The sequence below is a fragment of the Anomaloglossus baeobatrachus genome, chromosome 12 (genome assembly GCF_048569485.1).
Source record: "Anomaloglossus baeobatrachus isolate aAnoBae1 chromosome 12, aAnoBae1.hap1, whole genome shotgun sequence".
Taxonomy (NCBI): Eukaryota; Metazoa; Chordata; class Amphibia; order Anura; family Aromobatidae; genus Anomaloglossus; species Anomaloglossus baeobatrachus.
The window spans coordinates 109,427,784-109,499,872 of record NC_134364.1 but is presented as its reverse complement, the minus strand read 5'-3'; the positions used below and the strand labels follow the sequence as shown (position 1 = coordinate 109,499,872).

General features: G+C 43.8%; 1 protein-coding gene across 1 annotated transcript; it reads left to right on the top strand.

Annotated features, from left to right (window-relative positions):
• The first annotated feature begins 36,811 nt into the window (after positions 1-36,811).
• On the top strand, positions 36,812-69,820 carry LOC142257671 (embryonic protein UVS.2-like). The gene is made up of 12 exons (XM_075329809.1): positions 36,812-36,968; positions 45,759-45,803; positions 48,919-48,990; positions 51,367-51,501; positions 51,590-51,707; positions 54,421-54,599; positions 55,452-55,533; positions 55,664-55,791; positions 55,977-56,092; positions 58,234-58,459; positions 60,969-61,087; positions 69,770-69,820. Exons 1-12 carry the CDS (start codon positions 36,812-36,814, stop codon positions 69,818-69,820), a joined length of 1,428 nt encoding a protein of 475 aa, XP_075185924.1.
• Positions 69,821-72,089: the final 2,269 nt, after the last annotated feature.

Here is a 72,089-nt window from a genome sequence, read left to right as displayed (position 1 = left end):
CCAGGAATTCCCCTTTGCTCCTAACCTGGCAAGTACGAGTATATACTGTGTTTATGTTCTTTTCTGTGTACATATTGTTGGTTGCATATTACAAAACTTCTTTGCACCAAGAACCCGTTTCTGGTTGTCATTGCCCTAACGCAATCGAATTCCTCAGTTCATACAATAGTATTACAGCACCGCTACCCATCAGGTCCTCACTTCATCTTCTGATCCTTTGTTGGAATCTTCAGTCCTCCCACACTGTCAGATTAACAAGTCCAAAAATTATCCATTTTAGTGGCAGACGCCTGCCTTACTGGTGTTTATAATTATGTGGTATACATGGAAGATGCAATATCTTTTTAGAACTCAGTGGACCAAAATGTTTCCCTTTTTAGGAATTACAGCAGGTTTGATGTTTGCATGCTGAAAATCAAACATTCTGGTTCATGCCATAAGAAAATATTTTAATTATCTGTTTCTTAAAAAATAGCAACAAGTTTGAATTGGGGAATCAGCAGGGCCCAGATACTATTGCAAATGAAGAAGAATTAAGACCGAGCAGTCCAGACCACAGACCGCACGTACCACATTTTATCTACCTACGGACATTTATTTGTTTCTATTTTTCTATCCAAAAAATATTGAATTAAAACATTTACTTTGGTTTGTGTATACACAAAGAGATTATGAATTTAATTTGTTATATCAGCCATGACTACCGGCAACAACAAATTTGTAAAAAATGTTATTTTTTTGCTCACTACACAAAGAAATAATGAGCTATGAAGAAGAAATGACTTATCAAAATGTCCAAAAATATGTTGTTTTTTTTTATCAACAATCAGTTTGCTGTTTGGACAGTGAAGATGAAATGGCTTTTGAACAAGAGGTCAAAAAATTATCCCTATTTTGTAAATTGTCCCTCCAGTGAGTAAGGAGACAAACTCTAGCATCACCTATTGGAAGCAGCAATCCTAAAAGTCAAATGCGGCTTTTTAAACAAGCCTTTTCATAACACTTAGAATTTATTGCCAGATCAGAATCCCAATTTGCAGACACGGTGTTTCGGGGTGATTGCCCCTCGTCAGTGCAAAGTGTGGGTATCTGATCTGGCGTATGACTGGTTTGTCAGGTCTCCATAAGGAGAATAGTCTTCCCCGTGGTACCTATTTTGCGAGCAGTTTCAGTGTTTTACAGTTAACCTGTTCTGGCAAAATGTCAGCAGAATTAAGGTATAGAGCTATAGAATACAATAGACAGACAGGAGAAGTATGGCTGTGTTTTGGTAATGGCAATAGCACAGTGTAGAATATGATTGACAGGCAAAGAGATATCTGGCTTTGTACAGAACATAATAGACATAAAGACAGATGTGACAATTGATCTAATCAGTAGAGATGAGCAAACTTGTTCAGAAAAGGTTCAAATTCAGTATGAGACTTGCCTGGATTGGCTTGGACTTGGATTTCCGAACATTTTTGTCCAAAATTGGCAATATTTGATTTTGTTAGGTAACTGTTTGGTTTGCAGAAACAATCAGCTCCCAGCCTCGTCAGAGCCATGTCAAGTACTGGCATGGCTGTGATTGGCCAGGGAAATCATTGCAGTCAGATTCTCTTTTGGGCCCATTTATTACATTTCATGAATTTTCACTGCTTTCCCCACCCACCCTCAGAGTATAGCAGTCTGTGTTTGGTTACTCCAGCAGTGAGAGCAGAGTGCAGGACACCCTCCCCGGAAGATACTGTCACATCATGGTCCAGCGCCATTTTACTGTCGAATGCAAGAGTAGTAGTGTGGCGCCCCTGAGGCTTCAGTCGCCACAGGGTATTGCATCAGATTTAAGGTGCAATACTCATCCTGGCTAAGGAAGAGGTTAATCACTGGTTTTCACTTACACAAAACACACAGCTCAGGTGCTTTCCCACTGGAACTGGGCAAAAGGTGGTTATCATAACAATTGTTTTTTTCCAGCCACCAGTGAGTCATAAGGAAGATGAGGGCAGCATGAGGGAAGTGAGAGAACACACAGTTTTTACCTCAGAATAGTCTGTGAACTTGATCAATTGGTCACTGGGGAGAGTGCTTTGGAGCTTCCCCAGAAAGACCAGCCAAGAAGAGTGCCTTATCGCTTTCTTGGAGGGATAAGGAAAAGAGTGCCATAACATCCAGGGACTCGCAGAAACATGGGCGCTAAGGACAGTGCTTTAGAGCTTCCTTAGTTAGGACTGGACAGACTGAAAGAAGCAGGAGTTTACTGGGTGAGTTGGAGAGACAGTGGAAGAACACAGTAACTGAGGGGTGAGCCTCACAGCCCCTTCAGGACTAGCACAATCAGGGTGCAGACCCCTAGGGTGGCATACACTCCACAATGCGCCATCAGAATCTGCAAGGAAGAGAGATTTCTTGTCCCATTGTCAACCACAAAGGTCCTGGGTCACAGTTGCATTTAGAGTCAGGAGTCAAGACCACAGTCAACTCCACATCTGATTTGCACTGCCTGCGGATGGGACGGGAGCTAAACACAAAGACACTGGGGATCCTAAGTAGCTTCACGCCATGGGGATCCACACTGGTGGTGGCCTCTGAATCATCCAGGATTGGCTGGGGCCCAGCACGGTGGAAACTGTCACTCCAAGGGTGATGACTTGACAGTGAGTAAAAAGAACTTTGTCCGCAGCCCTGGTGTCATCTTGTCATTGCTGACGCCGTCGCCCCGCAGTCTGGTGCCAATGGCTGTTACTCCCCCACCATCTTCCTCCCTGGGAGCCTAGCTCTACCTGTGGGGAGCTTGGCAATCTGAGCTGCGTTACCATCCGCCCCAGTAGAGAGCAACATCTTGCAGCGGTGGCTGATCGTTGGCCACATACCACAGGTGGCGCTGCAAAGCAAACCCCCATCATCCCCCTACACCAGTCACCTTGCCCCCTTTTATTGACACCGACGGACCACAGAGCCAGGTCAGGCCATTCACAGCAACCCCAAACACCACTGGCTAGGTGACTAGTACCCATGTGGCCCCGTGCGCGCGTCAGTAGCAGCTTGCAGCCCTGATCACCTGAATAAAGACGAGAAGATGAGTTATGCTGGAAGTGAGGCAGAGCTGGAGGACATCACCCGGGTGATGAGTCCCAGAACCACATGTGACCATCGTGCTCCTAGAGCAGCGGGCACAGACAACGGGTTTCCCATATATGAGATGTGTGGGACAGTGCAGCACTCAGCACTGGGCCTTATCTGCAGTAAGGTCCAGATCTAACGCTTGGACTGGATGGGAGAGGCGCTTCCTGAAAAGGTATCTGCACATTTGGTGCAGGAATGTCTGCACCAGATGTCTGCACCAAATTTGCATCTCCTAGCACCAAACCAAACCAGAATGGTGTCAAAATTGTTTTTATGTGTTTTTTTTTGCCAAGAGCCGCAGATTTGATGCAGATTTGAAAATTTATACACTAAATTCCTGCACCAAGTCTGCATCTCCTGACAAAAAAAGACATCAATTTTGTGTGGCACCCCTGAGGCTTCAGTCGCTACAGGGTAATGCATCTCCTTTAAGATGTAGTACTCATCCCGGGTAAGGAGAGGTTAATCGTTGCTGTTTCTCACATTCACACACCAAAAATAGTTAATTGCTTTCCCACTGGGGGGATGTCCTGGGGTAGACAGGGGGGTGGCCATCACGAAGCATGGGACTTTCCCAGTCACTAGGACAACCACCTGAGGGGTGGAAAACCAGGACTGGGAGTAAAGAAACCTTTAACCTGCAGAGATTGTGTCCGCCTGTCCTTGCCGACGCCCCACGCTTCGGTGCCCGCTCCACCTGTGGGGAGCAAAATCATCTTATCTGCTACAACCATCTGCCCCAGAGGACAGCAACAGCAGCGGCGGCTAATCCCTGGCCACATACCACAGGTGGCGTCACGAGAGAAACTCTCCTCATCAAACCCCCCTTTTATTGTACGCTTTGGGGCCACGAAGCCATGCAGGGCCAGCTGTGATATCCCCAGACCTGACATCTCCAGGCCCGGTGACAGATAAAGTTAACCCCTTGCACTGTGGGTGCTACAAGTGCATCAAAGACACATTGTGTTTAGATGCGTTTTTTGCCAGGAGATGGACATTTAGTTCAGGAATATGGTGTATAAATTTCAGCACCAAATCTGCATCTCCTGGTAAAAAAATATTGCATAAAATTGTTCTTGCGTTTTAATGCGGGTTTTTTTGTCAAGAGATGCAGTATTGGTGACCGCAGATAAACTCAGTGACATCACCACTCACAGCTGTGGATTAGCCAGTGTCTGCCTGAAGCCTCAGCGGTGGTCATGTTCTATGCTCGTGTGCTGTGACTTCAATATGTAGCAGAGCCGGGATCGTCATGGCACCTTGTGTGGATTATGTCGACACTAGGTGTTTGGGGTTAATAAATTGGAGAAAAAGGGTGGGATTTTTTGTTCTTTTTTTTCGAATAAAGGATTATTTTGGTGTCAGTGTTAATTTCTTTTCACTTCCAGTATTAGTAATGGGGGCTGCAGCCTGTAGCCTTATGCTTTATCTATGCTAGGTATCATAATATGGGGTAACCCTACACTGAGCACCAAGCATACACAAACTTAGTGAAGGTCATGCGAGTGGATTGCATATGTAAAGCACTTGAAAGCCCAACACAAAACTCTGTTATGTTTGTTTTTTTTAACCCCTTAGTGACGGAGCTAATTTTCACCTTAATGACCAGACCAAATTTTGCAATTCTGACCAGTGTCACTTCATGAGGTTATAACTCTGGAACGCTTCAACGGATCCCGGTGATTCTGAGATTGTTTTTTCGTCACATATTGGACTTCATGTTAGTACCAAATTTAGGACAATATTTTTTGCGTTTATTGAAGAAAAAAATTGAATATTGGCAAAAATTTTGAAAATTTAGCAATTTTCAACTTTTGAATTTTTATACCGTTAAACCAGAGATTTCTGTGACATAAAATAGTTAATAAATAACATTTCCCACATGTCTACTTTACATCAGCACAATTTTGGAAACAAAATTTTTTTTTGTTAGGAAGTTAGAGGGGTTCAAAGTTTATCAGCGATTTCTCATTTTTACATCAAAATTTACAAAACCATTTTTTTAGGGACCACATCACATTTGAAGTGACTTCAATAGGCCTAGATGACAGAAAATACCCAAATGTGACACCATTCTAAAAACTGCACCCCCCAAAGTACTCAAAACCACATTCAAAAAGTTTATTAACCCTTCAGGTGCTTCACATGAACAAAAGCAATGTGGAATGAAAAAAAGCAAAAATTAAATTTTACCTAAAAATGTTGCTCTAACCCAAATTTATTCACTTTTAGAAGAACTAACACAACAAAATGGACCCCAAAACTTGTTCCCCACTTTCTTATGAGTGCGCCGATACCCCACATGTGGTCAGAAACCTCTGTTTGGACAAATGGGAGGGCTCGGAACAGAAGGAGCAATATTTGAATTTTGGAAAGCAAATTTGGCTGAAATAGATTGCGAGCACCATGTTGCATTTACAGGTCCGCTAAGGTACCTAAACAGAAGAAACCCCTCACAAGTGACACCATTTTGGAAACTAGACCCCTCAAGGCTTCTATCTAGGGGTATAGTGAGCATTTTAGATCCACAGGTACTTCACAGATTTTGTTAACGTTACGTTGTCATATTGAAAATTTTAATAATTTTCTCAAAAATGTTGCTTTAGCATCAATTTTCTCACTTTTTCAAGAGGTAATTCCAAAAATTTGACCTCAAGGTTTGTTAACCACTTTTTTATGAGCGCGGTGATACCTCACATGTGGTCTGAAACCTTTGTTTGGACAAATGGGAGGGCTTGGAACGAAAGGAGCAATATTTGAATTTTGGAAAGGAAATTTGGCTGAAAAAGATTGCGGGCACCATGTCACATTTGGAGGACCCCTAAGGTACCTAAACAGCAGAAACCCCACACAAGTGACCCCATTTTGGAAACTAGGCCCCTCAAGGAATTTATCTAGATGTTTGGTCAGTACCCTGAACCCCCAGGTGCTTCACAGAATTTTATAACGTTGAGCCATGAAAAAAAAAAAAAAAAAAAATTTTACCACAAAATTGCTATTTCAACCAGGTAGCTTTTTTTTTACAAGAGTAAAAGGAAAAAATTCAGCATAACATTTATTGTGCAATTTCTCCTGAGTTTGGCGATACCTTATATGTGGTGGAAATCAACTGTTTGGGCGCATGGCAGGGCTCGGAAGGGAAGGAGTGCCATTTGACTGCAAAATTGGCTGGAATCAATAGCGGACGCCAGGTTGCATTTGGAGAGCCCCTGAGGTGCCTAAACAGTGGAGGTCCCCCACAAGTGACTCCATTCTGGAAACAAGACACCTCAAGGCTTTTATCTAGGTGTATAGTGAGCAGTATGAATCCACGAATACTTCACAGAATTTGATAAGCTTAGGTTGCCATATTGAAAATTTTCATTTTTTTCACAAAAATGTTGCTTCAGCATCAAATTTCTCACTTTTTCAAGAGACAACAACAAACCGTGGACCCAACAGGTTGTTATCCAATGTCTTATGAGCACAGGGATACCCCACATGTGGCCAAAAACCTCTGTTTGGATAAATGGGAGGGCTTGGAATGGAAGCAGCACCATTTGAATTCTGGAAAAGTTGAAATAAATTGCGGGCACCATGTCACATTTGCAGGGCCCCTTGGGTACCTATACATTAGAAACCCCCACAAGTGACCCCATTTTGGAAACTGGATTTTATTCAGGAGTATAATAAGCATTTTGAATCCACAGGTACTTCACAAAAATGTTGCTGTAGCAACCAATGTCTCACTTTTAGGCTATGTGGCCATGAGCCAGCGACACGGCGTCTAGTACACAGTGTCAGCCTCCTGCAGAGATGTGAGTGTTGTCCACGGGAGAACGCAGCTGCCCATGCCCACGATTTGTGTTCAGGCCGCTGTGGAGCTCTATGCTACCTGCAGAGAACACTCATCTCCGCAGCATAAATTGACATGCTGAGGCTCGGGAAGCTGCGCCACAGGTCAGTTTATGTGGCGGAGAAAAGAAGCACATTGGGCAAGCACATTGGGCATGGGATTTCTAAAAATCCTTCCACTGTGCTTCTACTGCACAATGCAGCGTTATGGACACAGGGAAAACACTCTGCGCCCAAAACGCTGCAAATCCCGATTGTGGGCGCACAGCCTAAAATGCTACAATGGATGAATGGATAGATGTCAAACATATATAACGTCCCACCCCCTGCATATTCTAAGCTGGCGCCCTTTAGTGCCTTTCATGTGGCACTAAAGGGTGCCTAGCCTTGTATTTAGCCCCCCAAAAAAATAATAATTAAAATAAACGACGTGGGGTCCCCCCCCATTTTTGATAGCCAGCTAGGGTAAAGCAGACAGCTGTAGCCTGCAAACCACAGCTGACAGCTTCACCTTGTCTGGTGATCAATTTGGAGGGCTCCCCAGGCGTTTTTTTTTAAAAAAAAAAAACGTGGGGTCCCCCCCAAATTAGATCACCAGCCAAGGTGAAGCGGACAGCTGGGGTCTGGTATTCTCAGGGTGGGAAGAGCCATGGTTATTGGACTCTTCCCAGCCTAAAAATAGCAGGCCGCAGCCGCCCCAGAAGTGGCGCATCCATTAGATGCGCCAATCCTGGCGCTTCGCCCCAGCTCATCCCGCGCCCTGGTGCGGTGGCAGACGGGGTAATATATGGGGTTGATACCAGCTGTAATGTCACCTGGCATCAAGCCCTGGGGTTAGTGATGTCACGGCATCTAAACAGATACCCGACATCACTAACCCAGTCAAGTAATAGACAAAAAAAAAAGACAAAAAAAAAATTTATTTGAAAAAAAAACTCCCCGAAACATTCCTCTTTCCCCAATTTATTGAAAATAAAGAAATTACGGTCGCTGTAATCCATTTTGGAGGTCCCACGCCGACTCTGGATCTTCTAGAATATGGGGGACACGTTCAGGGAACGTATCCCCCATTTTCTGGAAGAGCAAGCTCTCCATGAGCAAGCAGTGTGGGTGCAGTAATCTGAGAATACTGCACTCACACTGCCCCGGTCCAACTTAGGGCAGAGTGACCTGCAGTAACCTCATTCCAGAATATGAGGGGCACGCTCACAGAACGTACCCCCCATTTTCTGGAACAGCAGTCTCTCCATGTGAGGACCACACTCCTCACATGGAGAGACTGCTGATTACTGCACTCACTCTCCCCCGGTCCACAGTGGAGCAGCCTGTGCATCAGCGACGTCAGCGTCCCTGCAAGACTGACGTCGCTGATGCACAGGCTGCTCCACTGTGGACCGGGGGAGGAATCCAGCTGATAGCCGCTGTCTGCGCATGCGCCGTCAGCATTCAAGAAGGAGGCGGCGTGATCGCGGGACGGATCACCAGACAGGTAACGTATGACCGGGGGCTGGGGGGGGGGGGTGATGGGGGGTGACCTAGTGGGACCTGGGGGGACCTGGGGACACCTTTCTGCCGCATGTGACGTGTCACATGCGGCAGAAAGAGCAGAATGAATGCGGGGGAGGGGGGGGTGGCTCTGGAGACCCGGAGGGGGCTCCGGTGACCAGAGGGCTCCGGTGGACCGGAGGAGGGGTCAGGGGGAGGACATTTCCCTCCGATCTGAAATGTTTGATCATTTCAGATCGGAGGGAAATGAATGCAGAGCCAGCGGTGGCAGTTTTCAGCGCGCGTCGGCGCCATCTTGCACGCTCCGGAGGGGGGCTCTGAAGAACTGGAGGGGGCTCCAGGGACCAAAGAGCTCCGGTGTACCGGAGGTGAGGTCAGGAGGGGGACATTTCCCTCCGATCTGAAATGTTTGATCATTTCAGATCGGAGGGAAATGAATGCAGAGGCGGCGGCGGGAGTTTTCAGCGCGCGTCGGCGCCATCTTGGATTTTCCGGAGGGGGGGGTTGGATGGATTTCTCCGGTACTGGGGGCTTTGGGGGCACTAAGGGCTCACATTTATTTCTCATCTGACATGTTTGATCACGTCAGATGAGAAATAAATAAATTTTACCAGCCATTTTTTTTTTTTTATGTTGTCGCCGGTATACGGTGTATACCGGCGATCGCATTAACGGGGTGCATAAAAAACACCCTGATTCATAATCTGGGGGGTCTCAGCTACCCCCGGTAGCTGAAACCCCCGAGATTTTTCGTCACTGGGGGGCGCTACAGGGTTTTTCCGGCCTGACGTCTCAAGACGTCGGAACAGAATAAGTACCCTGTTTTTCCGACGTCTTGAGACGTTAGGCCGTCACTATGGGGTTAAAGTCTATGTTTGGTATGAACACTAAACACTGAATCTCGGGTTCGCTCATCTCTAGCTTGGGTGCATCTCTGACTCCCAGGTCACTGCTGGGAAGTAAAAAAATTAAAGATTTTTTATATATGTATAAAAAAAATCATGTGGTCCCCCCTCATTTTTGATAACCACCCAAAATAATGTAGACCTGTGTGCTTTAATTGGCAAGTTATAAACATAGAGGGGTACCAAGGCTGATTTCTAAGTTATTTATTTATAACTCCAACTCCAGTGACTGTAATTAGACAGCAATTCACAGATGTTAGGTGATGACAACTCTCATCAGTGCTGCTGAATCTTGCTGGGGGTTGATTTAAGCTGTGTAATGAGAGATGGCATCAAGCCCACGCGTTAGTAATGGAGAGGCATTTATCAGACACCCCCATTACTAACCCAGTAAGTGTAAAGTTAAAAAACCCCACACCATGGAAAAAATTTGAATAAAAACTCCTCCACGCTATCCTTTGTTCATGAATTTATGGGAAAAAAAAATGAAAATATGATGTAATCCAATTGGGAGTGGTCCAATGACATCCCCCAAATTCTTACTCCAACCTATGGAGCTGTGTTCAGATAATGAAGCTCCATAGGTCACTCTAGGTCAGTTCCAGATGTCAGTAACTCAGTAATTTCACCGCACATGAGAAATTCTGGGTTAGGCACTGACCAAGAGGGAATCTAGAAGTCACCCCCAGTCAGTGGCAGACCCAAAACTTCACATGTGCTGTGACATCAGTATTACCCTACATGAGAAGTTCTATCTCTGGTGCTTACCTGGAGTGACATCTGGAGTCATCCCCAGCCAGCGCTAGACTTGGAGTTTTTCATGAGCAGTGACATCAGCAACTCAGGGAAGTCAAAATGTATGAGATGTTCTGGGTCTGGTGCTGATTGGAAGTGACTCCTAATTATCACACACCATGGGTGGCGTCACAAACTCTAAATATAATCCCCTATAAATACTTCCTTCATTTGAGTGGCTGCACGGCCTCGGGGTCCGGACGCCCCTCGAGCCACCACGGATCCGGATCCGAGCAGCCTGGCTGCTGACACGGGGGCGGCACACCTCAAATTCCTGGCGTCACGAACAGGATACAAGCAGGACCTACTTACCTGGGTGACATGTGCCTTGAAGACCGAAACTGCGAGTCAAGATTCCGTTTCCCGACAAATTTTGCCATCTTCTGCCATCTTTTGGTGCCAAAACGCCGTCTTCTCTGCGAAAGCGCGCAAAGTTGAAGCCCCGCCCTTCGTCCTGAGAGTCAGCCCAGAACCAGAAGTTCCCAGGGGGCCACAGCATCGAGAGGAGTGCTGAGTAAAAAATGAGGGGGCGTGACGGCATGTAGCAGCAGCGGAAGAGAAGCAGGAACACCAGGACTCTGCCATAATGTTCCTGGACAGCGCAGAGGCAAGATGGCGGAGCAGAGCTGGTCACCGGAACGTGCTGTTCCCGGCACCGCGACTTGGATTGAGGAAGATATACGGAGCAGTTGTGCAGGAGAATTCCTGTTTATACTGGACCACTGGAGGGAAGAGATGAGGAGCCTGGCGATGGCGGTGCGAGCCCGTGAGCTCGAGATCCCACATGAAGAGAGGGTAAGCGGTTGCCCAGTCACTACTGATTGCCCTAATCCGGCCGATGCGGCTGAGGGATCCGGACCGCCCCCGCTCCTGGTGATCACTCCGCCGCCACCAACCCCGTCCTCGGCGGACGCCGAGCTGTCTGCTCCCACCACGGCAGCGGAACAGTCAGTCACAGGACTGGTGTGACCAACAAAAAACTTGTGTCTTGTATAATAGTTGCATCTCCTGTGCCAACCAGAGTCGTCTGAAATACAACACCCTGTACCTTAACCCGGTCACGGACCCACCATAGGTTTGCAGTGGGTCAGGTTGTTTGGGTGGCGGGTTAATGGGATCCGGGACATCGGGACTGGACTGTTGCAGGAAGAGGCTGCAACGAAGCAGATTGAGCCTCTGCTACTACTGAAACCGGTAGCGTTCCACCATTAAAACATCGAACTCTAAAGTTTAGTAACGTTTAAGTGTCCAGCCTCCCTAATGTGGGAAGTATTTGTAAATAAAAATGTTTCTTTTTCTACTTTTACAGTTAAAAAAAAATAAATAAATAAACCTCTGATGTCCTGTAGCTCGAGGACGAGCTACGTTTAACCAAGGGGAAATGTGATGCCCTGGACTATCAGGTCATCACAGGTTATTGTGCAATCTGCCCTTCTGTGTAATATCCACCTTCTCCTTGGTTATGGGTCCCCAACTACATGGTGTTGCCTACATCAGCCAATTAAAGTCCTAAATACACTCTGCACCACACCCACCAGACACACCAGTGGACGGCCCGAGTGGAATAGAGTCACCCACTTGGGGGGGGTTGGTTGGGAAAGTCAGGAGTGTCAGTTAATGGAAGTTGAGGTTGAAGTGAGGAGTGAAAAGAGAGAGGAGGTCAGGAGCCGGGCTCCTTGGAAGCAACTAGGTGGCAGACGGTGGTCTGGACCTGGTAGGAGCTGGACCCCCGGTCGCAGGAGATCGTGACAAGGGGCATGAAACTGTCGAAGAGGACAGCCGGCGGCCTTGTACCATCACCGAGCTGGGACAAGGGCACGATGGGGTACGTGGACCCTAGGTCAGGGAGTACCTTCAGGCAACCTGAGAATTGACCCGGCGAGGACGGAGCCTTCAAGATTCGTTCTCCACCTGCTCCAAAATTGGGGTACTAGCACAATGAGGGGGATAAGACTTTCCACTAAAACGGTCCAGAAAATCCCAAGCGTGAACCAAGCAAGCTCCCACAGTTAGCCACACTGGGGAGCGGGACCCGACTAGTTTCATGCTACCGGGGCTAACGAAGAAGTGAACTAAGTGCCAGGGAAAAGGTCACAGATCATTAGGCAACACCATCGGGGACGGGACCCAAACTAGCTCCCCTCAGTGGCTGCGGTGTCCAGAACTTTGGTTTATCCAGTTGTCGGTGTCAGCTTTTTGGACTGTGCGAGTATGAAAGTGTTCCCCTTGGTTCCCCACGGCACTTCTCAATCACCATCACCGAGTCCCGGGGCATCCCCCCTACTTGTGGAGGGTTCTAACATTTGGCTGCCCCATTCCATCACCCCGGGTACTCCTAGCTACAGCGGTAGTACTCTTAATTGCCACACACCACGGGTGGCGTCACTAACTCTAAACATAATCCCCTGTAAATAGCCCCTTCATTTGAGTGGCCGCACGACCCCTGGGGCCGGACGCCCCTCGAGCCACCACGGATCTGGATCTGAGCAGCCCGGCTGCTGACACGGGGGGAGGCACACTATGCACCAGAGTCAGCCTCCTTTGTGACTCAGACTCTGGGTGCCCTCAGGTGCCTCTGCTTCTTTAACTGAGATGCCTCCCGTGGCTACTACTCCACCTAGGCGCCGGTTTCAACATCTGGCTTAACATTGTCATGTTCTTCTGGCTGCTCATCTGCCAGATTCTAAAAGCCCCATCACATGCAGCGACGTATTTAACGATATATTGCCGGGGTCACAGATTCCGTGACGCACATCCGGCATCATTAGCAATGTCGCTGCGTGTGACACCAACGAGCGACCGTTAACGGTGGAAAATACTCACCAAATCGTCCATCGTTGACACGTTGTTCCTTTTCAAAAAATCGTTGATTGTTGAGGATGCAGGTTGTTCGACGTTCCCGAGGCAGCACACATCGCTATGTCTGACACCTCGGGAACGACGAGCTACAGCTTGCCTGTGGCCGCCGGCAATGAGGAAAGAAGGAGGTGGGTGGGATGTTATGGCCGCTCATCTCTGCCCCTACGTTTCTATTGGGCGGCCGCTTAGTGCCGCCGCTGTGACGCCGCACGAACCGCCCCCTTAGAAAAGAGGTGGTTCGCCGGCCACAGCGATGTCGCTAGGCAGGTAAGTCCGTGTGACGACACCTACCGATATTGTGCGCCACGGGCAGCAATTTGCCTGTGACGCACAAACGACGGGGGCGGATGCTTTCACCAGCGATATCGCTGCGTGTAAAGCCCCCTTTAGTCCAGTAATTGGATTACTGATCATGCTTGCTTTGTATGCGCTCAGCCAGAGTCTATGTCCAGAAATCGGGCCACTGAGCATGCTCGGATTGTATGGACACAGCCAGACACTAAGTCCAGAAAATGGGCTACTGAGCATGCACGTGACATGGTATCTTCTGATTTGCTGTTGAATGTCAGCTGTCTTGATGACATGGCATCCCAGGATTGGCCATTAGATGTCAGCTGTCCTGATGATGTCAACTGTCCTCATGACGTGGCATGCCTGGATTGGTTGGTGGATGACACCCATGCTAACTGGGCGTGAGGCTGTTTGGGGCGGTGCTTAGGATATATATGGACGATGCTGGATGGCACTTATTCAATAACAAGTTTTATTGTGTGTTGGTGTCAGGCAGGGTTGCTTGAATTGCGGTAGTGCACTGGTTAACACTAGAACTACTGAGGTAGTCATTTTGACTACTTTGCACCATGTATTTCTATATAGGTGTCACGAGTCCAGTAGTTCTAGTGTTAAGCATGCAGTATACCGCTTATAGGCAACTCGCTTGAATTGCATCCTAGTACTGCTGTGTATGCTGGTTAAGTGTGCGATACAACTCATACAGACACAGTGCTTGATTTGAATCCTAATACTGCTGGGTTAAGTGTGTAGTACACTGCATATAGGTCACCCGTAGAAGCACACAAGGTGTGAAACGGCCATCATCCTGGGGGGGACTGCACCCGGCTCTCTCCTTCCCGCTATTTTACCTGCACATTATATGGAATAAAAGCACCTTTTGGATCTTCGATGGTGTATGCTGTGGTTTTCTACCTCATGGACTCTTACACTGCATAAAGGAAGGTCGGTTGAATTTATGTTATCCTTTTCTAAGTTCTGGGTTGTGCGCTGATTAAGCGTGCAGTACACCGCATATAGGCAGGTCGCTTGAATTTATGCTTACCCCTTTCTAAGTACTAGTGTGAGCACCGGTAAGTGTGCAATTCACCGCATAAAAGACACTTGAATTTGCGCTGCCTTTCCGTTTGTTCTTTGGTCATAGACGACAGCATGGGTCTGTCGCCCTGATTTTTAAGTTTATAATAGTTTCCCTATCGGACAGTAGTTTAGTCTGTGGGAAGTCAACACAGACTATAGTGCACTCAGTTATCAATCTATTCTCCTAAGTTGTTGTCCGCCTTGCCCTCAGGGGTCTTCGCTACATACCATCCTTAGCATGGTGAACCCTGGGTTGCGCTAAGGTTTCTATACTCATTCCTTCCTAAGCTGCCAACCCCGTAACAGTCTGTATTTACCAAAGACAAATATTTTTCCATAAATTGAGAATTGTGAGAATGAACGGTTATCTCAAGAGGAGAATAAAGGACGCTTTACACACTGCAATCTCGCTAGCGTGCGTACCCGACCCCATCGTTTGTGCGTCATGGGCAAATCGCTGCTTGTGGCGCACAACATCGCTCGGACCCATCACACGGACTTACCTTCCCTGCGACGTCGCTCTGGCCGGTGATACGCCTCCTTTCTAAGGGGGCGGTTCATTCGGCGTCACAGAGACGTCACTAAGCGACCACCCAATCAAAGCGGAGGGGGGAGATGAGCGGGACGAACATCCCGCCCACCTCCTTCCTTCCTCATTGCGAGCGGCCGCAGGTAAGGTGAGGTTCCTCGTTCCTGTGGTGTCACACATAGCAGGAACAACAAACAGCATCGTACCTTCAGTAGCAACGATAATTAGGAATAAGGGAGCATGTCAACGATTTGCGATTTTGAACGATTTTGCGACCTTTTCCGATCGCACGTAGGTGTCACACGCAATGACATCGCTAACGCGGCCGGATGTGTGTCTCGAATTCCGTGACCCCAACGACATCGCTTTAGAGATGTCGGTGCGTGTAAAGCGGCCTTTAACCAGTCTTACTTTATACAATATTTTTCCTGCCAACCATGTGTGCCCACAAATTTGCTATAAATACTTAGTGTGCACTTAACCACCTGCTTGTTCCACTACCAGCACCAGCATGGCTCAGTAATTGAGTCATGTAGTACCGAGGACTGAGTGTATATAAGAAACATAAACTTTGCTGACGCGTTGTTTTCATACATAGCGCAAGCGCTGCATTCTCTCTGTTGCATTATTTTTCGTTCAGAAATTTTGCTCCATTTCACCATCCAGGCAAATCAGATGTGTTTTCCGGAAAACTCGGACCACTGTGCATCTATAGACGCAGCTGATCTATGCAGTTTTGGTGTTTTCCTCTCTCTAAGCTTCTACTAATAACCTTAATTTTTTTTATATAGTACTGACATATTTCGCAGCAACAATCTAAGTTCCTTTTCAGTCTATGGAGTATGTAAGAAAATCAGAGAACCCGGAGAAAGCCAATACAACATGGCAAGAACATACATACTCCTTGCAGATGTTGTCATTAGTGGGATTGAGCCCAGGACCCCAGCTCTGCAAGACTGCAGTGCTAACCACTGAGGCTACTACAAGACTGCAGTGCTAACCACTGAGTAACCACAAGACTGCACTGCTAACCACTGCGCCACCATGCAGCTTCTATGAGAATCCTAAATAACATGCATGTAAAAAACGCAGTTGCTTTTTTAAGTGCAGACTCAACGTTTTTCAATACCATAAAAAAAACCAAACCTGTTTCAAATCTGCATAAAAATTGCATCAAATAATTGGCAAAATGCATAAAAATATTAAGCAAAAATACAATGACCAGGGAAAGCTGTAATTGTGTAAACTGGTGTAGACTCCTGCGGAAAATATGCAGATAAAAAGTATAAAAAAAAAAGGCTATATGTGAACACGGTCTTACAAATGCATAAAAAATGAAAACACAAGGCGTTCACCGGTCAGAGCAACGTCTCAGGGCAGGTAAGTCTGTGTGACGGAGGTAAGCGAGGTTGTGCGGCACGGGCAGTGATTTGCCCGTGTCGCACAACCGACAGTGGCGGGTACGATCGCAGCGTGTAAAGCCTGCTTTAGTGTCTGTACTATTTAAATCCTATTCCATAATGTATGATTGTGTGCGAGAAATGCACATTAGGTGCAAAAATGGGGTTGGTTCAAGTTCATGTTAACCCCACATGTCTGCTGTTCAAATAAGCAGACATGTGCGGGGATGACCGCCGGCTCACCACAGCTGCCGGTGCTGATTACCGTGACTTGACTGATGACATCTTAGTACGTCATTAGTCATGAATGGGTTAACTTTGCCTTATATACAAATCATTATACAGGAAGGAATTTTTCCTATCATTTTTTCCAGTAATATAAATTATATCTTTGTTTTTTTTTTATGTTTTATTGTCAGTCAGTAAAGTGTTTCCATCCACTTCAGGGATTTTCAAGCCCCCCAGCAATCCAGTTCCGGCCTTTCAAAAAATGATTGATTTTCCCATTGACTTGCACTATACTCGTTACTCAAATTGAGCCCATCCGAAAGGCCGACCTGATCAATTCAAGTACCACGCACTAGAGCATTTTAGTGTTCGTTCATCACTAATATCATTTTTGATAGATATGACACTTTGATCAATTCTTACTGCACATTTTTAGGTGTTGCGGCGACAAAATAACACACTATTTTGATTTTCCGATTTTCTTTTTGTTAACAATGTTTATCGATTGGGTTAATAAACTTTAAATTGTTATAGATATGACTTGTTTTGGAAGTGATGATTTTAAATGTGTATTTTTATCTTTTTTTTGTATTTTATGTTTAATTGGGAATTTGTTTTTCATTTTTTAAGACTTGAACCTGTGATTATCTGATCACTTGTGTTATATACAACAATACCACAGTATTGCACAATATAGCAAAATTCATGATCCCAGTTGAAGCTCAACTATAAGATGGGTTTCCTGGAAATCCATGATGACGAGCATGCATGAATTCAACAGACCCTTAAGCCACTGGGGCACCACAATCACGTTGCAGGAAGCCAACAAGTGCGTAGAATTAGGCACTCCCATGCTGGCGTGCTGTTGATGTCAGATATTGACTGCGGTATTAACAGGTTAATAGTCATGGTATGAGCTCCACTCCATCTGCAGCTGTTATGCGGGCGTCACACGGAACGATAAACTGTGCGATCGCATAAGCGATCGCACCTGCCCCGTCGTTTGTGTGTCACGGGCAATTAGTTGCCCGTGGCGCACAAAGTCGTTAACCCCCTGCCACACGTACATACCTCCCGGCCGACGTCGGTGTGGGCGGCGAACATCCTCTTCCTGAAGGGGGAGGGACGTTCGGCGTCACAGCGACGTCACACGGCAGCTGGCCAATAGAAGTGGAGGGGCGGAGATGAGCAGGACGTAAACATAACACCCGCCTCCTTCCTTCCGCATTGCCGGCGGCCTCAGGTAAGCTGTGTTCATCACTCCAGAGGGGTGTCACGAATAACGAGCGACGAACAACCAGCGCGCAGAAGGAGGAATGAGATTATAAAAATGAACGACGTGTCAACGCACAACGATAAGGTGAGTATTTTTACTCATTCATAGTCGTTCCTAGGTGTCACACGCTACGATATCTCTGACGATGCCGGATGTGCGTCACTAACGACGTGACCCTGACGACATATCGCCAGATATATCGTACCGTGTGACGCCGGCATTAGGGGTAGATTGTGAATGTCTGGCAGTTGTTAACTGCCATATTTGTGAGCCTACTCCTATTACCATGTCATGCTTGCACCATTCATTTAGGGTACATACTAGGAAGGTGCTCAAGAAGCATTTGTTGTGTAACCCTACTCTGTTACCTGCAGAGTCAATGCTCCTTTACCTTTTTCAATGCTACCTCTACAACTCGAAACTAAAGCAAAAGCCATTACAGTATACATTCCGTAATGGATCAAATTTTTTATCAGCAGCTACGCCAAACTGACACTTATCAGGAAACATTAACTGAAAGAACGCAAACCATTGCTTGACAGTTTGCTAGTACAAAATCTGTTGTTATTCCTCAAAGAAGAATTTTTGGACTACCACTTGTTTAAAATCTAGGCCTCTTTCAGTATATGTAAATATGTATAAACACTGGCACAGCTGATATCTACCCCCCCAAAATAATACTTTTTTGGACCAATTAATTATAGAAATAATATGTATCACAGTACTGTGGGTCATGATTCTGCTCAGCAGTACTCTGTTCTCCTACAGAGCCTATGCTGGGCCTCAAATTTTTCCCCAATTCCTGATCGAGTCCTGTGTGGTGTGGGAGGGGTTTGTTCTTTGGAGCCTTGTTCCGGGTGATTGCTCTGCTTTGTCTGGGAGCTGTTTCACCCAGAACATCGCCAGTGATAGTTCCTGTTTTGCAATGCATGTCTCTGGTTCCCATAAGTGTTTAACCTGATCTTGTCCCGCTACCTAGTTCCGCTGTTCATCTCCCATCTCCTTACCTACTGACTTAATTCCCTGACTCCCTGACCTCGGCTTGTTCCTTGACTCTGGCTCTGCTCATTCCTTTGTACTTATGTGACCTCTCTGTTTACCGACCCCAGTTCATCCCCTGTCTCCATCTCTGCTCGCTCCTTTTGTCATTTACATTGTCTATGGGCTTTTGACCCCTAGCTTGTCTGACTACCCCTCACTAGGTGTGTCTAGCAAGACCTATTGTACAAACCCGGCAGGTCCACTCCACTAGTGTGCCTGGTGACACTTAGTGGTTTGGTGTCTTATTACACCAGGGTTCTCGTCATCACACCGTTTGTCTTGAACAAGGTGTGGGATATTACCAGTTAATATTAGTTTACCTACACCCATATATAATATTTTGGCATTACTATAATTGCATTAAAATAACTTGTAGGAAAATAGATGTGGGGATGAGAGAACACTAACAGTAAAGTTATGGAGTTTTACTGAAAACCGCGTGTCCGGGTCTTCTAACTATATGTGCGAATCCTGTTCTGGTTTGTCATCCAAATAAAGCTTGTTGAAAGCTGTAGAGCAGCCAATCAGCAAGCTTTTACCATGTGGACACTTCCGGTCCATCACACACATCTCAAGTATTAGCAATGCTGTGATTGGCCGGCGCATCACTTGAGAATAAAAAATAATTAAAACAAAATGATGTTGGCTTCTGTCCTATTTTATATAAGAAAGTGCAATTAAAACAGAAAGCTATGGGCTGCAAATCCAAGCAGTCTGCTTTACCTTGGCTGCTTATCAAAAACAGAGGGGGTAACAATTAAAGAAAAAAATGGCCTGGGGTCCCCTCTTATTTTTGATAACCAGCCAAGGTAAAACAGGCTGCTGGGGGGTTTTGAAGGGTCATGGTTATTTGGCACATCCCAAAAGTGTCTCATCCATTAGAGGCAGCTCATCCCATTAGAGGTAGCTCATTCATTAGACACACTTTACTTTGCCTCTGCACAATGGCAATTGAGAAGAGCTATCAAGGTAATAATAATGGGGTTGACATCAGCTGTGAATTGACCCAAACTCAAACGTTAGTAATGGATAGGGTTCTATCAGACATCTCCCATTACTAACCCAGCAAGTGAATGGTTAAAAAATGTGCATGCAAAAATACTTTATCTGAATAAAGACTGCCTTGCATGCCCTCGTTCACGAAAAAGGATTTAAAAACTATAAAAAAGGTTTAAAGAAAGATATTAAGAAGTTAGAGTCAGTTCAAAGGTAGGTACCTAGATTATTGCAAGGAATGGAGGCCGCACATATGATGAGAGGTTGAAAAAGTGGGATTTATTTAGACTAGAAAAATGCTATGGGCCAGGGTGTACTCACTGTGAGTGGAAGAAAGGTGATTCCAGCAGCTAAATAGGAAAGGACTCTTTACAGTTAGAGCAGTCAGATTCTGGAATACTCTACCACAAAAGGTAGTAATGGCTGACAATATAATAATGTTTAAAAAAGGGCTGGATGATTTCCTCAGTACACAACATTGTTGGTTATAATTGATTAGTGACAAAATATATAATTGGTGGAGGAAGGTTTAACTAGATGGAACTAGGCCGTTTTACAACCTATGTAACTTGTAGCCAATGTACTAAATTAAAAAAATCCTGGAAGTCCTGGTGATAATCTAACAGGTAATGTCACACGATTCCCATAAATTCCAATGGAGTCTCATTCTGAGAAAGTTCTCAGTCCAATGTTCCATAAGTTACTACTGGTCAGCACTAGACCTGGATTTTCTAAAGGGTGCTCATGTCAGTAACCTTACATACCTCATCGCAACTGGAAGACGCCGGGTCTGGCACTGCCCTTTGAGACTGCAGAAACCAGTGAAAGGACTGAGGTCATTTAAGGTTATTAGGGGCAGCGCTACTGCGACAGCAATACCAGGAGTTTCCCACGAGTCGTGAGGGTCATGAAAAGTTACTGACTTCGGTGCCAAATGGAAAATCTAGGACTGTCACTGACCGGCAGTAACCTATGGACCCTCATTTTGAAAATTTTCTCAAAATAAGACTCCATATGTCGGTTTATTTTAACCATTCATTTGTCGTGTAAGTAATGGGGGTGTCTGGTAGCTGACATCAACTCCATTTACTATTACCCTGATTGCTAACCTATCAGGGCAATCAAAAAGAGCCAGGTCAAGCACCAGATTTGGGCTGCTATTTTTAGGCGGGGAAGGGTCAAATAACCATGGCCCTTCTCACCCTGGTAATACCAGCCTCCAGCAGTCTGCTTTACTTTGGCTGGTTATCAAAAATTAAGGGGACCCCATGCCACTTTTTTAATTATTTATTTAAATTTAAAAAAAATGGTATGGGAGTGTTACACCTCGTGGCTCTCCTGTTGCAAGGAATGAGGTGGTCCCCCATTCCTTGTCTGCCGCGAGCCCTCCTGCTCAGCAGCACCAAAGGTCTGGGAGACTGCGCAGTCTGCAGGAGCTGCCTCCTTGGAGACGCAGCAGAAGGGTGAAACCTAGTGGTTCTCCCCTTGCAAGGAATGGAGTGGTCTCCCATCCCTTGTCTGCCACGAGCCCTCCTGCTCAGCATCACAGAGGGTCGGGGAGGTTGCGCAGTGTGCAAAGGATGGATACTCAGGGAAGCAGCAAGACTTCCCTTATCTCTGCACATTGTGAAACCGAGGATCCCGCCTTTATGACCCAGAGGCAGGAAGATGAGTATGTGCCCCACGTGACGTCTTCTTATTCGCTCACTGATATCACACGGCCCGATAACGAGGCTGGTGGTGTGCTGAATCTTGACTGGCCGGGCCAAGAAGTCAAGAATCCTGATTGGGTCACGTCCATCTCGCGCCCGCCCTTGGGTGGAGCTACACCTCCTTAAAAGCTCCCCCTGCCATCATGGCGGCGCGCGACCATCCTTCTATGTTTGGATGTCTGGCAGCGTGCTGCCACGCCACTGCTCAGGCATTATTGTCTTTTGTGGGCTTTGCCCTTGCTGCTCAGGCAGCACCTGGTTTGCAGGCCGTGTTCCTGCCTTGCTGCTCCAGCAGTATCTCCTTTAACAGGCCGTGTTCCTGTCCCAGGTGAGCTCCTCGAGTCTCCACTGGACTCACCTGGTTATTGAAAGCACACGTGCGTGGGCACCTCTGTGCTACCCTCGTGCCATATCCTGTGACTCCCGCTGGCACACATGCGTAGGCACCTCTGTGCGTCCCCGTGCAACAGGTACACCGATCGAGAAGCCCCGAGCCATACAACCCTCGAGCCATACAACCCTCACGGGTTAGGGCGGACCGGTGTACATAGATCGTCTGTGACATTCCAGACGATCACTAGTAGCAACCCGCTCACTCTTTCCTGACCATAGCAGCGGTCCCTTACACCGCACAGTGGACCTTGACCGGCGGAAGCTGTCCATTTCCCATCTTGGCACGCTTCCCCGGGTCCCCCTCGTAACAGGGAGTTCCTCTATTTTTGATAACCAGCCAAGGTAAAGCAGACAGCTGGAGGTTGCAGCCCATAGCTGTCTATTTTCCCCATGCTTATTATCAAAAATAGGGCAGAAGCCCACGTCATTTTTTAAAATTATTTATTTTTAAACTAATAAATCTAAATGAGTGCAACTAATCATAGATGCCGACCCAGAAGGGGTGGGCGGGGGAAGAAGAGGCTATTCATCTATTTTAATGAGGAGGACAGAAAAGAGTCTGATTGCTGCCTTATCTTCAAGGCCACACAGTATATATAACTGTCCTTCTCTTTTCCCTATTTTGCTGTTACTTCCTTTTGCAGACCCCTAGCCCTTACTACAACCATTTTGCAGCCATTTTACAGCACAGAACTTTGGGTCCCTATTGACTTGTTAAGTGGTCAATGTTTGGGGTCAAATTTGGATAAAGTCAGGCTTCCGAACCAAATGTTTTTAAGTCCGGCCAAACATGAACATTCAAGGGTCCACTCATTTCTAGTTAGCTGCAGTCTAGGCAATTTCAGAGTGTTATACATATCTTTTCAGGGTATTTGGAGGTTTTGCAGTCCTTTCAATTTGGGGAAATTAATTTATCATTAATCAATTTTAACGGGGAAATTCATTTGTCATTAATCAATTTTAAGGAGGACATTTAGCACAGTTGCTCATTTGGAATTTCACTCATCTCTAATGTAAATGTTTCCAATCAAAAAGTAGAATTGACGATATTTGTAATGGTCAAGAGAAGAGCCTTGGGCAGGTATTTGCCGATTACAGACATATAATTATCATTTTTGTGTGAGCACGAAGTCATCCACATGACAAAGATTTTTCCTTTGTTTGGCCAAACGGGTCAATTTCATGGTCTACTAATGTAATATTTATGCCAATTTACATTATTTTGTGCATATGCGTCAAATGTGAATTATGAATCAATGTGTTACACTTAATTTTAGAAATTTCTTTGTTACAGTAAAATTTATAACTTTTTATAATGGAGTTCAACATTAATTTATCAAAAATTGAAGTTAGATGAAACTTTATTTCTAAATTGTTTTTTTTATTGGTCTTTAGATTTGGAACAGTTTAACATATTTCTGAAATATGGGTCCTACTCAAAATTGGAACACCTTGTCTGACAGCTGGGACTCATGACCTTAACTATGAGCTTCCCATTACATTTAGGGCATGTGCCCACAATCAGGACTCACTGTGTTCTTGACTAGAGATGAGCGATGTTCGAGGTTCGCCAATGGGGTGGCTCGAGATCGAACGCGAGCTTTTTGCTAAAAGCTCGGCAGCTCGAGTTACATTCGATAACGGTTCGATCAGCAAAAAGCCTAGCTAGTTACTAGCTGGCTTTTCACTGTAATGGTGTGAGTCGCTCTGTGATTCACACTATTATCTAATTTCAGCGTATAGTGTGCGGGGGATGGGGTTTAGATCTGTGTTGCTGAGAGAATGCCGATCGCCTTTTTTTTTTTTCCCTAAGCGCGCGTGCAGTGGGGCGGGCCAGCATGTCAGCCAATCCCAGACACACACACAGCTAAGTGAACTTTTTGCCAGACAAGCAAGGGCATGTGTCATAGGCTGTGAATGTCACATGTCCTTGCCTTATATATATGGCCATTTTCCCTCACGGCGCCATTATCTGCCTTCTACGTCTGGCTGACAGTCACCGCTCGCGCAGCTCCTGTCGCCGGTCCTGCTGTGTACGCTACACACACAGCGCTGTACAGATTAGGGACAGAAGTTTATTTCAGCCCTTTTCAGGGCCTATTAACTAGGGCTCAGAGCCATAGCTGACAGGCAGGTTCGTGGCAACGCTGTATACAGGTTTAGATAGCGTCTGAGTAGCTAAGCTCAGGGAATTCCTTGCTGGGTTTCACCATTAGGAGGTATAGAAAGTGAGGCTTCCTTTGCTGTCCACTAACCAAGAGAACTCGGCCACTGTACCCACCTGCCCACTTTTGCCACGCTATTTTTATAGCAAACAGTGCTGAAACTTAGTGGCATCCAAAAAGTGGCTGCTATACTCCATTGTTATCCCACTGGTGCCAAGCAATTTCCAGCACCTCTGCATTCTACCCTCCTGCCCATGTTTGCTACGCTATTTTAATAGCAAACAGTGCTGAAAGTTAGTGGCATCCAAAAAGTGGCTGCTATACTTCATTAGTGTCCCACTGGTGCCAAGCAAGTTCCACCACCTCTGCATTCTATCCTCCTGCCCATTTTTGATATGCTATTTTAAAAGCAAACAGTGCTGAAGTTAGTGGCATCCAAAAAGTGGCTACTATACTCCATTAGTGTCCCACTGGTGCCAAGCAAGTTCCACCACTTCTGAATTCTACCCACCTGCATATTTTGCTACACTATTTTTATAGCAAACAGTGCTGACACTTAGTGGCATCCAAAAAGTGTCTGCTATACAAAATTAGGGTCCCATTTGTACCAAGCAAGTTCCAGCACCTCTGCATTCTACCCTCCAGCACATTTTGCTACGGTATTTTTATAGCAAACAGTGCTGAAACTTAGTGGCATCCAAAAAGTGGCTGCTATACTCCATTGTTATCCCACTGGTGCCAAGCAATTTCCAGCACCTCTGCATTCTACCCTCCTGCCCATGTTTGCTACGCTATTTTAATAGCAAACAGTGCTGAAAGTTAGTGGCATCCAAAAAGTGGCTGCTATACTTCATTAGTGTCCCACTGGTGCCAAGCAAGTTCCACCACCTCTGCATTCTATCCTCCTGCCCATTTTTGATATGCTATTTTAAAAGCAAACAGTGCTGAAGTTAGTGGCATCCAAAAAGTGGCTACTATACTCCATTAGTGTCCCACTGGTGCCAAGCAAGTTCCACCACTTCTGAATTCTACCCACCTGCATATTTTGCTACACTATTTTTATAGCAAACAGTGCTGACACTTAGTGGCATCCAAAAAGTGTCTGCTATACAAAATTAGGGTCCCATTTGTACCAAGCAAGTTCCAGCACCTCTGCATTCTACCCTCCAGCACATTTTGCTACGGTATTTTTATAGCAAACAGTGCTGACACATAGTAGCATCCAAAAAGTGTCTGCTATACTCATTTTGTGTCCCACTAGTGCCAAGCAAGTTCCACCACCTCTGCATTCTACCCTCATGCACATTTTTGCTATGCTATTTTAATAGCAAACAGTGCTGCCAGTTTTAGGGCCATAGTTGCATTGTCAGGGATAGTTAGTGTTTGTTCTTCAGCTGTCAGTAAAGCTAGACCACCTCTACAATCTACACCACCTCTGAATTTTTGCTACCACATTTTAAGTGCCCAATCTTGTCAAAATGAGTGGCAAAAGGACAGATGCTGGTGGAAAGGGGAAGAGGCGTGTTGGAAAAGGAAAAAAAAGTTTGTGTCCGTGGGGAAGTTGGGAAAGCTACATTAACATCTGCTGAAGATAGGCCATCTTCCAGCAAAAGTAAGATGTCCACTACTTTCCGTGGACAATCCGATGTGCTCCCTTTTTTACAGAACAAAACAACTGGAACAAAGGTAGATGATGCACAAAAAAAGAACATGCTTGAATGGATCTCAAGTGATTCAACAACTGCCCTCTCCTCCACCTCAAATAACACATAAAAAAACAGTCCTCTGATTTGTCATCCCAATCACACTTGCTTTCTCCCAGCTTTCAAGTCTCCACCCGCCCTGCACAGTATGGTGTAACAGAGATGGCTGAGTCTGCAGAGCTGTTCAGTCACACTATAGCCTGGGAATCTGAGGTCAGCTCCCAAGCTACAGTGAGTACAGACCAGGAAATGGTCTGCAGTGATGCCCAGAAGCTTTGGAACTTAGATTCAGGCCCTGATGACCAAGTTTCTGAGCATAATGTAGACCCTCATTCCCAAACTGTAACACCTGTTGGTGGAGACAATGAGGAACATACTGGTGACGATGAGACGCAGATACCAGATTGGGATGACAACTTAAATATTCGGTCAGGGCAGGTAGAGGCTAGGTCTGAGGGCAAGGGGAGTGCAAACACAACGCTTGATGATGAAGTTGTAGATCCCACCTACTGTCAACTTACAGTAAGGCTCTCTAGGAGGTCAACAGAGGTGGTGGAGGCGGATGCAACTGACGACAAAGTTATCTTGCGTCTTCCTGGACAGAGTCAGAGTACTGGTAGCACATCTACAACTGCATCCTCAGCCACCACTCTGCCTCTGAGCACAAGTCGGGGTGGCTCTGCAGGTCGAATGTCCTCTAAGCCTTGCCTAGCCTGGTCCTTGTTTGACCTTGCAAAGGATCTCCCAAATCATGTGATCTGTAAAATTTGTCGGGAATCTATAAGTAGAGGCAAAAAGCTCAGCAGTTTGACAACTCCTTCCATGAATCATCATATGCACAAGGGATAACAACATCAACAAGGTCCAGACGTTCATCATCACCAAGTTTCCAGGCATGGGACGATGGGGGAGAGGGATTAACAAGGGCGCATGGTAGCAGGCAAAATGTTGAGGAAGGTGCAGGAGAACATGACGAAATGGAGGGCGAACTGTCCATGGACATGGAAGACTCAGCAGATGAGGGAGACCTTGGTCAAATTTCAGTTGAAAGAGGTTGGGGGGAGATGTCAGAGGAAGAAAGATTGGATAGCACCTCTATGCCACAAACACAGTGCGGACTTGGTCCTCCTGGATATGCAAGACACATGAGCGCCTTCTTGCTGCACTACCTACAACATGACCCTCGGATTGTCAAAATTAGAAGTGATGATGACTACTGGCTTGCCACACTATTAGATCCCCGGTACAAGACCAAATTTTGTGAAATAATTCCAGCCATAGAAAGGGACGCACGTATGCAGGAGTATCAGCAGAAGCTGTTACTTGATCTTAGCTCGGCTATTCCACCAAACCCCAGTGGTGCACGGAGTGAATCTCCCAGTTGGAACTTGACAAACATGGGACTGTCTTGTCATCAACAGTCTAACTGTACCAGCAGCACCATATCTGGTGCTGGTAACAGCAATTTTATTGAATAGTTTCATAATTTTTTTAAACCATCCTTTGCAAGGCCACCAGAGACAAGAAGTCTGACACATAGTCAATGGCTGGAGAGGATGATACAGGAGTATCTCCAAATGAACATTGATGCCATGACTTTGCAACTGGAGCCTTGCTCATTTTGGGCTTCAAATCTTGAAAAATGGCCTGAGCTCTCCACTTACGCCTTGGAGATCTTGTCGAGTCCAGCTGCCAGCGTTGTCTCTGAACGTGTCTTCAGTGCAGCTGGGTGTGTGCTGACAGATAAGTGCACGCGTCTGTCCAGTGACAATGTGAACAGACTAACGTTCATCAAGATGAACAATTCATGGATCTGCAAGGACTTTATTACCCCTGTGTTATCCTGGGGAAAATAAAGGCTTGTGGATTTGGAATGTGCTTGATGCAAATCTACCTTTGAAGTGTACAACTGGGGCACAAGTGCTGCCACTGAAGGGGTGTCTGTGTGGCCCAATTTTTGGAAAAAAGGGAGACTCCGCTTGGAGTCCCCTTGCTGTGTTTTTAAAAACGAGCCAAGATGAACAAGTCATGGTTCAGCAAAGACTTTGCTACCTACCCCGATGCCATCCTGGGGACAGTTAAGGCTGGCGTATTTTTGAATGTGCTTGATGCAAATCTACCTGTGAAGTGTACAACTGGGGCACAAGTGCTGCCACTGAAGAGGTGTCTGTGTGGGACAATTTTTGGAAAAAAGGGAGACTCCGCTTGGAGTCCCCTTGCGGTGTTTTACATGATTTTAGAAGTGCATGCCATGTGTTACGGTTGCTGCGAGCACTGGAGACTATGTCCAGATTTCTTGCTACTGCACATGTGCGAGCGCTGGAGACTAAGTCCAGATTTCTTGCTACTGCACATGTGCGAGCGCTGGAGACTAAGTCCAGATTTCTTGCTACTGCACATGTGCGAGCGCCGGAGACTAAGTCCAATCTTGGAGCCATTGCACATGTGCGGGTGACATCATCGCTGACACGAGGTCACATGTCTCTGACACCTTCTATGCCGATTGGTCGCTGGTCATGTGCTTGTGACGTCTTGCTCGGTGATAGGCCAGCATGACGTCACTCCCGTCGTTCTGGCAGCGGATTGGCTCTGGTGTCCTCCATCTTGGATGAGGCACAGAGTCTATATAAGACCCTGACACACACCGCATGGTGCTCAGTCCTCTTGGTTCATGCATATGAGTAGACGCTCTGTGCGCGTTCCTCTAGGCATTCCTCTGTCTATGCTAGGTGAGCGCTACCGGCAGGGTAGCGTTCTTATACCTTACAGCTTCGGCTGCTGTCCGTATCCTTTTCTCTTAGGGGAGCAGACATAGGCAGGTGCCTGAGGCACATGGTCTGGCTGGGCCTTGTGATTCTACTCGTAGGTGGACGTTGCCGCTAGGGTAACGTTCCTTATACTGCGTCTTGCAGTTGTTCGTATCCTCGCACACTAGGGGAGCGAACAGAGGTAGGAGCTTTGTGCGGCTTACGCTGCTGTTCGTCTCTTTTGCACCACTAGAAGAGCGGACCTAGGCAAGTGCCATATCTAGTGGTTCGTGTCCTCGCACACTAGTGGAGCGAACGCAGGTAGGAGCTTTGTGCGGCTTACGCTGCTGTTCGTCTCTTTTGCACCACTAGAAGAGCGGACCTAGGTAGGTGCCATTTCGCACACATTGCCTTTGTCTCTGTGATTATTAACAGAGATCATTCCACACACCCTCCAAGTAAGGGAGGAATTGCTTTACTTACTTATTATATCCTTCTGTGAGTTAACAGAGGTATTGCACTCTGCCATAGTCTGCAGCAAAGTCTTTGCACGGTGGACCCTGACTGTCTGATACTCCTTTCAGTTATTATCAGACAGCCCCCCGTAACATTAGGACTGAGCCAAGGGTCTGGCAGTTATGGCAGAATATCAGCAGTTACACCGTTACATACAAGTACTTGAGTCACGGCTCAAGAGTATAGAGGATAAACCTCAGACCATGGTGACATCTGCACATGATCCTCGACTTGCTCTGCCAAACAGATATTCTGGCGATGCCAGATCATGTCGTGGTTTCATTAGTCAGTGTCAGATACACCTAGAGGTCAACTCTTCTCGCTTCTCTACGGAGAGGTCCAGAGTAGGCTTTATCATCTCCTTACTTCAGGACAAAGCCTTAGAATGGGCTTCTCCCCTATGGGAGCGCTCTGATGTGGTTACTCTGAGACATCAAGACTTTCTTGATGCTCTTAAGGCGGTATTCATGGGTCCGCAGGTTACCCATGATGCGGCCCTGAGACTGTTAGATCTATCTCAGGGTTCGTTATCCACTAGTTCTTATGCCATTGCTTTTAGAACTCTGGTGGCAGAACTAGATTGGCCAGAGAAGGTGTTGATTCCTATCTTCTGGAGAGGGTTGGCAGGCTATGTCAAGGATGCCCTTGCTACTCGTGAGGTCCCTGCTTCTCTGGAGGACTTGATCACAGTAGCAACGAGGATCGATGTACGCCATAAGGAACGTAGACTCGAGGTCTCTTCCTCACGCCCTAAGCATCGGGCTATTCCAGTTGTTGAGGGTCCACTACCATCTTCCTCAGCATCTGAAACATCTCCCACTCCTATGGAGTTAGGTCATACGTCCTCCAGACTACGCAAGTCTGGTCCTCCTATATGTTACGTATGTCGTCAGGCTGGGCACTATGCCAACAAGTGTCCTAGTCGTCAGGGAAACTCCCTGGCCTAGTAACCATTAGAGGGGGGTTACTAGAGACGTATTCTGCACCCTCTAAGTGTTGTATCCCAGGTCAGCTCTCGTTATCTGAGAATACATGGCCTATTATGGCTTTTGTGGATTCCGGAGCTGACGGGATTTTTGTGTCCTCAGGATTTGTAAAGGGACACAATATTCCCTCTATCATGTTAGAGGCGCCTATTCCTGTCCGTGTTGTTAATGGAACTATGTTGTCTGACTCCATTACATTGAGGACAGTTCCCTTGCGCCTTTCCCTGTCTCAGGGTCACATAGAGGAGATTTCTTTTCTTGTTTTGCCTGAGGGTATAGACGACGTCCTTCTGGGTCTTCCATGGCTTCGGACTCATGCTCCTCACATTGACTGGGAGTCTGACAGCATTATTAGTTGGGGTTCGAAATGTCAGTCCCGATGTTTTCCCTTACCACCTAAGGTCGTTGCGGTTGCATCAACTGATCTCTCTCCCATACCTACACCCTATTTGGATTTCGCTGACGTGTTCTCCAAACAGGGTGCTGAGGTTCTTCCACCCCATAGGCCGTATGACTGTGCCATAGACCTTATCCCAGGTTCGGTTCCACCTAAAGGCAGGGTTTACCCCCTGTCGATACCTGAGTCGGAGGCCATGTCGACCTATATAAGAGAGAGTTTAGAGAAGAGGTTCATTCGTAAGTCTGTCTCTCCCGCGGGAGCTGGGTTTTTCTTTGTTCGGAAGAAAGAGGGTGATTTGCGTCCCTGCATAGATTACAGGGGTCTCAACGCAATCACAATAAAGAACAGTGCTGGTGCGGTCTTGTATCAAAAGAACGGTGCAGGTAGAAAAAGGCCGTGTTTCTTCTTTGCTAAAACCTTTTCACCGGCAGAGAGAAACTATACCATTGGGGATAGGGAACTGCTCGCCTTGAGATTAGCCTTGGAGGAGTGGCGTCACTTGCTGGAAGGAGCGAAACATCCTTTCCAGGTCTATACAGACCATAAGAATCTGACGTACTTACAAACCGCTCAGCGTCTGAATCCTCGCCAAGCCCGCTGGTCCTTGTTTTTCTCCCGCTTTCACTTCTCCATCAACTATCTGTCTGGGAGTAAGAATAACAAGGCAGACGCCCTGTCTCGCTCTATGCTTTCTACCCAGGAAGAGATTGACGAACCTCGTCTTATCCTTCCCTCCAGGGTTTTTCATACGCTCTCCCCTGTGACGTTAGACCAAATCCCACCGGGCAAGACCTTTGTTCCGCCTGATCGACAGAATGATATACTGTCATGGGTCCACACCTCAAAGGTGGGTGGGCATTTTGGTATTAGGCGGACACGAGAGTTACTGGAGAGGTGGTATTGGTGGCCACACTTAGCCAGCCACGTCAAGAGATATGTCGGTTCCTGCTACTCGTGTGCTCGCAACCGTCCATTACGGCAGAGACCGGCTGGGCTCTTGCATCCTTTACCAGTGCCAGATAGACCATGGGAGGTGGTAGGCATGGACTTTGTGGGTGATCTTCCATGTTCACAGGGACATAGATTTGTGTGGGTCATTACGGACCATTTCTCCCGGATGGTTCATCTCGTACCGTTATCGAGAATCCCATCTTCCAGGGTACTAGCCAAACTATTCCTCAAGCATGTCTTTAGGCTTCACGGGATGCCAGATCGTATCATTTGTGATAGAGGCCCGCAATTTACTTCCCGTTTCTGGCGAGATCTTTGTAGCCTTCTGCAAATTGAGTTGAATCTCTCTTCGGCATACCATCCGGAGACTAATGGTTTGGTTGAGCGTACCAATCAATCTATGATTATATACCTTTGACACTTTGTTGCTGAGAACCACGATAACTGGTCCTCCCTCCTACCCTGGGCAGAATTTGCCCTTAACAATTCGCTGGCTGAGGCCACTGGGCAGACACCGTTCGTACTCAATAATGGGCAACACCCTAGGGTACCAGTACCGTTTCCCGCTGCTGCACCTCCTCCTCTTGTGGCCGACTGGGCAACTAATGCCAGAGAGGTTTGGGATCGGACTCAAGAGTCGATCCAAGCAGCTAAGGACCGTATGAAGACGGTGTCCGATCGGTTTCGTCGCCCGGCTCCTGTCTTTTCTCCAGGGGACTTTGTGTTGCTCTCTGCAAAACACGTGAGACTTAGAGTGAGCTCTGTCAAATTTGCTCCTCGCTTCCTGGGTCCTTATGAGGTTCTTCGACAGGTAAATCCTGTAGTCTATCAATTGAAGTTACCTGTCCATCTTAGGATTCATGACAAATTCCATGTCTCACTGCTAAAGCCGGCTATTTTACCTCACGCTCGTGAAGTGCACTCTCCTGCCTCTGATTCCTCTCGCTCTAGCTATGAGGTACGAGCCATAGTTGGTTCTAAGATGGTTAGAGGGCGCAGGTTCTTCTTGATAGATTGGGAGGGCTATGGCCCGGAACATCGCTCTTGGGAGCCTGAGGAGGCTGTCCATGCTCCCGACTTAGTTGCCGATTACCTGCGTCGCCGGGAGGGGGGCCCTTGAGGGGGAGGTACTGTTACGGTTGCTGCGAGCACTGGAGACTATGTCCAGATTTCTTGCTACTGCACATGTGCGAGCGCTGGAGACTAAGTCCAGATTTCTTGCTACTGCACATGTGCGAGCGCTGGAGACTAAGTCCAGATTTCTTGCTACTGCACATGTGCGAGCGCTGGAGACTAAGTCCAGATTTCTTGCTACTGCACATGTGCGAGCGCCGGAGACTAAGTCCAATCTTGGAGCCATTGCACATGTGCGGGTGACATCATCGCTGACACGAGGTCACATGTCTCTGACACCTTCTATGCCGATTGGTCGCTGGTCATGTGCTTGTGACGTCTTGCTCGGTGATAGGCCAGCATGACATCACTCCTGTCGTTCTGGCAGCGGATTGGCTCTGGTGTCCTCCATCTTGGATGAGGCACAGAGTCTATATAAGACCCTGACACACGCCGCATGGTGCTCAGTCCTCTTGGTTCATGCATATGAGTAGACGCTCTGTGCGCGTTCCTCTAGGCATTCCTCTGTCTATGCTAGGTGAGCGCTACCGGCAGGGTAGCGTTCTTATACCTTACAGCTTCGGCTGCTGTACGTATCCTTTTCTCTTAGGGGAGCGGACATAGGCAGGTGCCTGAGGCACATGGTCTGGCTGGGCCTTGTGATTCTACTCGTAGGTGGACGTTGCCGCTAGGGTAACGTTCCTTATACTGCGTCTGGCAGTTGTTCGTATCCTCGCACACTAGGGGAGCGAACAGAGGTAGGAGCTTTGTGCGGCTTACGCTGCTGTTCGTCTCTTTTGCACCACTAGAAGAGCGGACCTAGGCAGGTGCCATATCTAGTGGTTCGTGTCCTCGCACACTAGTGGAGCGAACGCAGGTAGGAGCTTTGTGCGGCTTACGCTGCTGTTCGTCTCTTTTGCACCACTAGAAGAGCGGACCTAGGTAGGTGCCATTTCGCACACATTGCCTTTGTCTCTGTGATTATTAACAGAGATCATTCCACACACCCTCCAAGTAAGGGAGGAATTGCTTTACTTACTTATTATATCCTTCTGTGAGTTAACAGAGGTATTGCACTCTGCCATAGTCTGCAGCAAAGTCTTTGCACGGTGGACCCTGACTGTCTGATACTCCTTTCAGTTATTATCAGACAGCCCCCCGTAACACCATGCCTATATCTGTGCCTCCTCTTTTTCCTCATCCAGCTGTTTTGTTTTCACAGGGGTATTTGTCCTTGTCACTTTCCCATGTGTTTGTGTTGTCTTGGGAGTTGTTTGTCACTTGTGGACACCTTTTAGGGTATTTCCCAGGTGTTTTTTGGTGTTAGTTATTGCCCCCCATTGTTTTCAATGGGGTTCGAGAGTTCGACGAACGGTTCGAAGAACGGTTTGTCGAATGGGGCACCGTTCGGCGAACCGAACAGAACCGAACTCGAACTCTAGGGGGGTGGCTCATCTCTATTCTTGACGCAGCAGGTCCTGACCTGTGGGTCTGCGAGTCTCCTCCGCAGGTGAACGCAGGAGATCGTAGCTGCTTGTACCCACGATCAGGGCTTGGAGTGCTGGAGTCTCTCACTGTTTTTTCCCTACGGAGGACGGATGTGATTCCGCAGCAATCAACTGACATGCTGCGGTCCGGAAAGACGCACCGCAGGTCAGTGTTTGCTGCGGAAAAAAAAAGCACAGTGGGCACGGGATTTCAAGCAATCCCATCCACTGTGCTTGTACTGTACAATGCTGTGTTTTGGACGCAGCTGAAGCATGCTACATCCAAAACGCTACAAACACTGATCGTGGGCACGCACCCTAAGATGTTAGTTTTGGTCTGAAAATCCAGCAATCAGGACAGGTGTTTTGATCTAAGCTCAACCCTTCTTTGAAGGATATTAGAAATTGGCATTATATCGATTGTATAATGTGTAGTAGCTGGTCGATGAAGGGTTTGCCAAGCTGTTTACCCTATCATCAAGTAGATATAATTAAACCAGTTGAAGACCCGGCTATTTACATCATTCCAAACCAGCCTGTCAGGCTACCACCAGGGGGAGCTGGAGCTCTGCAGGAAAAGACACTTCACAGAGCTGAATCAGCATGGAGGTGAACACACAGTGTGTGCTGGAGCACTGCCCTGCAGAGTCAACCAGAATACAGAGGCCACGGGGCGTGCAGGTCATGATCAGGCAGGCCAGGTCATACACAGTACGGTGTTGTGAATGTCAGTTATGCTTTTGCTGCTGTGAGACTCGCTCTTGTGGCTAGGAATGGTTTGGACAGAGACCAGGTGTGCTGGAGCAATGGGCGTTTCCATTGCTAACTCTCTGCCTATTTAAACCTTGGTCTGCTAGCAGTCTGAGCCGGTTGTCATTTGTTCTTTGTTTACCAACCTGCATCATCCAGACCACATCTACCTCAGATAAATGCTTGGTTCTTTCTTATGTTGTTAGGTTCTTTTTGCTCTTATCTGGGTTTGTCATTTACTGTGGTTATTGTCAGTTTATTTGCATGCAGGAATCTTCCCTCTTAGTTGCTTAGCTGGGAAGCTCCTTGCAGCTATGTTTGGAGTATTGCTCCTATAAGTCCATGTGTTTGTTGCTTCTTGAATGTGTAATGGTTCCTGCTTTCTGTTCATTGGTATGACAAGAGCACCTGATATAGGATGGAGTTCAGATCTAGCGATCGAGGGCTTTTTGTACTATCGGGTATTTGGATTTTTGTAGGGTTTTTCTCTGGCCGTCATCAGCACCTTTCCTATTTAATCAATGGGGCTTCACCTTTGCTAATCCTATCATGTATCTGTGTATTGTGTTTTCCTATATCACCGCAGTCTTTTAATGTGGGGGGCTTGCTATACCTTTGCAGTCTATTTCTGAGGCAGATAGTTATTCAGCTTTCCTTCCTTTAGGATAGCTAGTTCTCTAGCTGGGTTCGCAGTGCACAGGATGTTAGTTCACCCCTCAGCTACTTCTAGTGTTCATGGTTAGTAAGGGGATGGCGGCCAGATTAGTTGCCAATGCTCTTGTCACCTTTTTGCCAATGATTTATGGTGATCTTCCATGGTTCCGGATCATAACAGTATGGTAAGAAAGACGACTGGAGGAACGAGGAAAAGCGGGGTTGAGGTCAGGCCTAGGTCAGTACCAGAGGAAGCAACCGAGTAAGGAGGTAGAAGGGGGAACGACTGGGGCTATTGTGGGAAGGAAGGAGGTGTGACGGAACACAGACAGAGCACAGGGGAAGGACGGATCAGGAAACACTTACAGGGACCAGCAATCCTAAGCTTATAGCCGGCGCTCGTTCACCAGAGATGACAGAATTTAAAGCATCCAAGCTCCAGAAGTGAGGCCCGAGATAAGGCTCCGCCCCCTAGCTATGTGGATGGGGAGGTGGAACCATGACACAGGCATATTTTTTTGAATATGCATTTTAAAGAACTATAACATTTTTCTCAGTCAAAAAGTCATTTTTCTTTTTTTTTCATGATACATTAAGTTTGATTTTTATGTCATTGTTATTTTCTCTCTTTTTTTAGTTTTGCTGATATTGGGCAATATTGGTAGAAACGAAGAAATAAGTCTCCATTTTTCCAATTTTTTTAATGGCCAAAAAGAGCCACTAAAATAAATTAAAAATTCCAATTTCTGCAACATATACAGTGCTTTGGAAAGTAATCATCCCATTGGCATTTTACTTATTTTGTAACATTAGGGCCTAAATTTAAATATTTTTGTAATCTGATTTGTGTGTGATCAATTAGCACTAAGTAATCTAAGATGGGGAAATGAAGTGAGAACCATATATGCAAAAATTAAATTTATGGGAAAAAAATAAATACAAATTGTCATGTGCATATGTATTCACCAATTTTGCCATGAAGCCCCTAAAAATTTCTGGTGGCAAGCAATTATCTTCATGAGTCATATGCTTAGTGACAGGAAGTCCACCTATGTGCGATCTAAGGGTCAGTATATGCACACCTTTTCTGAAAGGCTACAGAGGCTTCAACACCATTAAAGTGAACCTGTTAGGAGCCGTTCTGGGTGCATAATGCTAATCCCTGCCTAACCGTCCCTGTATCTAGTAGCATAGATGAAGAGTTGTTAATAAAAAGTATTTCTAAAGATCTTTTATGATATGCAAATGACCGCAGGGACTAGTCGCAAGGGTTTTAGTTCCTGCACGCATTCCACCCTCTTAGCCTGGTAGCACACCCACAGGGATGTACTAACATGTACGCATGTACCTGTGTCCGCTGTGACCGTTGATCAGAATGCCGTTGACATGATTCCATTTTTTGCATATATCAATAGCAATGATGTTGCTTTACAGTTCACCTATTCTGACCCTGAACAAGAAATTAATTTTCTTGATATAATTTTGTTTGGAGATATCCATAAACAAAGAGTACATTACCGAAATTATCGTAAACCCATCAGCGGTAATACTATCTTGAGAGCTGACAGTCACCATCCGAGACAAATGTGACGCCCTTGCTTATCAGCTCCTCAGAGGGTATTGTGCAATATGCCCTTCTGCATGATATCCAATCCTCTTTGGTTACGGATCCCTAGCCTGTGGTGTTGCGAAGAACAAGCTAATCAAAATCCTAGAAACACTCTGCACCACACCCACCAGACACACCAGTGGACAGCCTGAAGGCAATAGGGCTGGCCACTTGGGGGGTTGGTAAGGGGAGGTCACAAGTGTTAGGAGACAGTCGGTTGTTGAGTGGTGACTCTTGTGACGAGAGGTCAGGGAGCTGGTCTCCTCAGTTACTAGGTGGCAGACGTTGGTCTGGGCCTGGTAGGAGCTGCAACCCCAGTCGCTGTGGACTGTGTCAAGGGGCACGTAACTGCTAAGTAGGGCAGCCGGCAGCCTTGAGCTTTCTCCGGCAGGGGGGAGGGCATGATGGGGTACATGGACCCTAGGCTGGGAAGTAGCTTCACGCGTCCTGGTAATTTACCCAACGAGGACGAGGCCTTCAAGACTCGCCCTCCACCCGCTCCAAAATCAGGGTACTAGCGCAATGAGAGGGATAGGACTTTCCCACTTTACATTCCAGAAAATCCCAAGCGTGAACCCTGAGAGCAAGCTCACTCTGTTAACCATACGGGTGAGCGGGACCCGTTCAGTTTCAAGCTGGAAGGGACCAACTGTAGAACAAGGTGCCAAGGTCAAGGTCACAGGCTAACAGGCAACACCACTGGGCACGGGATCCCGGTGTGCTCCCTCCTGGATACAGAGGTGCTAAGAATTCTGGTTTACAAGTTGTCGGTGTCAGCATTATTGGACTGAGTGAGTACGCAGTGACCCTTTCCTCCACAATGGAACTCCCTTCTTACCATCGCCAAGCCCCAGGGCCATTCCACCTACCCACGGAGGGGTTAAACATCCAGCTGCGATTCCACCGCCACCGGGTGCCCTTAATAGCAGCTGTGGTATCCCACCTTACCACATACCGTGGGTGGCATCACGAACTACAATCACAAACTCCCCTGTAAATACCCCCCTTTTATTTGTGGTGTCCGCACGACCCCCCTCTCGGGTCCGGAGACCCCTCGAGCCACTGCGGATCCGTATTTGAGCAGCTGTCCGGCTGCTGGCGCTGGGGCGGTACACAAACAATTAATTCTATACTCTAAAGAGAGTTTATCCACATTGGAAGAAATTGTTCTAATGAAAAAAAAATTCTGGCAGATAGTGAATTGACAACTTCTCGTTTGCTAGACAGAGGCTATAATAAACAAGATATATCAAAAGTATTTCAGAATGCGGCCGAGAATGGAGTTAATCGCAATGTTTTGGGTATGGAATCAGTCAATATAAATAAAAATAGTAAAAAGAAAAAATGTAAAACCCCAAGGTCAAGGGGTTTTCACCCGACACGTCACCGGGTCGGGGGTGCAGGTCCTCCACTTCATCACGGGCTGGTTTTGCCTAGTATTGTGACTCCGAGACATACAGGAGTGAAGGAAGGCGGTGGATGGGAGGAAGGATGGAGGATGGGGGTTGTAGTGATGGTTAGGAAAGTCTTTTTAGATCGTGACGACAACTGTAGTCCGTGGCCGGGAATGGGCCACCACTGTGGGTGCTGCTCTCCGGGGCTGATGGTGAAGGTCGTAGCTGGGATGGTGTCACTCCCGACAGGTGGAGCGGGGTTACTCTTGGGAAGATGATGGAAGACGGACGGAGGTGGTGATAGTCCTCATTGGCACAACAGCGCTGGGCAACGGTGACGGCAAATGAGAGGCAGAGGCAAGGTCTGTGGTTCCAGGTCTTTTACTCACAGGTAGTTCAGGTGCAGCCCTATAGTACCGATCTCTGCCACGATGGGCTCCAGCCATTTCCGGATAGTCGGCGGTCACTGCCGGTGCCCGTGAAATTCTTCCTAGTGAAGTGTCCCTTTTGTTGCTATCTGGAACCCGAGCCGAGCCTCCAGCTCCAAGCCACGGGCTCAAGTAGAGAGAGGAATGCTCAAATCCTGTTGTCTGTGTGAGATGTTATCCCAAGCTGTGCCCGGGAAAGTCTGCTCTAGTGAGACGGTTGCGCCTACTCCTTACCCCAAGTGGTTCCCACCCCCAGTGGTTGTCCTAGCGACTGGGGAAGTCCCATACTTTAGGATGGCTAACTACCCTGTCTGCCCTAGTCCACCCTCCTGTGGGAAGCACCTTATTGTTTTGTGTGTGTGGTTTTATGAAGGCACCGCAGTTAACCATCTTCTAACCTGGGATGGATATTATCTCTTAAGAATGGTGCAATACCCTATGCCGCCTGAAGCCCAGGGGCGCCACATTCCCCGGTGGCAAATGGCAGCACTCTGGTGCTGCAACGTTTTACAGGAATCACCGCATTTTGTTATGCATTTAACCAAAAAACATTTCTTCCCTTTTTGGGACACACAGCAAATAAAGCATTTCAAACATTTCAACTCTTTCAAACAGGTCAACACTCAACAGGTCATATAAATTTTTCAAAGAAAACAATTAGCAGAGAGAAAAAAAAACATTCTGCATGTCAAAAGCATCAACAATTATTCTTGCTTGGTTGCTGGTGTTTCCAGAGGGCTGATCCCAGTTCACTGGCGCCGGTTACTTATAAGACATCCTCGATTAAAATGTCCAGCCCTCTTACAGTGACGACAGATAGGTATCAAACATCCACCATACCAGGGGTAGACTCTCTCTCTCATGAACTGCTCCAGGATAATCTTCCATAGATGTCTTTTGCAGTGGTTGGATCGCGACTACCTCCAGCTTATTTTTATCACGGCGCTCTGGGTGATAGAACTGCCAAGACCAAATCCCTCCAGGGTTCGGGCAAACTGAAGGCGCCATCTTTGCTGCCGCAGCTAAGTGGGATATCACAGACAAGTCACAGGGCCCGTCCGCATCTTCACCCCGCGGGTGCAGGGAAGGCAAATTTTTATCTTTTCCTTTCTGGGGGCATCCAGTTTCACAGACGGCAGGGTTGCAGGGGCTGGAACAACCTTATCTTCTGCATCAATTGCTAGATACTCCTCCTCAGTGGACATATTACTTGTGGTATTTGTTCTCTGACTGGGTCTGCAGCGGAACTCCTGGTTGCACCCTTTTCGGTGGGATTCGACCATGACGGCATGCCTTCTCTCTTCCCGCTCTTTGCAGTTAATGGCGTCTACAGATTTTGTTAATATGCCACACACAGTCCATAAACAGAAAGTTCAATAGGTGCAAATTACTCGGTTGTCGCGGGCACGAATATCCTGTTCGTGATACCAAATGTAACACTCCGGTGCAGATCTTCTGCATCATCACGGGCTGGCCTAGCCCAGTTTTGTGACCCCGAGACGTACAGGAGGAAAGGAAGGCGGTGGACGGGAGGAAGGATGGAGGATGGGGGTGGTAGTGATGGTTAGAAAAGTCTTTTTAGATAGTGATGCCACCTGTGATCCACGGCCAGGGATGGGCCGCTGCTGCGGGTGCTGCTCTCCGGTGCTGATGGTGAAGGTCGCAGCCTGGATAGTGTCACTCCCCACAGTTGTAGCAGGGTTATCCCAGGGAGGATGATAGAGGATGGACGGGGGTGGTGATAGTCCTCGTTTGCGCTGCAGCGCTGGGCAATGGCGCCGTAAAATGAGAGGCAGAGGCAAGGGCTGCGGTTCCGGGTCTTTTACTCACAGGTAGTTTAGGCGCTGCCCCAGAGTACCGATCTCTGCCACGATGGGCTCCAGCCAATCCCAGATAGTCGGCGGTCACTGCCGGTGCCCGTGAAAGTCTTTCTAGTGAAGTTTCTCTCGGTTGGTATCCGCAACCTGGGCTGATGCTCCAGCTCAAAGCCACGGGCCCAAGTAGAGAGAGGAATGCTTAACTCCTGTTGTCTGTGCGACATGTTATCCCAAGCTGTGCACGGGAAAGTCTGCTCTAGTGAGATGGTTGAGCCTACTTCTTACCCCAAGTGGTGCCCGTCCCCAGTGGTTGTCCTAGCGACTGGGGAAGTCCCATGCTTCGCGATAGCTAACTACCTTGTCTGCCCTAGTCCACCCCCCTGTGGGAAGCACTTTATTGTTTTGTGTGTGTGGTTTTGTGAAGGCACCGGCAGTTAACCCTCTTCTAACCCAGCATGAATATTACCCCTTAAAAATGGTGCCATACCCTGTGGCGCCTGAAGCCCAGGAGCGCCGCAAAAACATGACACAATTTATTTTAGTACACCATTTAGCTGACAATTTGCCACAGTAAAAAGAAAAATAGACACATTCCTAATCTTTATCAGGATCCTTTATTAAATCAAATTTAGCAAAATAAGATAACATGTGTAGCAAAAACGGTTAGAGCTATAAATAGTATGTTATCTCCCAGTTATACAGTGCCCCCCTCCAACAAAACATGGTTGTCTAAAACATGCTTTTACAAATATCATACTATGTACTCTGGGGTTACGAAACATTTTCTTGAACAACATAATGGTAATTTTGACAATTTAGTCATCTTTGGTCTAGAAAGAGTTAATTGTCCAGTTTGAGGGGGGGACTGGCGAAAAAAGCTTCTATTTAGAGACGCCTTTTGGATCATACATTTGAACACTAAATACCCCAGAGGGATGAAGTTCAGGAATGATTATTTATTTATTGATTATATTCATTCATTGATTATATTTATATATTTTGTATATTTTGTATTAAGTATGGATACTTCTTAAGCACCTGTAATTATCTATTCCCTTTTTTCCTGGCTGTGTATTGACTTTGTCAAATGGGAAGTGTAGAACCTGTTTCCAATATTTTCCGATTAGTTCGCAATTATCAGTATCTCCATGATTGGATGTATGTATTTTAAATGTTTTTCCATGTAACAGTTCGGCACTCAGTGAACAAGGGCCCAGTGCCTGAAACGCGTTTGAGTGACACAGACCTATTATGGACTTTTAAAAATTTTCTGAATAAATTATTTTTTATATATCTGGAGTCATCTGTTTTTCCAATTCTACATTGGACCGACAGCCCGGACCGTGGATTTATCTCCAATCAGTATATCAAGCGGCTTTTATGAACCAACTAATCTCTATGAGGCAGAAAACTTTTCCTATTTTCCTCAATTTGAATCCTCTGATCACTTAACATTAGTGATGAGCGAGCAGTACCATGCTCGGGTGCTCAGAACTTGTATTGTGCAGCCGGATATTCGTACGGGTTGGACTCGTGTACTGAGTATAATGGAAGTCAATCGGATAATCAAGCATTTTTCTGGAAGATCTTCTGAAAAAGTGCCCAGGTTCCTCACCAACTTCCATTATACTTGAGTCATCCCATTTGAGTGTCCGACTTTTCACCAGAGCATGGTAGTGCTCGCTCATCACTACTAAACATCTAAAATATCTTTGACTATTAAAAGTAATAGGAATCATGTAAGGTGGAAATTCTGTAGATTATGTACATTCTGCGAGCCTCAAGTATAATGAATAGAGTTGACATCCCTCTTAGACCTTGCAAATCCAACAGTAACAATCACATTATTAAAATTCTAAGGTAAAGTAAGAGGGTGTACAAATTGGATTTTTTTTAATTCAGATTTGACACACTCATCAAAAAACCATGAAACTTTCTAGACTTGCTGAAAGGATTAAAGACCTTCTCCATGACAGTGACCTTAATTAATACACATATATAACAAGCATAACCCTGCTCCAGGATCTTCTCTTGACCATTACAGATGTCTTTATTTCTGCTTTATAATTGGATAGATACATATATATAAGGCACTCCTGACATGGAGGTTAGTATGCATCTCGACAAGAGACATCTCCTTCCAATATTGTAGTGTTTTCGTAATATGGATGGGAAAATGTTCCTGCTTCTACTACTGTTTGTAGCGGGATCGGTAACAAGTCTACCTCTATCTCCACTACAAGTAAGATACATTTTTATGTCCTCATTAGAATAGTATTTTCTGTAATGTTCTGTAAATCTCCTCCGTTCCTTAATCTTTGTTTGAGTTTGACTTAATGGTAACGGACAGTGTCGGACTGACTACCAAAGGAACCTTCAGTAAATCTAGGCCTGGCTGTGGTTACTTGCATTGAACTATGGAGCTCTCCCCTGAGCTCCGGAGTGCAGCCTGGACTGAACTCTGGGTTTGCAGGACTGAACTGCGAGCGCCGATTGATTTCTCGGCGATTGTGGTTCAGTTCATGTCACAGCTGTGGACAGGCCGGGCTGCACTCCAGAGCTCAGGTGAGAGCTTCGGAGTTCAACCCAGGTAACCAACCGTAGCCAGAACTGGTATTACTGGTGGTTCCTCCGATAGCCAGTCCGACACTGGTAACAGAGATTAGATGATAGGACGGCCATCTATTATTCAACTATGACTGTCAACCTTTTAGACAGGATCCTAATAAAAATGCTTCATGATTTTCAGAGATCAGTGTTTAAATCCTTTTTGTATGAGTTTTAGAGTCTCCTCAAATGTTCCTTCTCATCTGGAATTTTTATCTAAGCAAATTCTCAACAATGGGAAAAATTCCATGAAAAATGATTTTTTTTAGTATTTAATTAGCAAATAAATATGTTTGAGATGGTGATGTTAGTATATAAAATTGAACCTTTCTACACAGCAAATATTTATTGTAGTGAAACTAATGATTGCACATTTTTCATCCACAGTTTTCCATGTCTGACATACAGGAAGATGGTAATCACTCTCTGGGTCATTTGGGCTATTCTTCAGTATAACAATATTTATTCTTATGATTTTTCTTTATTATATAGTTTTATATTCAATGTATAAAATTAAGAAAAAATCAGAATAATCACTAAACTATTATCAAGTAAAATATATCTTTGTACCGTGTTAGCCAGTAGAGATAAAAAAAAATTTTGTATCAACCACTGAGGACTTTCTGTTCTTTTAAACAAAAAATTTTTTTTTAAACTATTATCAAACTTTTAACCAATCAGTAATATAAGAAAAATGTGAAGTTTTTTTTAATATATATTTATTTAAAAAATTAGTTTTCTCCACTTATGAGACATTTGTCCTGAGCTCATCAGTGACTCTAGAAATCAATTGAAATACAACTTTCTAACTATAGATTGCCAGGTCATTAACCCCTTCACCCCCGGGTGATTTTCCATTTTTCCATTTTTTTTTTGTTTTTTGCTCCCCTTGTTCCGAAAGCCGCAACTTTTTTTTTCTGTCAATCTTGCCAGATAAGGACACATTTTTTGTGAGACGAGTTCTACTTTTAAATGAAACCATAAAAGTTTTACCATATAGTGTACTGCAAAACGGCAACAAAATTCCAAGTGCAAAAAAATTGCAAAAAAAAAAAGTGTGATTGCATGCTTGGTTTTGGAGTATTTTATTCACAGTGTTCACTACATGGTAAAAGTGATGTCAGTGTGATGCCTCAGGTCAGTACAAGTTCATAGATCCCAAACATGTATAGATTTACTTTTATCTGTGGAGGTTAAAAGAAAATCAGAAGTTTGTCCAAAATAAAGGCACACTTTTTGCGCTATTATCCGTGATCCGCAGCGTTCTCATTTTTTAGGATCTATGGCTCAGTGAAAACTTATTTTTTGCGTCTCGAGCTGACGTTTTTAACAGTACCATTTTTGCGCAGAAGCGCCGTTTTGATCGCCTTTTATTGCATTTTGCGCAAAATTTGCAGAGGCCAAAAAAATGTAATTTTGGTGTTTGGAATTTTTTGCCATTTACTGATCCGATTAATTGATTTTATATTTTGATAGATCTGAACGCGATGATACCAAATATGTGTATATTTTTTATTTTTTTAACCCATTCATTTTCAATGGGCCGAAGGGGGGTGATTTTAACGTTTAGGTTTTTTTTATTTTTTTAAAACTTAATTATTTTTTATTTTACTAGGTCCCCTAGGGGACTATAAGGATCAGAAGTCTGATCTCTTGTTCCATTCTGTAGATCAGAGCAGCATTGCTCTGATCTTCAGAAAACCTGCTTTCCTCTCACTCACGGCAGTCTGCCGGCAGTGAGAGAAAGTGACTCATCATAGCTGCAGGAATCATCACAAGACCCTGTGTTACCATGGCAACCATTGGAAGTCACGTGATCATGTCACATGACGTCCACCGGCACCAGGTAAGTTAATGCTTACCGCAGCATGCTGTTACTACTCGCTGTCAGATAGGCACAGGTGGAACACGCATCCACTTGTGCCTTGCAGGCACACATGTCTGCTGTTAAAATCAGCTGACATATGTGCGGATCACCGCGGGCTGCCCACTGCAGCCAGCGGGGTGTACAGTGACACGATCCATGATGTACCCAGTACCTGTTGTGTCGTGAAGAGGTTATGGAAGAATGAGGAGTTGGAAGTCGAGTGTGAGAAAGAGGGGGAGAAAACCACAGCTACTAGTTTCATCCCAGTGCTGAATTCACAGCTACACTGCTCAGTTTTGTTGCATAATATCTATCTTCTGTATTTGGAGGTAGAAATCACTTATATTTCCGCGTACAGTGTATACAAGGCATTGGAAGAGCTCGGCTGAACCCATTAGCTTAGAAAAAAACAACTGTACAACTTAGTAATAGAGCTCCAATAATAGAAAACTGGTGAAAAATGTCTGAAGAAACCTCTGATTGATTTGGGTTCTTTTTATATTAAATTCTCCTAATGCCCATTATGAGAGCATCTACAGTTGTTAATCACTTGAGAACCATATTTTTGTGTTTGTTTTAACTATTGGTTAATTTGTCAATTGATTTACCAGAAACTGGATTAAATCAAACAAAGAAATTGGTGAAGACTTTATCAGGTAAGATTAATGTGATGTATAATGCCAAAACATATTATGGAAAATAGTAAAAACATTTTTGTTTTATTGGTTGCGAGATTGTTTATTCTTGTGATAAATCATAGATAAATTGTAAAGATACGAACATTTTTCTCTTCCACTCACAGAAGTTAACCAATTTAGCTGTGCGTTGATATCATATCAGATACTGTGACTTATGTTACTGTCAAATCGATTATTTTTGAGGTTTTCTGTATCTTTATAAAATTGCTATTAACGTTTACTCAAAGACTATCTACTAATCTCCTTCACTGCTTTTCTGTACAATTTGTTGACTATTTTATGGCCTTTTATTCCCATCTCTATTGCTGAGCTGAAAACTGTAACATCCTTTCATTATTCATATTCCCCTAAAAATGGCTGCTTCGTTCCCTGCCTCTGCTTTCATATGGGCTATGAAAGTCCCTTCCAGTTTCCTGTCCGGTACCATGCAATGTGTCAGCTGAATTTACACAGATTTTCAGCACTAGAATACATATTTCTTTTATTTCTGCTATTTTTCAACTAACCATTAAAGGATAAGTAAAAAATAAAATGAACTGCAATGATAAATATTAGAGACAAGATAATCTATTTTGTGTTTTAAGAATTTGTTGAAGCTTATGAACTCAAACAATTTGTGATTGAATTTTTTTTAATCATTGTAAATACCTGTTCCCCATTTCATACATTGCAAGTGCCAAATAATGATCATGTAACCTCAAATGCAGCCAAGCAGTCCATTATATTAGGACTTGCAGGTGTCTCATCAGGAAGAAAAATCATAGTTTATTTTAAAGCAGAGTTAGTTAATACAAAGGGCACTTATGGGGGGTGCATAAGTAGGGTCCAAAACCATCTCAAGTAGACGTAGAAACTTGACACTCAAAATAAATGTGAAAAGTGTTTTTTAGTGTGAAGAACTTGTAGGACCCGCACAAGCACAGATGTTTCGGTCAAAAGACCTTTATCAGTGTGCGTGCATAGGTTCCTCAGAAAGTATAGTAGCGTGGCGAGTGGCATAGGTGGCTATGACGTAGTGTCCACTGGTATCTCAGCACCACATAGACAGCGATGGACACCGCGTCATATCCAGCTACACCGCTCACCACGCTACTCTACTTTCTGAGGACCCTCTGCACGCACACTGATGAAGGTCTTTTGACCGAAACGTCTGGGCTTATACTAGTCCTACAAGTTCTTCACAAAAAAAAACACAATTCACATTGATCTTGAGTGCCAAGTTTCTACATCTAGTATGTCAAAGCAAAAGCAGGAAATTCAGCAGCCATTTTGTGATAATCTTGGATAGTAAGAGGACGGCACAGCTCAAAAGTTTGCCATAGAAGTAGGGAAAGAAAAAATAACTGTGCAGACCAATTGTGACAGTTTGTGAGCACTTCAGTGATGAATAGCTTCTGAGAAAGAAAAAATAATATAGAAAGGAAATTCACTTTGTAAGTGAAGTCAAACAGCAGCATATAGCTGGTAGCTGCTGCTTGCTGATCAGTCGTTATAAAGCCCGCTTTACACGCTACAATATATCTTATGATGTGTCGGCGGGGTCACGTCGAAAGTGATGCACATCCCGCATCGTAAGGTACATTGCAGTGTGTGACAGGTACGTGCGATTGAACGTTAAAACATTTATCGCATGCACATCGTTCAATTCCTAAAAATTGAATGTCAGATTGTTCATCGTACCTGGGGTAGCACACATCGCTGTGTGTGACACCCCGGGAATGATGAACAGATCTTACTTGCGTCCTGTGGCTCACGGCCAGCAATGCGGAAGGAAGGAGGTGGGCGGGATGTTTACGTCATGCTCATCTCCGCCCCTCCACTTCTATTGGCCGGCTGCCGTGTGACGTCGATGTGACGCCGAACATCCCTCCCACTCCAGGAAGTGGACGTTCGCCGCCCACATCGAGGTCGGAAAGACGTGTAAGTACGTGTGACAGGGGTTAATCGAATTGAACGTGCCGCACATACGATGGGGGCGGTTACGATCACATACGATATCGTATGCGAAATCGTAACATGTAAAGCAGGCTTTAGACTGCTGCAGTTCAATCACACAATTTCAATTTAACTTATATTTATGCAGAAGCAAGCCACCAATATTACTGAAAGCAAAAAAATATATATTTCAGTCTTTTTGACATAACTGAAGTTGTGTTTGCATTAAAGAGCCTGAAAAGGTTTGGATGATGTCTCAGGAGACCTCATGGTGTCATACATGGTTTTCAGTGTGACAAGAGAAAATAGAGATGCGCTGTGTAATAACCAATGGAAGCGGTGGGGATTAATTGTTGCCCAGAGGCTGCTCACCTGATGGGGTTGTGCACCCTTGCACAACCGAGGTAAAAGGTGAGGATAGATCTGGGGGGGGACCGCTGGAGAAGGGATCCTCTGCGAAGCCTGGGGCCATAGTGGAGCGATTCTTCCTGAAAGGTCAAGTGCTATCGCACGACCGGAAGTGCGTCACCGCAGGTCCTGTGTCAGCCAGGGGATCCTGGTAACCCAGCAACCATAGGTCCTGATGTCTAATGGAAAGGCCTCCACTCCCAGAGCTTGCTCCTGTCACGGATCACTCCAAGAGATAGTGAAATTGGATAGCAAGGTGGCGGTCAGATAGGAGCGCTAGGAAGCAGGAGGACTAGGTGAGTAGATTTTAAAAAAGAAAACCTCTTATTTGGAACCCTCTAACGGCCACTACGCGTTTCAACAGCTTATTGCTGTCTTCATCAGGTAATTCACCTGCTTCCTAGCGCTCCTATCTGACTGCCACCTTGCTATCTAATACATGACTTTTCGGGGCATTTGGGGGCAATGAAATGTTTTTTTATTCACAGAGAATTAATTTGCAGAAAATTGACTTTTTTTGTGAATTTCGGCGAAGCAATCTAATTTTAAATTGAGAAGATTCACTTATCACTAGTAGATATTTTGAATAATAATATAGAAAAATGCATAAAATGTATTTTGTTATGTACATAATTATTAATTAAGCATTAAATATTTGTATACTAAATTACTTGTCCTTGAGAAAAAATCTATAATACATATTTACTTCATATTCTTTATACGCTTTAAGTTGCAGATATTAAGGAAGAAAAAGAACCTAAAGGCATCTTCAGCAAGATATTGAAGGCTAACAAAGGCTTAGGTAAAAATGTACAATAGTATCTAATAGCAAATATAAGTGACATAATATAGACTACAAACGTAATTTTCAGTATCGAATAATGATTTTAATGACAATTTAAATAGGATCAGTCGAAAAGTTAAAAATTGTAGTTTTCTTTCTTCTTATTTTATACTCCCTGATCCTATAAGTGTTTAATTTTCTTTTTTTTTTCTAAATCAGCCATGTGGTTCTAAAGATAGACTTTTTATTAAATGCAATTTCTTGAGTTTTAGCAAATGGGCATGGCTGAAAGTGTAGTAATCCAGAGCAGCCTAAAGACACGCCCCTGAGGAATCCCATGAGGAACACCACTTGGATAAAGACTATCAACGACCATAAAAGCAAGAAATAAATAAAAAACGCCATACATCTGGAACTGAATGGTATATTTATATATATATATATATATATATATATATATATATATATATATATGTATATATACAGTACAGACCAAAGGTTTGGACACACTTTCTCATTCAAAGAGTTTTCTTTATTTTCATGACTCTGAAAATTGTAGATTCCCATTGAAGGCATCAAAAATATGAATTAAATCATGTGGAATGAAATACTTAAAGTGTGAAACAACTGAAAATATGTCTTATATTCTAGGTTCTTCAAAGTAGCCACCTTTTCCTTTTTATTACTACTTTGCACACTCTTGGCATCCTCTTGATGAGCTTCAAGAGGTAGTCACCGGAAATGGTTTTCCAACAGTCTTGAAGGAGTTCCCAGAGATGCTTAGCACTTGTTGGCCCTTTTACCTTCACTCTGTGGTCCAGCTCACCCCAAACCATCTCGATTGGGTTCAGGTCTAGTGACTGTGGAGGCCAGGTCATCTGGCGTAGCACCCCATCACTCTCCTTCTTAGTCAAATAGCCCTTACACAGCCTGGAGGTGTGTTTGGGGTCATTGTCCTGTTGAGAAATAAATAATTTTCCAACTAAACGCAAACCGGATGGAATAGCATGCCGCTGCAAGATGCTGTGGTAGCCATGGTGGTTCAGTATGCCTTCAATTTTGAATAAATCCCCAAAAGTGTCACCAGCAAAGCTCCCCCACACCATCACACCTCCTCCTCCATGCTTCACGGTGGGAACCAGCCATGTAGAGTCCATCTGTTCACCTTTTCTACAAAGACACGGTGGTTGGATTCAAAGATCTCAAATTTGGACTCATCAGACCAAAGCACAGATTTCCACTGGTCTAATGTCCATTCCTTGTGTTCTTTAGCCCAAACAAGTCTTTTCTGCTTGTTGCCTGTCCTTAGCAGTGGTTTCCTAGCAGCTATTTTACCATGAAGACTGCTGCACAGTCCCCTCTTTACAGTTGTTCTAGAGATGAGAAGGTGTGTCCAAATGGGGTTTGTACTGTATGTATATATATATATATATATATATATATACATGTATATATATATATATATATATATATATATATATATATATTTATCCCACAATATTCAGGGGAGCACCAGGAATAAAATAAGCGCCAGGAATAAAATCAAAATCTGGCAATTTTTTACCTGGTGACAGGTCCTTTTTAAAGAAAACCCAGCAATAAATGAAATAATAAAATGTAGTGTTGACTTTTAATAGTATATATGGCATGGGCAGGCAATGTTCATATCATTATTACAAGAGACATATCATGGTTTCTCTTGAATTAACTCTTAAGATAACATGACTGAATGTAATTGAGAAGACACTGCAGAAACATTTTTATGGAGTCATGAGCGGTTCCGTCAAGGCTCTGTTCGCCAGCAGCAAATGAGTCTAGCTACTCAGGCTTGAGCTTGACCCGAACCCCAGATCAAGTCACTGATTGGAAGTTTGAGTCTCCGCCCACATACAGTCGGCTATAAGCGGAATCCTTCCGGGTGAGGGTGGGCGGGGCTTTTCAAATTTTTTTTGGGTGCACACTACATCCTAGCATGCTGTTGTTACCCCTAGCGTGCACCATTCAGACACTGCAAGGGCTGAACACCAAGCATACTTGAGCACAGTGTTGAGTTTTGTTCGCACATAAAGCATCTGAACCCCAAACCCGAACCTTGATTTTTAAATTTGGTGTTCGGTTTGAAAACTGAACCTCAGGTTCGCTCATCTCTAGTTATGAATCGTATTCATATTTTATGAAATTATAGCTTCTATATAAAGTTTCTATCACACTTGATAAAATACTTTGAAGGGTACTTTCAACCATTACTTCATCTCTCTATGGTATGCATTAGCATTGAAGATTTAATAACTACATAAGTAAAACAATTATGTGATGTGAATATTTCTATTGTACAATATATACGTATGTATAGATAGAAACTGTATTTAAAGTATCACTATCTGCTATATTTAGAAAATACCTTGCCCATACAACATGGTGACATTTTGGTCAAAAATGGACGCACTGCTTCAATATGTGCAAACTGCTTATGGCCCAGATCTGCCGATGGGACAATCGTTATACCCTATAATTTATCATCTGCTTACAGTAAGCCTTTCTTTCTTATTTAATAGCTAATCTGACTATGTAAACTGTCCAACAAAAATACATTATGAAAATATTCTTGTAACTTCAGATGATAGTCAACGTAAGCTGATTCAGGAATCCATAGATGAGTATGAAACACTTACTTGTGTAAAGTTTGTACCTCAGACAGATGAAACGAATTTCATCCAATTTGAGTCTGGAAGCGGGTAGGTTCTACTTTCTACTATTGACTAAAAAATTGTTTAAAAGAACTGATAATCCTTAGTGGTTGATACCTTTAACTAAAAAGATGGTAATAATAGCAAGCTTTCAAGACTACTCAGGTCTCTTCGTCAGGCACAGTATAACACATAATGTGAAGAGTCTCATATTTATAAACAACAGGACATAACATGGATCAGAAAATAAGACAAGTTATGTGAAGCACAACTATCAGAATGGCAAGGGGACAATCAGTTGTGGCAGTAAATATTGCAGCAGTTCATAGGTAAGGAGTGTGAAAGTTTTATTGTCCTCTGATTGAGTTCTGGTCCATAGTTGTGATGCCCCCAGATGCTCTGAGGAGTAAATTTCTTAATTGGTGTAAAAAGACAATTAGGAACTGTGCTTCTCAGACCATCTGGAGGCATTGCAACTCTGGACCAGACCTTAATCAGAGAACAATAAAACTTTCACACGTCTTATCTATGAACTGCTGCAATATTTACTGCCACAACTGATTGTCCCCTTGCCATACTGATAGTTCTTTTAAACAATTTTTTTTATTTCTACTGGTTAACACGGTACAAAGATATATTTTACCTGTACTGTTGACCAAGATGTTATACTACAAAATGTCCAAAATATCTTTTAACAGTTCTTATTGAAAAAAAATTGTATTTTTCATTTCTCACTAGTTTGTAAACTTAAGTTTAAATCAATCACAACTGAGACATTTTTCCATATACTTTATATTTTACAATATCAGCTAAAATTCCATGTTGACTATGTGGACTACCTTGTTCACGCATAGAATGTAACCAATGTTACCAAATTCAGCCATGTACAGGAGTACCAATTAGTAAACAGGGAAAAGGAGGTCATCAGCACTCACCAAATGAGTTGGTCAATAAGGAGATAATAAAGACTTAGTGGGTACGTGGCATCACATATTAATTACATTACTTCAAATATAAACATTCTGTAGTTACATAGCACAGAGGAAAAAAGAAACATAACCATCCTTTTTAACTAAGGGTTGATACAGACCATTACACCCATATCCTTCTTTACAAGTGACTCTCCTGGTTTTAGAGAAAAAAACAAAATGATCAGCTGACCAAGTCAATTTCCAAACAGCCACTGTGTTCATCCGGACAAACTGCAGGTACACGGAGATACGTGGCTGGCTTCCACGGAAAGAAGGCAAAGAAAAATGTTTGTCCAGCACGAATATGAATGAAACTAAATAATACATTTATTTTAAAAAAATCTTTAAAACATCATAAAAAACAGGACACAACAAGTTTTGCATGTCAGTCCTCAGTCATAGGTACTGTGTTTATATACATGCCAAATATACACTGCAGCAGTATACAAAATATTTGGCATGTATGTAAATGCAGTACCTACGACTAAGGACTGACGTCTGAAACACGTCGTGTCATGTGTTTTATGATGTTTTAAAGATTTGTTTCAGTAAATTTGAGAGTTTTTCCCATATGGGTCCTGAACAAACATTTTTCTTTGGCTCCTAGTTTTTTCTCCCTCTAGAACAAATAGTACTCACAGGCTATTAGTACCCAGATGCATAAGTGGTGGGGAACACAACTTATATTTGGAGTACATTGAAAGTTGTAATCAACCATATTTTTATTGGAGCCAATTTTTCGATCCAATTACAAACTTTATTTTTGAATCTTAATCTTGGAGCTTAATTTACACATTGGGCGATTTTGTGAGAATGTGTCAAATATCTTTACATTGTCCAAAAACCCTAAGTTCACAACTACCCCATTGTTCAGGCTACTCAAATGAATGTGAGGCTTACCAGTCTTACGAATGAACCGGTAAAGAGGGCACCACATTTGCTTTGTGCCAGTTGATCGGCACAGTACCAGTAACTAGAGTTTAATTAAAATTATAAGCAGAAGGCCCAACGATAACTGAACTAATTTCCCCAATATTTCTTGGATTCAGCCCATTTGGTCAGTGGGGCACTGTTCACAATGATTTTATCTGCATTTAGATGAGTAAATAAGTTGACTTGTTTAGAGCGTTGGGATTGAGTCCTCTTTTTGTATATACTGTATTGTATATACAGAGCTAAAGAACTTGTTTAGTCATTCTGTCTTTTCTTGATCTCTGGTGACTAATTTGTCAATAACATTTTTAAGGGTTGTCTACCTATGCAGATCCTTTTTTATTGATATAGGTAAAAAATTTCTTAGAATGTATCGAACTTTCCATAGCTTTTTATACTGTTTAACAGCTCCTGGTAATTTTTTGAAGGCTTGAGCTGACCTCAAATATATGCTGTATATGTTATATGTTAAAACAATATATATATATATATATATATATATATATATATATATATATATATATATATATATACCCATACATATATATATATATATATATATATATATATGTATGTATATATATATATATATATATACTCGTCTGCCATGCTGGGTATCGGCTCCAAATTCTGACTGATTCTTGTCTAATCAGTTGGAGTTTATAATAATTTCTTTGTCATTCTGAGTCAATCATTCTCAGTGCATTAGAGGCAGAAAGGGCATGGTAAGTGGTTACTGTTTATATTTTTTTAAAATAAATGTAAACTTTATTATAAATTATAGTATAACTTTTCGCACTATTCTAATATTAATGAGAACATTGCAATAAATTTGTATTTCCTCTATATTTCATCAGGTGTTACTCAGCTGTTGGCCGAACGGGTGGAAAACAGACAGTTGGGGTAGATGCGTCTAGTTGCATGTATAAAGGAATTATACAACATCAGATAAACCATGTCCTGGGGTTCGTACATGAGCATATGAGGAGCGACCGTGACCGGTATGTCACCATCATGTACCAGTATATATCACCAGGTAATTACCTCATCATGAGTACTTAAATATCCTCGCATACATATGTAATGATGTTAAAACAATCATTCATTGTGTTCGAAATGTTAGTTTGGAGCTACAAATGTCAATTTGGAATTTGTAAGCAATGCTTGCTCCAATGCATAGTTAAAGTGGTGGTTCACTACTCTGCAGTAGTGACCACATCTCTGTAAAACTGATAGAGGAGGCTTTTTTTAAATACCTTGTGTTGCCAATTCAGCCTCTGAGAGGTGCTGTCGCTGTCTGCTCATCCCCATAGTGTGACTCCCTGGGCTCTGCGATCTCTGGAATCCGGTGATGTCAGGTCAACTTCCAGTTGACCTGACATCACCGCGGCTGGCTGCAGTCTTCCTGAGTGACTGGGCTATGAGCGGTGTTTACCTGCTCATCACATCCTAGCGTCACAGTCCAGCAACTCTTGTCCTCTCCCCTTCACTGCAGAGCTCCGCAAGCAGGAGAGATGCTGGGCTGTGACGCTGGGCGGTTTATAGCAGTGAAACACTGCACAACACTGGGGCGGGCCGCAGTGATGTCAGGTCAACTGAAAGTTGACCTGTCATCAACGGATCCCAGAGGTCAAGCGATGGGGATGAGCGGACCACGATAGCACCACGAAGAGGCTGAATTGGCTTAACAAGGTATTTAGAAAAAACCACCCCTATCAGTTTTACAGAGATGTGGTCACTACTGAAGAGTAGTGAAGCACCCCTTTAATGTTGGGTGTCTTCGTGTGTAACTATTAGAGGCTCGCAACATTGACATGCCTTACAGATTTATTTTAAGATTACTGCATCTTTACATTTGATGTACTTGTTGTTATGTCTTGTCTTATAGGTGATACTCCAAACTTTAATAAAGCAAACACTAACAATCTTGGTATGCAGTATGACTACACATCAGTGATGCATTACGATAGGTATGTTATTGGTTGGTGACATCGGTAATGTCAGTAAAGACCTATAAAATATGGAATCATCTATTCTATAATCTATTATTCTGTCACAATCTCACGATTCTCCCAATTTTTTATCTCCTGCATGAAACAGGGATGCATTCAGTAACACTACAGGACAAGCCACCATTGTCCCCATACCTGATCCTAATGTCCCAATTGGTCAAAGAGGTGGACTGAGTGATCTAGATGTTTCTAAAATCAATGTATTATATATATGCAGTAAGTTATCACAGGTCAATATTTTAAAAAAAAGTTGTATCCAGGATTTATCAGATTGAGACATTAGAACTAAAATAGGATATTGACATATGTATATTTATAAATATATATATATATATATATATATATATATATATATATATATATATATATATATATATACAATATTTTTTTTTCCCTTTTAGGCGTCTGTTCTACAGTAATTATGGATACTGATGGATTTATAACCTCAGGGAACTACCCATCGTTGTACTCAATGAATCTCGACTGTGTTTGGCTGTTCAGAATGCCATCAAATCAGGTATAGTAATGAATAAACTTAATTATTCACATAGATCCAATGCTTTTTCCTTTTTTTCACACAGGTCAAGATTTTTAACACAATTTTTAACACTAAAAAAAAAGTTTGGGATATTTGGCTTTTGGGTTAAATTCCAGGATGATCCTAAAATGCCCTCTAACCTTTTCAGGTGAACCTTAAGGTGACCTTCTCTAAACGTTTGGATGCACGTGTCCAACTGTTCAATGTTTCCGTACATTCGCACAACTTGTTTTTATCTAACAAATAGCTTAATTGTAAAATTCACAACAGGTGTTTGACTCATGAATTGGCCTATAAATTTGGGGTTCATTTAGAATTGTTATTTTAACTGTCCTCCTTCTCATGCTCTAAACATTGAGATCATGAAACCAAAATGACACCTAACAATTGATCAACAACAGTACATCGCCATTGTGAGGCTTCAAGCAGGATGTCTTCACATGGAAATGGCCACTGAGAGTGTCAAAGAGTGTCATCAGCAGGTTGCAACAGAGATACAGAGAGACTAGAAGAGTCACAGAAAGACCGAGATATCCTTTGACCACATCCAATACTTTTTACCTCTTCTTTGTGAACAATACACTTCAAAACTGGATGATGAATGCCACAAAACTCCAGGCATATTTAGGAAGGTAAAAGGCACCTAAGTTTCACATCAGACCATTTGAAACCATTTACATCAGCGTGGTCTGCATACTAGATGACCTGCAAGGGTACCTGAATACACCACCCAGCACAGGCATCATTATCTTTCTGGATGATTAACCAGTGGGTTTCAGTGTTATCCAATGGTGAAAGTAGATTCATGCTGAGCAGAAATGATGGCCGCCAATGATGTTAGAGATGTTAAGGAGAGCATTATGCATGAACTACTGTGGTCACCTGACATGCCTTTGCTTGTGGTGCTGTTACAGTATGGGCAGGTGTGCCTAGTCAATACAGAACTGCCAAAATCTTTGTGAATGGTACAGTGACAAACCCCTACTACTGGAATATTATCCTTAATCCAGATATTGTGCTTCTGAATGAGCAACACAGGCCTAATTTAATCTAATTTAATCTCCATGGACAACATTGCTCCAGCTCATTGAGGTCGAGGGAACGGTTTTTGGAGACTAGAGTACTTCAAATGGAGTGGCCTGCACTTTCTCCAGACCTGAATCCCATAGAAAATCTATAATATCACCGGAGTCATTGTGTAGAGGCTAATAGATCTGTACCCCAGAACCTCAATGACCTGAAGGCCGCCCTTCAAAAAGAGTGGAATGCCATTCCTCAGTAGACAATAAATTTGCTTATAAACAGCAGGAAATATCGATATAAAGCTGTAATTGATTTTCAAGACCATATGACCGGTCATTGAGACATTGACATTTTTGGTTGGGGTATACTCACCCACTGTTGTTGGCTTTCGTTTCAATTGTTTGAGATGAGGAAATCACCATTGCATAATTCGATTTAAATGCCCTTCTTTCAAGGTAAAATATCACAATAGAGTCAACTTTTTACATTTTACATAAATTTCGCCTGAAAGCCAAATATCCCTAACTTATTTGTGGGTAGTTTAGCAGGAAGATTCAAAAAACAACAATATATTGCACCAAAGAAGACACTTGAGGAACACCACTGTCAACATCTTGCTATCTAGATTGGACAGACTGTATCTAAAGATGTAGTGTGCACATACCATTTTGGAATATCCTTTTTGATATATGGTGGCATCACTCATTCCTGATTTATTGTCCATAACAATTAAAATAACTATTGGACCACTGTTAGACACCTATATTGGATTACCCAACTGTGATTACCTTTGATGGACTTTTTATCCTAATTCTGAATTTGTATATTTAAATCTATATATGTATCTATGTTTCAATAGTAACTATCACTATGATTTACTGTCTTATCCAACTTACAATATATTTGCTTTTTCATCTGCTGCTGCTCAAGTCAAGACGTAATTCTCCATCATTTTCATTGCTCATTGCTTTGCCAACTATCTAGACTACTGGATAATCTGGCCACTCAACAGTGGCGTTGAATAGCTATTTGTGGCTTCAATATAAGATGATGTTGATGGTTGACTCAACTAAATTACCATTTTTTTATGATTTTAGGTATCATTGACCTTTCTTGGCTTTGATCTCCAAACGTCTCCTAATTGTACACTTGACTACGTTAAGATTTATGATGGTCCTACTAAGAGGCATCCCGTGTTGATAGACAGAACGTGTGGATTTCTAGTCTTTCCTCCAATTATTTCATCCAGCAACCAATTACTGGTGGAGTTTGTCAGTCAAAGCAGGGTTACCAGAACGGGCTTCAAAGCTTCATACACGACAGGTAGAGCATTACATTCTATTTCTGTTATTATACATTATAATATTGTTTTGTAATTGTTAAATACGACCACCAGAACTTAATGATCCATATTCTTACTGGAGTCCACAATTCTTTGCTAAACAAAGTGACAATTTTACAAGTTTACATATCTTAATAGTACTGACTCAAAACCCTATCTAACCACTTAACAACCCATGACCTGCTATGTCTGTGATGGGTCATCTCCCTGCCTTTGTTGTGGGCTCACATGCTGAGCCTGCATCTTACCCTTCACATAACGGCTGATATGATCAGCCAACATGTGCCTCTAACAGCCATAGTTGCATCAACGATCTGCTCACAACAGCCACTTAAATCCCACTGTCAAGAGCCACTTTTGACTTTTAGGATTGCTACTTCCAATAGGTGGTGCTTGAATTTGTCTCCGTCCTTTCTGAAGAGACAACTTGAATATAACCCAGAGGAGCATTGCAGCTATCAGACTCCTCACCACTGACAGCTAGATAGGTTTGTCAGTCTCCACAAGGAGAAAAGTTCTCCCTTTAGACCCTACTTTAGCTTCTCATACAGCCAGATCAGATCCCATACTTTGCACTGAGGAGGGGCAATCACCTCAAAACACCGCGTCTGCAAATTGAGGTTCTGATCTGGCATAAGTCCTAGGTCATATGAAAAGGCTGGTTTAAGGGTCACTTTTGACTTTTAGGATTGCTACTTCCCCAATAGGTGGCAATAGAGTTTGTCTCCTTCCTCCCTGAATAGACAATTTGAACATATCCCAGAGGAGCACTGCAGCTATAACACTCCTCACCACTGACAGCCAGATTGGGTTGTCAGTCTCCGCAAGGAGAAAAATTGTCCCCTTAGACACTATCAAACACTGAGATTCAACACTTTCCAGGAAGGGAGGGCGTATCATTCCCTGCTGATATCAGCACTCCTGTTACATTAGTGCAGGGGACGGATGGGTTGTCATAATAGCCAGGGGTCAGCTGTCTGTCATCATGACCTTCCTGTGAATACCGGCTGGTGGCTTTCATTCATAGGAGAACATGATTTGTGCTGTACAGAGCAGCACTGATGCTGATGCCTTGCTCTGTATGGCACAAGTGATCAGATGACTGCAACTTCAAGTCCCCTAAGGGGACTAATAAAAACAGTAAAAAGTAAAAAAAAAGCTTTTAAAAATATAAAAAAAATAAGAAAACACAAATCCCCCCTTTTGCCCCAATGAAAATAAAACAATATTAAAAAATGTAAAAAAAAAATACATATATTTGGTATTGCTGAATTAAGAAATGTACAATCTTATAATATCTAAAAAAAAAATCCGGTTTGGTAAACAGTGGAACAAGAAGAAAACGTAAAAAGCCACAATTGCAATTTTTTGACTGCCGCAACAAAAAGAAGTGTAATAACAGGAAATCAAAACATATACCCCAAAATAATATCAATAGAAATATCAGCTTGGGGAGCAAGAAACAAGAAAAAGAAGCCAAAACTATTTCTAAACTGTACTTGTTAATAAATGGAGATTTTTGGCAAAAAATTGCAATCTTTTGAGCTACCCCGCCACGTCACGGCAAATCTCATGGGGCAGTGCTACTCTGCAATATTTTATTCTATATGAAGGGTGCCATGCGGCCTCACAGCACACAGCCATGACTTAGTTATGGGTATGGGATAGAGAAGCATTAGGTAAGTGCTTTTTCTAGTGGATAGACAGTTCTGCTTTTCAATGTGTAAGGCTGTATGGCACCCCTTATATAGAATAAAAAGTAGGACTGCCCCATGAGATTTGCCGTGACGTGGCGGGGTAGCTCAAAAGATTGCAATGTTTTGCCAAAAATCTCCATTTATTAATAAGTGCAGTTTAGAAATTGTACTGGCTCCTTTTTCTAGCAAGAAACAAGCCCTCATATAACCCCACAGCCCAAAAATTTGAAATGGTATGGCTCTCGGAAAGTCGTGACACAAGCAAGATTTTTTTCTCAAAATTATTGAACTTTTATCACCACTAAAATCAAACGAAAACTATATATGTTTGGTATTGCCATAATTGTACTGACTTGGAGAATCATTCTGTCAGCTAAATTTTATGGTAAAATGAATTCTGTAAAAAAACAAAAAAAAACAAAAAGACCCAAAAAACAATTGTAGAATTATTTTTTTTTTCTATTTTGCCACACTTGGAATTTTTTTCCCATTTATAGTTATATAATATGATAAAATGAATGATGGCATTCAAAAGTACAACTTGTCCCAGAAAAAACAAGCCCTCACATGGCTATATGTACGAAAAAAAATAAAAAAAAGTTATATAAAAAAAACTCTAGTTACAGTATAAATGAAAAGATCGATTGTAAGTAATTAAATTATTTGACAATTTTCCCCTTAAGACCACTATTTGGAAAAACTAGACGTCAAGTAACTAACTAGAAGAATTGTTAAAATATACTGTATTTTTTATTTGCACTTAATTAACGAGGTTTAAATGTAATTTTTACAGTTAAATGTGGAGGAACATTCTATACACCCGGGAGAAATATTTCCTCCCCCAATTACCCCAATAACTACTTATCGCACCTGTCATGTAACTATACAATCGTAGCTCCTGTTGGACGCAGGGTAAGATATTCTTCTTTTTTACAATTATAAAAATAAATATATATATATATATATATATATATATATATATATATATATATATATATATATATATACACCATGTATATATGTGGATACAGCACTCTGTGAACAGCCAGCTTCTTTAGCAATGACCTTTTGTGGCTTACCCTCCTTCCCGAGTTTGTCAATGACTGCCTTCTGGACATCTGTCAAGTCAGCAGTCTTCCCCATAATTGTGTAGCCTAGTGAACCAGACTAAGGGACCGTTTTAAATGATTAAGAAGCCTTTGCAGGTGTTTTGTGGTAATTATTCTAATTTTCTGAGATAATGACTTTTGGGCTTTCATTGGCTTTAAGCCATAATCATCAACATTAACAGACATAAACACATGAAATAGATCCCTCTGTTTCTAATGACTCTATATAACTTATACACATATGATATAGATCACTCTGTGTGTAATGACCCTATATAATATATAGGAATAGATCCCTCTGTGTGTAATGACTCTATATAATATATAGGAATAGATCCCTCTGTGTGTAATGACCCTATATAATATTTAGGAATAAATCACTCTGTGTGCAATGACTCTATATAATATATAGGAATAGATCACTGTTACGAGGGGGACCCGGGGAAGAGTGCCAAGATGGTATATGGACAGCTTCCGCCGGTCAAGGTCCACTGTGCGGTGTAAGGGACCGCTGCTATGGTGGGAGAAGAGTGAGCGGGTTGCTGCTAGCGATCGTCTGGAATGTCACAGATGATCTGCGTACACCTGTCCGCCCTAACCCGTGAGGGTTGTATGGCACGGGGCTCACAACTCGGTGTACCTGTTGCACGGGGACGCACAGAGGTGCCTACGCACGTGTGCCAGCGGGAGTCACAGGAATATGGCACGAGGGTAGCACAGAGGTGCCCACGCACGTGTGCTTCAGAAACCAGGTGAGTCCGACAGAGATTCAAGGAGCTCACCTGGGACAGGAACACAGCCTGCTAAACAGAATACTGCCGAAGCAGCAAGGCAGGGGCGAGACCTGCAAAATACAATGACGTCTGTACAGTGGCGTGGCAGCACGCTGCCAGACATCCAAACATAGAAGGACGGTCGCGCGCCGCCATGATGGCAGGAGGGGTTTTTAAGGAGATGTAGCTCCAGCCAAGGGCGGGCGCGAGTCGGATGTGACCCAATCATGATCTGTGACGTCCTGGCCCGGCCAGTCAGGATTCAGCACATCACCAGCCTCGTTATCTGGCCGTGTGATACCAGTGAGCGAATCAGAAGATGTCACGTGGGGCACATGCTCAACCTCCTGCCTCTGGGTCATAAAGGCGGGATCTTCGGTTTCACAATGTGCAGAGCTAAGGGAAGTCTTGCTGCTTCCCTGAGCATCTATCCTTTGCACACTGTGCAACCACTCCGACCCTCTGTGATGCCGAGCAGGAGGACACGTGGCAGGCAAGGGATGGGAGACAACTCCATTCCTTACAAGGAGTAAACCACTAGGTGTCACCCTTCTGCTGCATTTAGAAGGAGGAAACTCCTGCAGTCTCCCAGGCCTTTGGCGCTGCTGAGCAGGAGGGCTCGCAGCAGACAAGGAATGGGGGACCACCTCATTCCTTACAAGAGGAGAGCCACGAGATGTAACATTACCCCCCCGTCTAGGGCCCCCCCACCGCCTGTGCTCAAAGGCTGCTACCAAACCCGGAGCGTGGACATGATCCTCCAATTCCCAGGTCCTATGCTTCGGTCCACGACCGACCCACTCCACGAGGAAGTACCTCTTGCCCTGAACGATTTTTGTTTTAACCAACCTCGCTACTTCAGGGTTGTCGGACGAGGAGTCGGCCGTCGGCCACCAATCATGCCTGGCCTCTAGAATTCTGGTCCTTTTGGACCTGAAGAGGCCCACAACCTTGGAGCAGACAAGGAATGGGGGACCACCTCATTCCTTGCAAGAGGAGAGCCACGAGATGTAACAGATCACTATGTGTATAATGACTCTATATAATATATAGGAATAGATCACTATGTGTATAATGACTCTATATAATATATAGGAATAAATCCCTCTGTGTGTAATGACTCTATATAATATATAGGAATAGATCCCTCTGTGTATAATGACTCTATCTAATATATAGGAATAGATCACTCTTTGTGTAATGGCTCTATATAATATATAGGAATAGATCCCTCTGTGTGTAATGACTCTATATAATATATAGGAATAGATCCCTCTGTGTGTAATGGCTCTATATAATATATAGGAATAGATCCCTCTGTGTGTAATGACTCTATATAATATATAGGAATAGATCCCTCTGTGTGTAATGACTATATAATATGTAGGAATTGATCTCTCTGTGTGTAATGTCTCTATAAAATATATAGGAATAGATCCCTCTGTGTGTAATGACAATATAATATATAGCAATAGTTCTCTCTGTGTGTAATGACTCTATATAATATATAGGAATAGATCCCTCTGTGTGTAATGACCCTACATAATATTTAGGAATAAATCACTCTGTGTGCAATGACTCTATATAATATATAGGAATAGATCACTATGTGTATAATGACTCTATATAATATATAGGAATAGATCACTATGTGTATAATGACTATATAATATATATGAATAGATCCCTCTGTGTGTAATGACTCTATATAATATATAGGAATAGATCTCTATGTGTATAATGACTATATAATACAGCGTCTACAAGTATTCAACCCCCTGCAGATTTAGCAGGTTTACACATTCGGAATTAACTTGGCATTGTGACATTTGGACTGTAGATCAGCCTGGAAGTGTGAAATGCAGCAAAAAAGAATGTTATTTCATTTTTTATTTTTTTTTTTAAATTGTGAAAAGTTTATTCAGAGGGTCATTTATTATTCAACCCCTCAAACCACAAGAATTCTGTTTGGTTCCCCTAAAGTATTAAGAAGTATTTCAGGCACAAAGAACAATGAGCTTCACATGTTTGGATTAATTATCTCTTTTTCCAGCCTTTTCTGACTAATTAAGACCCTCCCCAAACTTGTGAACAGCACTCATACTTGGTCAACATGGGAAAGACAAAGGAGTATTCCAAGGCCATCAGAGACAAGATCGTGGAGGGTCACAAGGCTGGCAAGGGGTACAAAACCCTTTCCAAGGAGTTGGGCCTACCTGTCTCCACTGTTGGGAGCATCATCCGGAAGTGGAAGGCTTATGGAACTACTGTTAGCCTTCCACGGCCTGGACAGCCTTTGAAAGTTTCCACCTGTGCCGAGGCCATGCTTGTCCGAAGAGTCAAGGCTAACCGAAGGATAACAAGGAAGGAGCTCCGGGAAGATCTCATGGCAGTGGGGACATTGGTTTCAGTCAATACCATAAGTAACGTACTCCACCGCAATGGTCTCCGTTCCAAATGAGCCCGTAAGGTACCTTTACTTTCAAAAGCGTCATGTCAAGGCTCGTCTACAGTTTGCTCATGATCACTTGGAGGACTCTGAGACAGACTGGTTCAAGGTTCTCTGGTCTGATGAGACCAAGATCGAGATCTTTGGTGCCAACCACACACGTGACGTTTGGAGACTGGATGGCACTGCATACGACCCCAATAATACCATCCCTACAGTCAAGCATGGTGGTGGCAGCATCATGCTGTGGGGCTGTTTCTCAGCCAAGGGGCCTGGCCATCTGGTCCGCATCCATGGGAAGATGGATAGCATGGCCTACCTGGAGATTTTGGCCAAGAACCTCCGCTCCTCCATCAAGGATCTTAAGATGGGTCGTCATTTCATCTTCCAACAACACAACGACCCAAAGCACACAGCCAAGAAAACCAAGGCCTGGTTCAAGAGGGAAAAAATCAAGGTGTTGCAGTGGCCTAGTCAGTCTCCTGACCTTAACCCAATTGAAAACTTGTGGAAGGAGCTCAAGATTAAAGTCCACATGAGACCCCCAAAGAACCTAGATAACTTGGAGAAGATCTGCATGGAGGAGTGGGCCAAGATAACTCCAGAGACCTGTGCCGGCCTGATCAGGTCTTATAAAAGACGATTATTAGCTGTAATTGCAAACAAGGGTTATTCCACAAAATATTAAACCTAGGGGTTGAATAATAATTGACCCACACTTTTATGTTGAAAATGTATTAAAATTTAACTAAGCAACATAACTTGTTGGTTTGTAAGATTTATGCATCTGTTAATAAATCCTGCTCTTGTTTGAAGTTTGCAGGCTCTAACTTATTTGCATCTTATCAAACCTGCTAAATCTGCAGGGGGTTGAATACTACTTGTAGGCACTGTATATATGAATAGATCCGTCTGTGTCTAACGGCTCAATATAATATAGGAATAGATCCCTCTGTGTGTAATGACTCTATATAATATATAGGAATAGATCCCTCTATGTGTAAGGACTATATAATATATAGGAATTGATCTCTCTGTGTGTAATGACTCTATATAATATATAGGAATAGATCCCTCTGTGTGTAATGACCCTATATAATATTTAGGAATAAATCACTCTGTGTGCAATGACTCTATGTAATATATAGGAATAGATCACTCTTTGTGTAATGACTCTATATATTATATAGGAATAGATCTCTCTGTGTATAATGACTATATAATATATATGAATAGATCCCTCTGTGTGTAATGGCTCCATATAATATATAGGAATAGATCCCTCTGTGTGTAATGACTCTATAAAATATAGGAATTGATCTCTCTGTGTGTAATTACTCTATATAATATATAGGAATAGATCCCTCTGTGTGTAAAGACTCTATATAATATATAGGAATAGATCCCTCTGTGTGTAATGACTCTATATAATATATAGAAATAGATCCCTCTGTGTGTAATTACTCTATATAATATATAGGAATAGATCCCTCTGTGTGCAATGACTCTATATAGTATATAGGAATAGATCCCTCTGTGTGTAATGACTTTATATAATATATAGAAATAGATCCCTCTGTGGGTAATGACTCTATATAATATATAGGAATAAATCCCTCTGTGTGTAATGACTCTATATAGTATATAGGAATAGATTCCTCTGTGTGTAATGATTATATATAATATATAGGAATAGATCCCTCTGTGTGTAATGACTATATAATATATAGGAATAGATCCCTCTGTGTGTAATGACTCTATATAGTATATAGGAATAGATCCCTCTGTGTGTAATGACTCTATATAATATATAGGATTAGATCCCTCTGTGTGTAATTACTCTATATAATTTATAGGAATAGATCACTCTGTGTGTAATTACTCTATATAATATATAGGAATAGATCACTCTGTGTGTAATAACTCTACATAATATATAGGAATAGATCCCTCTGTGCATAATGACTCTATATAATATATGCACTTTTTGTATTGAATTACTGAAATTAAAATTGTGATGATATTCTAATTTATTGAGATGCATTTGTAAATACTTATATTTAAGAAATTGCATATTTTAATTAAATAATAACATTACTGGGTATAGATCAACTCTTGATCAAACTTTTATGTTTATTAATAGATTTAATACTTAAGTCTAGTTGTTTCTCAGTTGGGTTACGTTTCTCAATGACAGAACAAATATCAGTGCGTTAATTTGCCCCGTCATTCTTCCCAACCATAGCAAGTTAGAATTTTCTTTTATCTATTCTTCATACTTAACACATACTGTATATGATAGAGTGATCACATATACTGAATTACAATTGTGTTACCATACAATTACCCTATCTGCTTCTGATCTTTCCAGATCACCCTGACCTTTAGAGACTTCAAGCTAGAGGATTCGTATATATGCTCATACGATTATGTATCTGTTTGGGATGGGGGAAAGAAATATGGTGACTACTGTGGAGAAAGAAGCATCCCTGTCATTACCTCCACCTCCAATACTCTGGTGACAAGTTTTAAAACTGATATAGACACTGAGACTAGAGGGTTCTTTGCGACATATATCTTTAGTGAGTATTACTGCTTCATCTTTATATTTTCTTGCGCAAACGTAATTACGAATTTGATGATAATCACATAATTCATGTTTTGATATGGTCATACAACGATGATATGTCATGCATATATTTTTCTAGATGTCATTAAGTTTTATAGAATACATTTTTAATATTTTTCAATATGTACAACTGCACTTAGGGACCAAGAGTCCGTCTGCTGGGTTCCACGAAAGTCAACTATAATCTGAGAGAAAACATGGTAGTGTTACATTTCCCAGCTGCACCATTATAGGAGAAAATATGGCCTACACAATGTACAATCAAGTCATTGGGCTGTCTATCGTTGGACACTTTTGTAACTATTCTCTATTTTGATTAAGAGATGAGTTTTCAAGACTGAGACAACCCCTCTAATAACTTAGAAGTCGCTAATAACGCACTATATGGACTTCAATACAGGAATATTTTTTACATTATCTTTTTTTGTGAGATAGAATATAAATAATGAGCTCAAGATAGTATATGACATTGTTATCGCTAAGATAAAATGGCAAAGAGAAACACCAATGAGGGAATGGACATTATACAGTCTAATATATATAGCTGAGTGTATGTACACTATGTATGTGTATGTGTGTGTGTGTATGTGTATGTCCGCTAAAAGGTTCCGCACCGTCACATTTACAATCACGACATTTTGCACAGAAGCCTCACTTGACTCAGGGAACGTCGTAGCCTCTGTTTTGAGGGGAAAATTAAACCCTGCACTTTAGTTATTCACCAAAAAAACCTGCCTCTATTAAAGTTAATGGTAGAGACAGAGACACCCACAGAGACCGACACCCCCAGAGACCGACACCCACAGAGACCGACACCCACAGAGATAGACATGCACAGAGACAGATACACACACAGACAGACACACACACAGACAGAGACACACAGAAAGACACACAAAGACAGACAGACAGACACACAGAGACAGAGACACACAGAGACTGAGACAAAGAGAGACAGAGACACACAGAGATACACACACAGACAGATACACATACACAGAGACTGATATAGAGACAGAGACACACACAGAGACACACAGAGACTCATGCAGAGAGAGACACATAGAGACACACAGAGACACACATACAGACACACACATACAAGACAGCAAGACAGATACACAGATACACATAGAGACAGAGACACACATAGACACAGACTTACACAGAGACACACAGAGCCAGAGACACACAGAGCCAGAGACACACAGAGACAGAGACACACAGAGACAGAGACACAGACAAAAAAAGAGATAGAGACACACAGACAGAGACACACAGACAGAGACACACACACAAAGACACAGACATACACACAGACAGAGACACACAGACAGAGACACACAGATACAGAGAGAGAGGCATACAGAAACACAGACAGAGAGAGAGACAGACAGAGACACATACAGACAGAGATATACAGACATACACACAGAGACACAGACAGACAGAGAGGGAGAGGGAGAGGGAGAAAGTGGAAGAGAGGGAGAGTGGGAAAGACAGAGGGACAGTTACTATTTCGGGCAATGCCAGGTACTACCGCTAGTTCTTAAAACCATTGAGTTGTTGATGTAATTTCTGGATCTTCAAAGTACTTAACTGAGAGAAAGATGATTACACAGTCTTTGGTTTGTCTGTGTAATTCCTGAATCTCCTGAGTCTCCCACTGAGTGAATGAGGGTTAGAAACTCTACTGAAATCATCAGATTGCCTATGTAATTCAGGATTCTTTCAAATTCACTTTTAAGGGACTTAGCATTAAGCAATTCCTATTGAAATAATTTGTTGCCTATGTAATTCTTGGATATTCTGGAACTGATACAAAGTATCCAATCTACCAGAAAAATCTCTTATCAGTGGCTGCTGAATGGGAGCCTCGAGAACTGCCTCCTATCTTCTGGCATCTGTGACTCTACTTTTGAGTAACATCATCAACGATGATGACTTACCAGGTTAGCTAATGAAAAGAAGAGCCACAGATTCAGGAAGGTAGGAAAGGTTTCTCATGAATGGACTCCTGTCCTGCAGCCACAGATTACACTGATGCGGCCTATGGACAGAGTCCTACAATTTGATTTGCCTTAACTTTGACAGCCTACATGCTAATTTAGATAGTGACAATAAAGCCTTTGATTTAAAAAAAAACAAAAAAAAACAGAAAAGCCTATAAATAAATATTCTTTAAAATAAAACATCTTACATTTTGACAAAGTATAATGCATAGAATTTGAGTTATTTGTTTTTCTAAAAAAATCTTTCTCTTTTTCTGTACAGTATAACTGGAGATGACACACACCAGAATACTCTGCAATCCTAACGGATCATTCTGAAGAAGACCTAATGTCATTACTGATGATTTATTTGTGTAATTCTCTTGACTATCTTCTTTTAACAAACTGAAATTAATATTAAATTACTGATTAAAACATTTAGAAATAATGTATTAATCTCTTAAAAAAATTGTGTTGTTGAAAAAAAAATATCATTGTAATAAAATTTCTAATTGCATCATCTATAATTCTGTGTTATAGTCAATTGCCTAATTTCTTAAGAAAGCTCCAGATTCTTCCATTGACATCAATTCCTAACATGAATTTAATATCAACATGTAAACCTTATTCTCCATGTTTCCAGCTAGAAGAAACTTCAATCAGATCAAAAGCAATCTTTTGGGACAATTCCTAACAATTAAGCCCGCCTTACACGCTGCAATGTATCTTACAATATGTCGGCGGGGTCACGTCGTAAGTGACGCACATCCGGCATCGTAAGTTATATTGTAGTGTGTAACAGCTACGTGCGATTGCGATTGAACGGTAAAAAGTTCATCGCATGCACGTCGTTCAATTCCTAAAAATTGAACTTCAGGTTGTTCATTGTACCCGGGGTAGTACACATCACTTCGTGTGAGACCTCGGGAACGATGAACTGCAGCTTACTTGCGTCCCGCGGCTCCCGCCGGCTATGCGGAAGGAAGGAGGTGGTCAGGATGTTTACGTCCCGCTCATCTCCGCCCCTCCGCTTCTATTGGCCGGCTGCCATGTGACGTCGCTGTGACGCCGAACGTCCCTCCCACTTCAGGAAGTGGACGTTCGCCGCCCACATCGTGGTCATATGGACGGGTAAGTACGTGTGACGGGAAAGAATCGTTTGTGCAACACGTTCAACAAATTGAATGTGGGGGTGGTTACGATCGCATATTGTCACGCTCCCCGGGTCCCCTGTGCTGCCCTCCGGCTCACCTGTCACGCTCCCCGGCTCCCCCGCCTCGCTTCCCGGTTCCTTGGTCCGGTCACCGCCGCTCCCCGCTCTCCAGCACCCTTTGCCGGCGCGTCCCCAGCGTCCTGGTCCCCGCACCCGGCGTCCGTCGGCTTCACAGCCCCGGCCTGGCCCTGCTGCTTCCTCCTCGCAGCTTCCTGCTCTGGCTTCTGGCACTCGGGCCGCGCGCATGCGCATTAGGGCGCGCGCGCGGTCATTGACCCTTTCTTAAAGGGCCAGCGTCCATTAACAGGAAATGATGCAAAACAGGTACAGGGTATAAAGTGGTTTAATGTCCAAGGGGGCGGGGCCTGATCTTCGTGTTTCTTAAGCTAGGAGTCAGGTCTCCTGGTGTCTCTGTGTATATACTCACCTATCTCTCTTGTAGAGCCGTGCCTGGCTCGCCATCCGGTCCTGACCGAATCCCGAACCCCGAACGCTGTCCATCTGCCATCCTGACAGTCCGTACCATCTCGGATCCCTGCGGTGACCTGTCATCTCGCTCCAAAGGTTCCGGACCCCGCCTGACATCTTCTCGGCTTCCGAACCTGAGCTGCGTCACCCGGACTACCACCAGTGACTCCGTGGTCCCAGGGACTTCTCCGTTATACTCGTGTGCACGGACTGTTCTGCTGCCTATAGTGCTCCAGCTACCGGACCCCTTACCACCATCTAGGAGTTCGGCCCAGTGGATCCACCTCCTGGGTCTGCCCGTCCACCTGGCCCTGACAGTAAGATCAGGCCATGGATCCCGCTGCAGCACTAGCAGCCGTACAGGAGGAACTCACACGCCAGCGTGAGACTCAGACCCGCATGCTGCAATTTATGTCTTCTGTGGACGCCCGCCTGAACACGCTACAAGCGGCAGTTACGTCTTCAGCATCCCGGGCCTCCACTAGTCAAGCCACGGCTCCAGCTCCCGTGGCGACGTCTTCAGATACTTCCAGACTTCGTTTGGCCTCACCACCCTGGTACGCCGGAGACCCCAAGACCTGCAGGGGATTCTTAAACCAATGCTCCCTCCATTTCACGCAGCTGCCGCATTTGTTTGCCTCTGACCAAGCCAAGGTCGCCTTCATCATGTCCCATCTAGAGGGTGAGGCACTGGCGTGGATGAACCCCTTGTGGGAGAAGGGGGATCCTGTGACCACGAACATCCAGGACTTCCTGCAGGCATTCCGTGGCACCTTTGATGAGCCCGGACGCGCCTCCGCGTCTGCTTCGTCTCTTCTCCGGCTACGTCAGGGGACTCTGACGGTGGGCCAATACGCAATCCGGTTTCGCACCTTGGCTTCGGAACTCGGGTGGAACAACGAGGCCCTAACCGCCGCCTTCTGGGAAGGACTCTCGAGGCGAATTAAAGATGAGCTGGCGGGTCGTGACGTACCGACCACCCTGGATGCCCTGATCGCCCTAGCGACTCGAGTGGACATTCGCTTTCAGGAGCGATCCAAGGAAGTGTCCCGTGAGAGACGTCCGGTACGGCATTCCTCTCCTCCGCAGAAGCCCGCCGTACTTCAGTCTTCGACAGCTGGGGTCCCCGTCCACGAGCCCATGCAGATCGACAGAGTGCGGGAGTCTGAACAACGTCGAGCTGAGCGGCTCGCCAAGGGCCTCTGCTTTTACTGTGGAGAGGGCACACACCTGCTACGCTCCTGTCCAGAGAGGCCGGGAAACTCCAAAGCCTAGGGTTGGT

Coding starts and splice junctions, on each gene's coding strand:
- LOC142257671 (XM_075329809.1), top strand. CDS start 36,812: ATGATTCCATTTTTTGCATATATCAATAGCAATGATGTTGCTTTACAG. Junction 55,534..55,663: donor TCAGTGATGCATTACGATAG/GTATGTTATTGG, acceptor TGCATGAAACAG/GGATGCATTCAGTAACACTA. Junction 61,088..69,769: donor TAGCTCCTGTTGGACGCAGG/GTAAGATATTCT, acceptor CCATGTTTCCAG/CTAGAAGAAACTTCAATCAG.